Consider the following 72,089-nt stretch of genomic DNA (forward strand, 5'->3'; position numbering starts at 1 on the left):
AGGCATGTTTATTTTATTTAGAAGAACTTTCAGGGAGGATTCTGGATTTTGGGGACACTGAGACTTTATAAGCATCTCTCGTTTTGCCATTTATCTATGCAGCCAGCAGAAAAAGCAATTGCTGGGTTTTTTGTGATGCTATTTTTGGATTCCTTCTTGCTATATTTGACACAGGCACCTCAATGCTCTGCTCGGATGATGATGACAGGGTATTTTGGTGTTTTGTTTTGTTTTTAAATTCTCTTATGGCTTGTGCCATTTCTACACTTTCGGTGTTGGAGATAGCACAAATCCAAGGTAAACATTGTGGCGTCTGTCTTTAAGAAGCCAAAGCTGTTACACGCGGCCCAGGGGCTGTGCCAAAGAGAGTACTTGAGCAAAGCAGTAAGAGATCTGCTGCAGGATGGGAGGAGGGCTTAAATCCACAAAGGTTTAAATCAAGATGACATTTCTTCAAAGATCAGCAGCAGGGCTTATTACACTCACCTTCTTTCTCGTGCACATATAATACTAAATCATCCATTGCCCAAAACAACATCTTCAGATGGATTAATCCCATCAGTCTGGGATTTTTTTTGTTTAACTAACAAATGCATAGAAGCAATTTGCAGGTGTGTGTGTGTCCAATATGGGTAGGGTTGCAACCTGGTGCAGCCAAAGGAGTGTCTAATGTATGTAGTGTTGGGGACAAACTCAGCCGTGATGCTACAGAGCAGACCTGCGACAGAGGAAGCTGTACCTCGAAACAACTCTAAAGAGGCCTTAGTGTGAATCTAGTAACTAGACTGTAGTTCAGCCCTTTTCCAAAGGCAAGATAATTCACTGATAAGCACACCCGGCCCCTAATCAACCCATCAGACACAATGGCTAAATTTGGACATCTCGCCAAACCATGGTTAAGGAAGCTTAGTGGGCTGCATCGGAGTGGAAGAATGAAGGGCAGTCAGGGTGGCCATATTGCTGTTGTTGTTAGTATTTTCATTTCTATGCCACCTAATAGCAGAAGCTCTCTAGGCAGTTCACAAAAATACACACCACAACACCAGACAATAAAAACATAATATAAAATCTCTACCATACAAAATTTAAAACAATTTAAACAGCTAAAAGTTGTTACAGTAAGATACTGGACTCGATAGAAATAACTGACATAAATGCTCCATCATATGCCATCAAATGCCTTGGAGTAGAAGACAGTCTTAAACTGGCACTGAAAAGATGAGCATTGGCACCAGGAGGGCCTCAGTGAGGAGAGCATTCCAGAATCGTGGGACCACCACTGAGAAGGCCCTCTCCATTGTTGCCACCTTCTGAGCCTCCATTGGAGAAGGCACTCGGAGGACGGCCTCTGATGTTGATCGTGGTGTCCAGGTAGGTTCAGGTTGGGAGGGGCGCTCTGTCAGGTATTGCAGTGCTGAGTCATGTAAGACTTTATAGATTAAACCAGCACCTTGAATCAGGCTTGGAAACATATACGCAGCCAATGCAAGCAGTCCAGAATTGGTGTTAAATACTCAGACTTTCTTGTCCCTGTTATTAATCTGGCTGCCATATTCTGCACAAAATGCAGCTTCTGAACAGTCTTCAAGAGGAGCCCCATGTAGAGCACATTGCAGTAATCTAACTTGGAGGCTACCAGAGCATAGACTACTGAAACCAGGTTAACCCTGTCCAGATAGGAGTGTACCTGGCCCACCAGCCAGAGGTAGCAAAAGGCACTCTGTGCCACTGAGGCCACCTGAGCCTCAAGTGACAGAGATGGGCTTTGGGAGAACCCTAAAGCCACGAACCTGCTCCTTCAAGGGGACTGCAGCCCCATCCAGAACAGGTTGAACACACTCCATCCAGTCAGAAGAACCATCCATTAACAGCATCTCTGTCTTGTGTTGATTGAGCTTCAGTTTATTAGCCTTCATCCAGTCCATTGTTGCAGCCAGGCACTGATCTAGTACAGCCACAGCCTCACCTGTTGAAGGTGAAAAGGAGAAGTAGAGTTACATATCATCAGCATACTGATGGCAATGCACTCCTAAACTCTGTATGACCGCACTCAACAGTTTCATGTAGATGTTAAATGAGGGACAAAACCAACCACTGTGATATCCCATGCAGGAGAGTCCATGGGGCTGAGCAGTATTTCTCAAGCAGCACCTTCTGGAACTGGCCATCCAAGTAGGAGCGGAACCACCACAATATAGTACCTCCCTCCCCAAACTCAGACAGTCACCCAAGAAGAACACCGTGGTCAATGGTATCAAAAGCTGCCGAAATATCAAGACTAATCAATAGGGTCATGCTCCCCCTGTCTCCCTCTTGACATATGTCATATACAAGGTGACCAAGGCTATTTCTGTGCCAAAACCCAGCCTGAACCCCACCTGAAAAGGATCCAGATAATCAGTCTCATCCACGAGTGTTTGGAGCTGGTTGGCCACCACCCACTCAAGGACCTTGCCCAGGAAGTTAAGATCTTCTGGGTCCAGGGAGGATTTCTTCAGGAATGGTCTCACTGCCACCTCTTTCAGACAGCACGGGACCACTCCCTCTCACAAGGAGGCATTAATCACCTTACTGGCCCAGCCAGCTGTTCCCTCCTTGTTGGTTTTTGTAAGCCAAGTAGGGCAAGGATCCAGTATGGAAGTGGTTGCTCAAGCACCTTGTCAATGTCCCCAAGCTGTTACCAACTGAAATTCATCCAAGAAAATTGGACAAGGCTGTGCTCTGGACACCTCACTTGATTCACCTGCTATAACACTGGAATCTAAGTCCTGGTTGATGCAAAAGATTTTATCTTGGAAGTGCCTTGCAAGCATATCACAGCAGGCCTTTGATGAGTCCATGGTGTCCTTAGGGCTAGCATGAAAAAAGCCTTGAACAACCCTGAAAAGCTCAGCTGGGCGGCCTATAGAGGACTTAATAGAGGCAAAGAAATATTGGGTAGGGATGGCGGAGAATTCCACCACACACTCCAGTGAGGCCAGATTCTAAAGAATCCAGCCCCCCAGAGTCCGTGGTGGAACGGAGCACTTACCTCTGCCTCCCTCCGGAATCCTCTTTGGTTGGATCCTCCTTGCGGCAATCCTGTGGAGCTGCCAGCCAGCTCCGGAGCACCAGTGATATGGCCGCCATTTGCTGGCTGAGCGGGACTGTCTCCAGACACAAATGGCGTCCAGTACGCCATTTGCGGCCGTAAAGGTCTTAGATTAAGGTAAATGCAGCCGTAAATGGCTGCATTTAGCTTAAACTAAGACCGTTACGGCTGCAAATGGCATAGTGGACGCCATTTGCGTCCCTGCTTTTTCACGCGATAGGCTACACAAATATTTGCGTAGCTTATCACGTGAATAAACGGGGACACAAATGGCGTAGTGGAGCTGTCATCAGTCTAAACCTCAACAGGAGATGATCTGACCATGACAAAGTGACCAGTTCAAAGTCTCTCACCTTCAGATCACCATCCCCATGACTGGCTGAAAAAAGCAGGTTTAGAGTGTGCCCTGCTACATGTGTCTTACTTTACAGAGGACAGCTGTCTATTTGAAGGGCTGTCAGAGGACTGTGCTTTGTTTGAAGGTGTCCTCTGTTTGAAGGGCTGCCCTGTCCAAGTCCAGGATAAAGGTAAAGATAAAGATCAGAAGGGAGAGAAAGCAGGAGCTGTGAAGTTTCCCATCAACAGTGAGTACCCAGACAGCAGACCTACCTAGCAGGTATGCAGGAGGTCACCTGGTCACGGTCTTCCCCACTATGGCGAGATGTATTGCATTTCTATTGAAATTATAGTAATTGTTTCCAAATTTGCATCTAAACACAGAAATCAGCATAGGCCTATTCTGTGCAAATCTTTTGTCCTCTTTCTTGGTGATGCGTCCCTTCTTTTTTGGCAGTGGGTAAGTGGTAACTCAACAGGCAAGGGGAGAAAGAGAGGCTGCTGAGCTTCGAAACCTTTTTTCAGTTCAAAATCACCCTCCCTGAGCTGCTTTTTCACTCATATGGTGTGGGAGGGGGAAATAGTACAGAAAAATAAAGGGATCTGGTATCTTTTCCCCTGTGAGAGGGGCAGGAAGGGAAAGCCACCTGTAATTTGAGAAATGACTGGAGGGGAAAGGGTGAAGCAGTCTCTCCCCTTAAGGCCTTCCTCCAAACCAATTTGCAGTCTGCTGAGTCATAGCAATTTTGTTCTGTTTCGTTTTTTAATAGGGGTGGACCTCGGAGAGGAGAAACTAGGGATGAAAGAACAAGAAATTTTCGTGATTGCCAAGATTTTCCAAGCACCACCTTGATGTTCTGCTTGCCCAGTCTGCCGTGTTCAACTCCACTTTTTTTCATTTCAGTTGAATGGGAAAAGTGTGCATTTTGAACAGGAAAATTTTTAGTGTGCATTTTGTGTGGGGAAAATGTGCATTTTGAACAGGCACATTTTTTAAAAGACCACACCCAAACGCACACTTTTCTCTATCTCAAGTATGAAATGTGCATTTTTGCAAAAATGTACACTTCTTAGGGTACAATCCTATCTTGATAGTCAGAAGCCTCTAAAGTCGGAGGCTGCTGAGTATCCAATGCAGGGTGGCCGGAGCACGGAGGCAATCCTCACCTCTGTGTTCCAAGCACCTTCATTTCCCCTAGACAGGCAATTTCGCCCATCTAGGCATGGCTTCAGGGAGGGGGAGGGAAGGAGGCCAGGGTGCACATAGGAAGCTGCATAAAGCATAATATAAAATCTCCTTGCCTCCTCAGCCCTGGGACCATCCCCTTTTTGCCATCTCTGTTCTCTGTTTCCAAGCATGGAGATGTAGCCGCCGCAGAGAGAACCATGCTAACTATAAGGGGGAGAGGGAGGGGTTGGGGAGCACAGTTTCTTGGTTCCAAGCTTGGAGCCCTAGTTCTGACCTCTGATCCCAGAAACTGAAACAACCTATGTCTCCCACACACTGTCTAAGGGACATAAGACTGAACCCTTAAAGTGTGAATTTCTTTAAAGTGCATATTTTTCACATGCAAATGCAAGTTTGGGAATTTGCAAACATTTTTGGAGGCCATGCACTCCAGCTCACATTTGCATTCGAGGTTGCAAATGGGGGATGTTTGCATGATTTGCGAACATAAAACAACATTCTTCTACCTCCACAAAAGAAACCCAGAATCATGTAGTTTGGGTCTGAGTGAACTGTGCATATAAGATGCATGCATTAGTATTAATATAGGACTCAATGCCTTTCCACCTGTGTGGTTCACTGGTTATCACAGTTCACTAGTATGGTCAAGATTCTCTTTTTCAGGAAAGAGCTCAAGAGCCCCAGAACAAGGGATGGATAACTGAGGGCTTTCAAAGGCAATATCATAGTGACTCTCTGACCCTGAGGTCTGGATGGCCAGGTCAAAACTGGCTGCCACAAAATATGCTGCTTGGCCACAACAGAGGTTGAATGCAAATCTCCTCCAGCTTGCCAGAAAAAAATGAATAGGCAGTAAAGAGAGAAAGCGAGCTGTTGTGCTCCTGGCCTTCGATTCATCTGCAGTGAATCAAGTTCTTTGTCGTTATTCAACCATCAACAGATTCAGGACAACAGCTCAAACTAGGGATGTGTGGATTTTGTGAAATGGATTCCATCTGTGTTTTGTGGATAATCAGGCGTCTTCCATTCTGTCATCTGCTCATTGACGGAATTGGATTTTATTTTAGGGCTGTATGTGAATTTTGTTCCACTTGCATAAGTGCACATTAGCACAAGTGTCCATTTGCGCAAACCCCGCCCCCCCAGTAAAAAGCTGGTCTGCAGTTCATAGAATCCACATGAGTCAGAAAAAGCCAATCTGTTGCAGAAACTGCAGATCGGATTCATAGAAATCCGAACTCATTTGAATCCGCTACGTATTTCTTTGACATCCCTACCTGAGACAAGATCCATCTACACTGGCTATGTATTCCAGAAAATCACAGTATCAATTAGTTATGTTACGAGCAAAAATTGCCCAGCAACCTCTCTATTCAGGATTTTTCTGAATGAACAATATTTAATGCTCTTGGGAACACATCCTCTTTTCCCTCCGCATTTTCTAAGCAACCACCGTGCTAATCACAATGTATACAACTGGAAAATGAAGTGATATATATAAGCTCAGTTAAAGTTAAATGTGCTCTTTACAGATACTGGCAAATGGACCAGAGTCAGGAGAATTTTTCTCAGGTGCTTTGATGAAATTGCTATCTATTCCCTCGCAGCCAAGTATGGAATGGCATCATCTTCTTAAAAAGTGAGAAATCTCCATCTTGCAGTCAGTCTGTAATTTTCATAGTTCTGGGAAGGGAGCTTGCAGGTCTTCTCAGTGCTGGAGTTTCGTAGCTACAGACTCCCTGTCAGGCCATCTAGTTACTCCTTAAGTACCTCCAGCAAAAGAGGGCTTACTACTCCCTGAGGCACTTCCTTCCACAGTTGAACAGCTCATAGCATTAGAACAGGGGTGTTGAACCCCTTTCAGCCTGAAGACTGAATTCCATTTTGGAGAATCTCTCAGGTCCCGCATTCCAGTAGTGGGTGGAGCTGAAGGCAAAAGGGGTGGGCCCAACATATCAAAAATGCCCGCCTAGTTTAGCTTAAACCTCTTACTGCCAGTAACTAAGCCTTGGGAGAAGCATTTCTACCATTTACAATGGGGAGAAACCAGCACAATGTTGGACAACAGGAACAACTCTGCATGCTTCCAGCCACTAGGGGGCAATGGTGAATATCCTGTAGCTTGATCAGTTCCTATTTCTTGCTCCTTCCTTGTTTGCTACCTTCCTCCTCCCTCTGCCTCTGCAACAAGCACCATGCAGTCTCGCCTGGAAGGAAGCAAGTAACCATATCTCGTGCCTTCTCTCACTTACACTTAGGGATGTTGGAGAATTTCGCCACGGATTCCAGGGAGGCCAAATGCCAGTGCATTCGGCCCCCCGGAATCCATGGCGGAACAAAGCCACTCGCCCCACCACCCCGCGAAATGGGCCCAGAATGGAGCCTACCTTTGTTGGCCATTCCAGTGCTCCTTGAATGGCAGCTGCAGATGCAGCCGTCATTCGCCTCCTTTCGAATGGCCATGATAGGCTACATAAGTATTTACATAGCCTCTCACGGCTAACGCAGGGACGCCATTTGCGTCCCTGCGGTGACGGTGATAGGCAACGTAGATATATACGTAGCCTATCACGGCAATAGGCAGGAACGCAAATAGCGGCCGCCGTAGCTGCCGCCATTTGCACCCGTCTTTTGCCATGATAGGCTACATAAATATATAAATATATGTAGCCTATCATGGCAAAAGACAGGGACACAAATGACGGCAGCTACGGCAGCTGCCATTTGCGTTCCTGCCTATTGCCGTGATAGGCTACGTATATATTTACGTAGCCTATCACGGCAAAAGACAGGGACGCAAATGGCGGCGGCTACAGCAGCCACCATTTGCGTCCCTGCACAGCCCAGTGGCTGGATGTCCAGCTGCAGGTGGCCCCAGCCGGCAGCTCCGCAGAGTCGCCGCGGAACCGGCCGGGGAGAATTTCGGGGGGAGGAAGGGAGCACCTCCCCCCCACCGCGAATGACCCCGGACGAAACAGTGAGTCAGTTTCGTACATCCCTACTTACGCTCACACACCCAGCATTAGGGGGTGCTTCTAGTTAACCAGTGTTAGATAGCCTTCTCTGATGATGCGTATGAAAGCACTAATCAAATTGATTTGAACTTCTTTTAAACTGGCTCTAGCCTGCTTTTATTGCCTCCAATACTAAAGACTGCTTTGCCATGCCTTCTCTGCATAAAGCAACTCCGCTATAAGTCACACCAGACTTTCCAACACAAAAATGCAATTACTGGTGGTTAGAGAAAGGGGCTGGGGCCAGAGAACACCAGAGGGCTGGATTGGGATCCCAGGAGGGCCAGATTTGCCCCCAGGCCTAAGATTCTACACCCCTGCGTTAGGACATTTCTCCTCATGTTTAGCCAAAATCTCCTTCCTTGCTATTTTCACCCATCAGTTCTAGTCCTGGCCCCTGGATCGACAGAGAACAGGTCTTCTCCATCTTCTATGTGTCAGCCCTTCAGATCTTTGAAGACCGCTATCATGCCTCCCCTTAACCTTCTCTTCAAAATCACCTATGCAACAAAGCCATTCCTTCTTACTATTTTAAAGACAAAAGTGAAGCAAGATGGGTACAACACACCAAGACATTTTTCCTGTTAAAATAGATGGGAGTAGTCAAAAGCTCTCATTCTTTTCAGTGTGTCTTGTAGAGGAGATGTTCCATTATGCCCAAAGGTGTGTGTGTCCGCCCCTCCCCCCCGCCGAGTCCAACAAACGTACCTCCACATACTGGGCATATTTCTTTTCGAAGTTGCCACCAGAGGGCAGCAGTGGTCCAAATATTTGCAGCAGTTTTCTTAGGGATGTACGAAAGTCACTTACCTTTCCGCGGATTATGTTCATGGGGGGGGGCGTTCCGTCCCTCCCCCCGGAATCCTCGACGGGGGGGGAGGCAATCCGTTCCTCCCCCCCGGAATCCTCGATGGCCTGCTGCCACTGTGCTCCACGGCGGCTCTGCGGAGCAGTCGGCCAGGCCCAGCCCAGGCCAGAGCTGTCCGCAGCTGGATTTCCGGCCGCGGAGGGCTCTGGGTAAAACAAAACAAAAAAAACACATACGCAAATGGCAGCGGCTACAGCCGCTGCCATTTGCGTTCCTTATTTTTGGCTGTCTTAGTCTACGTAAATATTTACGTAGGCTATTACGGCGAAAATAAAGGGGAATGCAAGTAGCATAGTGGGCGCTATTTGCGTCCCTTTTTGATTCACCGTTTTAGCCTACATAAATATTTACGTAGACTAAGACGGCCAAAAATGAGGAATGCAAATGGCGGCGGCCATAGCTGCCGCCATTTGTGTATGCGTTGTTTTTTTAACCCAGCCGTGATAGGCTACATACATACGTAGCCTATCACGTCTCTGTAAAAAAAAAAAAAACCCTCCAGACTGCAAATGGCGGCAGCGGCAGCCAGTCGGAAGACCAGCCGGAGCTGCCACCGCCCGGAACATCCGCCCCAGGTAAATCTCGTCCCAGGGGGGGATCCGCGGGGGGGTGGCAGGCCGTTCCGCCACAGATTTCAGGGGGCCAAATGCACTGGCATTCAGCCTCACCGAGATCCGTGGCGGAATTCTCTGACATCCCTAAGTTTTCTATACATAAGAACCTAAGAAGAGCCCAGCTGGATACCACACCAAAGGCCTGACTAGTCCACATCCTGTTTCCCACACTGGCCAACTAGATGCCCATAGAAAGACAATACCTTGTCTAAATGGAAAAAAAAGTGGGGGGGGGGGAGCCAGGAATTATAGGATTGTCTCAAGCATCTTTTATGGGCTATGGATAAAGGAACACACAGTATACACACACACACATCATCTGCCTAGCCCAAGAGAAAATGCTGATCTCCAGCCATGATTTTGAATCACAGCATGCATCTGAAGTGGCTTTTTATTTGCTTTCCACTTGGAGGAGAAGCAGCAGCGGTAGCGTGCTGACACACCCTCGAGCTCTCATCCAGAATGGTGTTTGTGGGGGTGGGGGCGTGAATATCTGGAGCGACCATTACAGCTCTGTGAGCTGACTCCTGCTGCTGGATCTCAGAGGCTGCCTTGCTGAACTGCTGCCCCCCACAACTACATGGAAAATTAAGTTGTATAAGGGTGAGCAATTAAGGAAAGCACGCAGGGAGCTTTTGATAGAGATTGCGTTCCAGCCAGAACCGACTACTAGATTTTGCTGATTGTGGGGGGAGAGAGTCTGTGAAACAGAAAAGGCTTTTTTAAAAAGATGGATCCCTGCAGTTCAAGAGGTCTTCCTCAGCTGAAAACGTTGCCCCAGGGAAGTGAAAAATGGAAACGACATGCTCATTAAAAGTAAACAGTTCTTCTGAATGCACGCCATGCTGGATCTGTGTGCATCAGTGGTGCAGAACCTCTCCGAAATGTAATTCCCCCAAGGGCTAAAAGAGTTTCAGCACCCCTCGGCCAGATCTACACCTTGTGTCATATCATTACGACTTCATCATGGTAATGCTATATCTTATGCATTTATAACTCGTAGGACACACAATGACATTTGTTGTGGTATATTGGATAATGTGGAATAAAAAGCAGGAAATAACATTGCAAAAGCGGTATGCAGAGTGAATAATGTGCCCCAGCGGTTATCAGTGCACTTCAATACCACTATAACGTAGTGTAGATCTTGCGCTGGTGTCCATAATTGGGGACTTCAATGAGAGGTTGATGTTCATAGATGCTGCAACAGGCTGTAGAGATGCTCACCTGTTTCCCAAGAAAGGCATCAGTCAGGTATAAAGAACTGGAACTGCATATTTGTTTTAGTGTGCCCCAACCTGCCCCAACCTGGTGCCCTGTAGATGTTCTACTCCCGTCAGCCCCAGCCAGCCTGGCCAATGCTCAGTGATGATTGGAGTTGTAGTCCAACACATCTGGAGGGCACTAGGTTGGAGAAGATATCCAGAGGCTGCTGACCCCTTCAACACAGACAGTTCTGCGAAGATTCTACTTCCTAAACACCTGCCCAGAGGCAACCGGCTCTCCTACAATGCGGATCCTCAACGAGCCAGGATCGTTTTAATAACATGTGTCTCCAGTCCATTGGAGACACATGTTATTAAAACAGAGCCTCAGAAGAAAGGTAGAGCTGAGCTGAAATTTCTCAGAAGCCATTTTTGAGGACATTTCTGAGATTGTTTTTCTTTTTTCTGAGACCCCTAGAAAAAGGCCACTTTGCAGAATTTTCTCTGAATATTCTCTATCATTTGTGTGTATGCGACAGCTGCCTTTTTACCTCCACAATGCCCCCGAATGACTCTAGGTTCTGGGGCATTGTAGAAGATGCAAAATGGGGCAATAACAGCAAAGCAAAAATGGTCCCCAGCAATATATACAGTCAGCAAAAACCTAAGTTAAGGGACATTATAATGCCATCGATTAAAATGGTTTAATAATAAATATAAATATTCAAAGCAATGTAGCAAGCACATGTCAATGTACATGTGTACGTACACGTGTTAATGTACATTGTTTTAATGTATAATTAAAACTTGAATATGTAAAATCTAAATGCTATAATGCTAAAATGGCATAACAATGTAAAAAATACAGATATGATAATATAGAACAAATTAAAACCAGAATATATAAAACCTTAAAAACTAAAAATAGGCCAAATGTGTTTCAACATCCACCTACTTCAGTGGTCTACAATAAACTATGAAGTAAAAATATAACAGATCAAAGACTGCACTGCAAGAATATCAGCAAGGATCAGATCTACACCTTGTGTCATATCATTACAATCCCATCATGGTAACTCTATATCCCTCTTGCGCATTTATACCTTGTAGGACACACAGTGACGTTTGTTGCAGTATTTTGGATAACGTGGAATAAAAAGCAGGAAATAACACTACAAAAGCAGTATGTCAAATGTGCAGTGTGCCCCAACAGTTATCAGTGCACTTCAATACCGCTATAAAAAAGCAGTAGTGTAGCTCTAGCCAAGATAGCAATTTTAAAAGGCAACTGATACTAGCCATTCTGGCCTAAACTGTAATTGAACAATCTTCCATCCATGTGTCTTGAACAAATGTTCATTCTAGGTAAGCGGGCACTTAGCAAACATTAATTAATATACCATATATCCATTGCCCCACCTACAAATGATTCCAGAACTCACCAGTTGCTTGACAATAAGATCATCAGAATAAGTTAGCAAAAGCTAAACAATATAGATGGAAAGTGAGAATGTATCTTTCTCCTCCACTATCCTAAAGCAGTTGCAAAATGGTGGCCAGGATGCTGATACAGTAGCTGCTGCTGCCACCGCCACCTCTTTTAGCAGAAGAAATAAGCAAGTGTACAAAAAAAAAAAGGGAAAAAAGCTGTGCTACTGGCCACTGCTAATGGTGAGTCCACCCCCAAGAAACTGTTGAAGAATTTCTTCTCCCCTTGGAGAAATTCGATTACCCCCCCCCCCATGCGTGCACATTTTTCTGCCCAACAAATAGGGTAGGGAATTTTGAGGCTATTTGTGCACAGCTCCAAGAAGAGCTTCTCCTAGATATAAGAGACTGCATCCACTGTGGATTCTTACAATCTGCAAAAACAAGGAGTTTCTAACTCAATGGAGATAGCTTGAGCTTCCTCAAGGGTAATTAAGGGGAAAGACGGGACTCTTTGGGGACAGTCAAACCTAGAAGTAAATAGATTGGCAGAGAATGCTGCCGCTTGTAGTCACTTTGACTGCATATTTTAATATCTCAGAGGAATGGACAAAGGGGAAAAAACCCAGGATTGTTTTTTTAAAAACCTCACCTAACAGCTTCCAAAATTCTCAGTATACTGGGGAACACAACTACACAATAAACTGAGGAACACAATTACCAAGCCTCTTTTAACATCAGTTACCCTTGCCTGTAAATTTGACATAATAATGACCTTCCTTTTATAATGGTTGATGACTTGGACAACAACTGTAATGAGTTGGAAATTGTAGAAAACAGGAATATAACATTCAGAGAACAATTTCAGCGTCGAGGCTCCAGAATTGTTTGCTTTTTGTGCATGTTCTTTTTATAAATCATTTATATGCTCTGAACAGGGTATCTTGGCTAGAGGAATCCAGGGGCCAACTTATTCATATCAATTGTTCAATGTCTTGGTTATGTGGATTGTGGTTTTATGAAAATCTTTATATCTGGGTGGACAACTTTGGGAGCTCTGGGGGCTACTCCCCCCCCCCAGTCACTCCCAAAGGCCACACTTCTGCTGCTGCCAAAATGGAAAACAAGCCAAATTAGACTTTTTAAAAGGCTTTTAGATGCCACCAAATGACCGGCAGTCAGGGGAAAGGGCATGAGGCCAGGGGAAGGGCATGGCCAACTGGGAAACCCAGAGGGCTGCATTGGGATCTCAGGAGGGCATTTTGGGAGGATGTGGGAACTTTGCCTTGTTATCCCTGATCATTTGTAAACCCTGAACGGCTAGGATTGCCTCCTATATGGCATGCATAGGAAGCACTTTTAAATGGGCTTCATTTACATTTAGTGACAGCAAATAGCCAACTCTGATTGGCTACACAATGTTATTGTCACATCTGCTACATGATCCTTGATTGGCTGGGATCACCTGAGGAGCAAAAATGGCCACCGCAGCAGCAGTACAGGAGAAAGGGGTGACCGCAAACATTAGAAAACAGCCACACAAAAGGTAGGATTGAAAGGTTTTGACGGGGGCAGCTTCCACTGTTTCACTACACCCAAGCTGAAAAGCAGAACAAGAAGAACACTTGGCTCATCCCTAAAACCAGTAAAGAAAGGACGATACAGCAGGAAAAACAAAAACTGGATCAGCTCAGGAATGCAGTGACTGTGCCAAGTCTGCCTTTTCCTCCCTCTCTTCCCTGGGTAATATCTTGGCTGCATAAATGCGGTGTCATTTCTCTCTTTTAGAAAGTGCATTTCAGCATTAGCCACCTTTCCCTTCGTTTGCTCCCGCTTGTGCTGCAAAAGATGGAAATGACCCAGCATATATTCACAGGATCCATGTAAACAATGTAAAATATCACCCCTGCTGCTGCTGATTCTTTTGTCATTGTGACTCACGGTCTGGTTTCGATATCTGACTTTCAACAGCACCTCTCTCTTTCTCTCTCCACAGTTGATTGGTTCTAGGCTCTCTTTTTATAGGCCTGATGACTAAAAGCTATGTTATTGCTCCTGGACAAGCTAAGGTCAATTGAGACACAAATGTCTGAATGAGCCATCGACTTCGAATCTTCACAAATGCCGAGTTATAATTGTGCATGGTCAGCAGCGCCTGACGCTCCATGCCCCCATCCCAACCTATTGCCGGCACTTGCCGTCTGGAGAGCCATGTCGGCCAGAGAAAGCACCAGGTTCAGCTCTTCAGAGAACCAGTCAGGCCCAAATGCCTGGTTCTGAGAGGACCTTCCTCAGAGCCAGGCGTTGTGGGAGGAGTGTCCCAGGAGATTGTCCATGGTACAGGCAATCTCCAGGGACACCCCTCCCACAACTCATGGCTCTGAGGAAGGACCCTCTCAGAGCCAAGCATTTGGGCATGGCTAGCTCTCCAAAGAGCCACATCAGCTGCTTCCTCCAGCCGACTAGAGAGCCCACCCACCCTCTGGCTTGTACAGCCTGCCCACCCTCAGCAGCTGGCCACCCTGTTTCACTCTGTTGAGGATCCCCCTCAGAGCAAAACAGAGGACAGGCAGCTGCTCCAGAGAGTCCCATCAGCCGCTCTCTCTCTGTGGCATTTGCAACAGCAGGACAGCGGCTAACAGGGTTCTCCAGACCAACCACTGTAGTGCTGCTGGGCCCACCATTGATTCCCCACTGCCATGTTGGCTGCTAGTGTAAACATAAGTGTAAACGTTAAGAGCTCTACTCTTCCACCCATGCATGAGTTTTCTTTTTCTTTTCCCCCCATTTTTCTAGGAGCAAGGTGGGATTAGGAGGGTCCATTGAGCTTCTTGCCTTTTATCTTGCCTCTTAAAAATCTGGAGCCAGCTCTGGTTGCAAGTTTGTTATATACACAAACTTGAAGTTATCTTTAGTAATTTCATTCTACTAAATTGCATTGCTTTGTGGATCTTAAAACTAGAACTCGCTCATCAGATTTACTTCTCCCTGGTAGCAAGCAACACATTACTGTAGATTATATTAAGATATTGCACTATGATATATATGCACACATATAATATTTACAAATTCAAGTCTCAGGATTTCCAAAACATCAAAACCTGCAGTAAATAGGAATCACAAATAAAATGATGATGTAAGAAACTTTTTTTAAAAAAAAATCCAACTATGGATTAAAATAAATCCAATTATGCTCAACGGGATTTACTCCCAGGGATGTGTGCATAGGATTGCAGCCTTAAAAACACATCAAAATGAGAAGTTTTGGAAATAAATTACAAGTACAAAAACTGAACTCACAACTTGCTATCACACACATACACACACACATTTGAATATTTGATTATTCCCATCACCCATTCATCTTTTTATGTTTAGTCTTTTTACACAGCATCTTTCATGTTCTTTGATCTGCAAGAGTAACGTCCCTGTCATCCCACCTGATAATTGACCATGGCTGATCTGTAGCTACAGATCTTGAACAAAAAAAAGAACAAACCCCTCTGAAGTGATAATGGGAAAATCAGCTTCAGATGTTGCACAGGTAAACACATTCTCATTTGAAGTGAAATTGGCATTACTTGCTGAAATTAGAAGTAGGCAAATTGCTAGACAAATTAGTAGTCAAAACCTAAGGAGGCTGCAGTATGGCCAGGTTTGTCACTGGGACGCTTCTACAATGGGACACATTTCAAAGCAGAGGAAGGGTACAGGGGTTTTCACTGGCACCTTCTTGGTAGGAAAGTGAATGCTGGATTAGATAGGCCTTTGGTCTGTTCCAGCAAGGCTCTCTTAATGTTCTTATGAGTAGTATCAGACACCACACTGAAATCACTTAAATGATCCCTGCATCCCCGAAGTCTGATTTTTGCCATGTGCAAATGGGGCAGCAAAAGGATTGGGCATTCACAAGAGCTCTGATATATTCATTCCTATTTGTTTTTAAAGCAGAGTCCATTTTTTAAAATGTTGAAAAACTGCTTGGGAAGAAGATGAGCTAGTGACATCACCTGTTTCCAGCCAATCAATGCTGTGTCCAGCCAGCCTCTCCTGTAAAAACACAGAACTGATTCCCCTTGCGTGCAATCTAAGAGAGATGATCATATGTCTAAATGAATGAGTTCACTTCTACAGTGTGCTCAATCCTCAAATTGTGTCTGGCTGTATGCACCATAGATATTTATTTACAATAACAAAAGAAATAACCTGGACAATTCATTACTCCATTAATGTTTGCTGATTAAATTAAGCTGAAGCTTTGATAGGAAACAGAACTACATGCCAAACCAGATAAAGAAGCACTTAATTTGCTGCTCATTTTTCCAAACAATATGCAAGAACATGGTGAGTTAATGTGTTTGCATCACCACATCTCAAACAGATGTCGTTAGGAAGACTTTTATATGCTTCTCTATACACGAATAAATAAATGTGTGCCTCCAGCTCTTGATTATCTTGTACAACAGGGAAAGGTGAGAGAATGTAACAATATTGTTTAAAGTGGCAGTGCAAAACTCAGAAGACTATTGGGCTACCTTTATAAATCATGGTGCAAAGTAGATAAAGGATGTAAGAGATGTATTGACAGAGCCACAGTAAAATGTTACAGGGCTGTTACCCTACTGCCAGCAAAGAAATCACTTCGTTCCAAAGTAATTGTCATTTTGAACAAACTGTATATATTTCTCCATACAAAAGTTGAGATGCTTCGAGATTCATTTTAAAGATGGTCCTGCAAGCACCTGCCAAGTCCCTTTCTGCACCACTCACACCCCAATTGGGACACAAGCAGCACGGGAAGGAGATGCTCAAGCCATCTCCTGCATGCACACGTTGTGACCCTTTCTCCCTGCAGACAGAGGCACAGAGCTTGGTGCCTCATTCTGTGTAGAGAAAACTTTAAAAAGTGGGTGGAACTAGATGATGTCATGGGATGGGAGGGCTTCCGGGTGGCTCCCTACCCCTGTGGCATCATCTAGCCCACTAGCTTAGTCCAGCCTCATACTAAAGAGGTTGCCTGCCCCTGTACTAAAGTACGGTGGAAGTAATTTTGGCAAAAACGGCAAAAAATCTTCTGACACCTTAAAGACTAACACATTTATTGTGGCATAAGCTGAACAGGGCAACCCTAACTGAAGTGTTGGAGTGCTCCAACGTTGGATATATCCAAAGCCCTGACAGGCTCTTGTTGACAAGGCAAGGAGTGGTGCTCTCCCCCTTTCCTTCCAGTTTGCAGGGTGGTTGGGTTCCTTCCTTCCAGTCCCAGGAGGGCTGTGTAAATTTCCTCCATGTTGGGGTCATGGTCAGAGACCCACACCACACCCCCAATCTACCCCCTTTATACTTCCCTCAGCACTGGAGCTCTGACATTGTGGAGTTAAGGGGAACGGCTGCTTTCATGGAGCCTGGGAGAGGTAATATGAGGTTGGCTCTCCCCTTTGAGGGTGGACTGTTCTCTCCACTCTTGGAGTGGGAGATCCAATATATCCTATGGCTCCTGGGATGTCCTCCCAGGGGTCATAGGACTGCAGCCTTAGCGGACTAGAATCCATTTTAATTTCATCACAAGCATGTTATCCTAAGTGGACAAGTTATGGTTAAGGGGCAAGGAAGGGCATACTGTATGTATGTATGTATAACATTTCTATGCTGCTCTTCATTACATGAGATTCCAGGAAGGTGTACAATTGTAAGCACTGAGGTCATAGAGAAATGAAATGTAAATAATACAGACTGTGATATTTCGTTAAAGCTTACATGTATGTAAAATAGTCACCAGGGACCATTCAGAAAGCCACATCGAGGATAACACGAACATCCTGGCATTAGTAAGCTAATTAACACCAGTAGGGGGATTTTAAAAAGACATCATCTCAATTCAGGCCACAGGTGATAGAACTGGACTTATGAATACGTTGTAACTGAGTGATTTCACACATTTCGGCACACATTCCATCCGTTGCATTCTGAAGCTCTGCTTTTCAGGGCAGAGAATGAGTGTTGAAACTAGGCCAGAACCAAACTGTCCACCTCTAATCAGGAGAACCACAAAAGGGGTGGGGGGAGAGAAAAAAAACCCACTTGTCAGAATATTTTAACTTAAAACTCTTCCTGCCAGTAACCAAGCCTTAGGAGCAGTATTCCAACCTTTTAGAATTTGGGGGGGATGACACGCAACAGCTGGGAAAGCACCAATCAGTGGTTGGGGGGAAAGCGGGTGGAGCCAGGGATGGGGAGGGGCCTTCTGGGGAACCCCAAAGGGGTGGCTTGGAATCCCCAGAGGGCGAGATTGGGACCCTGTCCCTGAGGTTCTGCTCTCTCAATTTAAAAGGTGTTGGGGGAGGGCATGATTTGGCTAAAATTGGTGCAAGTTACAGGATGGGGCTTGTGGATTTCATTTAGGACCCCCTTATCTGCCCCCCCATAATGCAACCACTGCTCACCACTGCTCCATTGAAACAACTGCTAGCAATGTTTCCAGCTTTGCATTCCTTGTCCATCCTCCCCGCAGAATTTTTTTTATGAGATCTGGTGAAAGATTCTTTCCCATGAAGTCAATTGTATTGTAGGAGAAGCAAAGGTTAATGTGAGCAGACTCCTTGTCTTGTTTTTCTTTATAGATCCCCTTAGGACTGATTGCATGGTTTGACTGCCTTTGTCCTTTGGAGCAATATCCCTTGGCAACCCTTTGAGTAAGGGGAGGCTAATACGACTGATGTTTATAAGGGCACCTCTTGTTAATATTAATTTGTTCCATTGCCACAGTGCCCATGAAGAAACACACACTTTTAACAATGGTAGCCTAACCATTTATTTCCATTTGCACTGGGTGTGTGCCAAGGAAGAGGTGAGAATTTACCATTTTCCCCCTGTTGCCAGGAAAGCAAGGTTCCACGAGCCACCATTTTAAGAGTTTCCTTAGCATCTTGGCTCCAAAAGGTTCTATTTTGCCTGAAAGGGGTGAGCTAATGCAAACCTGGCTGCTCAGGGCAAATTAGGTTGTAGATGTACACCAACTTTCCCACCAAAACACGCAACTCTGCCAGATGAGAAGCCTCATTCGCTAGCCAGCTAAAGTTGAATTTTAGCAACCAAGGACTAAACTACATACTAAATTAAATACATAGGGTGATATCCAATGCTAGTCCTACATAGAGCAGACCCACTGAAATGAATGGGATGTAATTTAGTTGTGACTAATTTAAGTCTCACTCATTTAAATGGGTCTACTCTACATAGGACTGATATTGGATACTACCCATAGCATGCAGCTGATCCAAGGCTGGTATTAAGGGTAGGCATCATCAGGCACCCGTCAAGGGCCCACAACCCAGCGGGGGCCCATTGACAACCCCTGGACATGATCCTCCTCTTCACCATTGCAGCCTGCTTGTTCATCTGCCACTTGCTCTGGCCCAGGCAATGGTGGTGATGGGAAGGAGGAGCAGTAGATGCTCCTGCCTACTTGCTCACTGGCTCTCCGCCTTTCATGCAAGCAAGTGGTAGTAATGATGAGAAAGAGCTGGTGATGATGGCGGTGAGACCGTAGACTCACTGAGGGAGGGCACCCATTGAGAGTGTCTTCCCCAAGGGCCCTCAAAAACCTGGAGCCGGCACTGAGCTGATCCTCACCATTTTGTTTGCCTTAGTGTAAGCATGTGGGGCCCAGTCTGGATGGGGAGGTTTAAACCTTCCCACCCAGCCACTCCCCCCAATCCCTCCTTCCTTGTGGGGGCTAAGGAAAAAAAATCCCTCTATTGACACCAATCGAGCTCCCCACTCCTTTTTTTTTTAGTCCCTGTGGGGTGGAGGCAAATTTGTAATAAGATAGTATTTTTGATGAAGGAGAATCCAATTCATTTGCATTCCCTGAAGCTTTCCTTGTAACCGAATGAAATTCCCAGCCACTTGGTGCATCACGGTCTATTTTGGCTGGCAATAAATCTTCAGAGTCCTGAGCAATGGGGAGTATTTCCCAGTCCTACTAAATGAGAGCCAAGAGATATACAAATGCCTGTGCTCTCTGCCACTGATCCATTAGCATGTCTGATATGTCACTGTTGACCCTACAGTCAATCCATGTGGTAATGAATTTTGGACTTCTGCTGAGCGCTGTCAAGCTCTATAGACTGATGGCCATCCCTCAGCCTGGTGCCCTCCTGATATTCTGGACCACAGCTCCCATCCTTCCTGACCTTTAGCCTGATGGCTGGGGCTGATGGGAATTGTAGTCCAAAACCTCTGAAGGGCACCATGTTGGGGAAGGCTGATCTATCCTGAGGCTTCGAAACACCAGCAGACCACAGAAAGGGAGCTGTAAGTAAAAGAGAGAAATCACAGGGGAGAAAACAATGCAATCAATGCTAACTTAATGGTCTTGAGTAAGTTGCAGAACAGCAGTGAAGCAGGACAAAAGCAGATAATTAAGGACACTGGAGAGTCTGAAAAAGGCTTTGGAATAACTGTTAGCATTTACATAACACTTTTACACTTTAATGACAAACATAAAAAGATGAAGTTCTAAAAAAAAGTATCAGTGCAAAATGAGACAGATGTTAATCCCTAACATTATAAACTGGTGGGAACTGCGCAGGGCAGGCCCCCAAGACATTTTGCTTCCTGAGGCAAAGGACACGATGTCCCTTCCCCGTTCCATGTACAGAAGCCAAGTGGACTGGAAGTTGGACAGCACCTGAAGGCAGCAGACTAGTCTGGGGGGAGCTGGAGGGCAGGCCACATGGCACACACAGCTCTGTCCTCCAACACCTTGCTGCCGTTACACACACACACACACACACACACATCGGCTGCCTGAGGCAATTGCCTCACTTTGCCCCTAGGCCTGTGGCAGCGAATAATGTGAGCTTAAAAGTCCGTGGTTCAAATTTTACCTCAGTCACGGTTAATTTACTAGATGGCCTGAGGAAGTCACTGTTCACTTAGCCTCAAATCCCCACCTGCCCACTCCCCATCTACACTATGGAAATAATAATAGTGGCCTACATTACAGCATTACTGAAATTCTGTTGGTGACTTACTTCAAACAATCCACAACACCATACAGATAAGGGGTGAGCAACATGTGGCCCATGGACCGCGTGCAACCCCTGTCACTCTGGGGGGTGGGGGAATCAAGGAAAAAATGGTGCCTGTAGCATCAAAAAGGTCTGATTTAGCTTGCAAGCAAGCTAAATTTGACCCTTTGGGCACCCCATAGCAGCTATGGATGACAATCCTTCTGAAAAAATACTTTTGATTGCTTTTCAAGTCAACTGTGGCCCATGGGGGGGGGGGTTTCCAAAGGGAAAAATGGCCCCAGACCTCCTGAAGTTTCCCAGCCCTGATATAAATGGAATCATCAATCTTACCATAATCATAACTGCCATTATTACTGTCATTTAGACCAAGTGATCAACAATTGGCAAGGGATTCATTTTCAGTGGTTGGACATGTAATTTTAACAATGCAGACCTTTGCCACATTTGGTGGCCTTGTCCAAAGGTTGAAGGCAAGGCAATTCAAAACTTGCACGTGTCAGGATGACATTGCTTTAACGTCATCCTGACCCTCCAGATGTTGTCAGACTCCAACTCCAATCATCCCTGACCATTGGCCATGCTGGTTGAGGCTGATGGGACCTGGAGTCCAATAACACCTGGAGGGCCATAGACTCCCTATCCCTGCTTTAACAGTTATTCTAATTTGTGTGTGTGTGGGGGGGGATTATCCAAGGAAGTGTAATTTGTTAATTATGATGGCAACAAAGCACCAATAGTCCTTAAGGAGATATACCTCAGCGTGTTGGTGGATTTATACCAAATGCCAAAAGCTTTCCCTATCAGAGCCCAAAACTCCATCAGCTATGGGTGGAAGCTGATATAATTATCATATATAATTATAGTAAGGAATCCTGGAAGTTGTAGTCCAAAATATCTGTAAGGCACCAGGCTGGGGAAAACTGGCAAATTGGAATCAGCATTAGGTAACTACAAGTGTTGGGGGGTTTCTTTCTGTCTGTCTGTCTGTCTTTCTTTCTTTCGGGTAATGATGTAATTCTGAACCTTTTCAACCAGTTTCATCATAAACACAGTCTGACTTTGAAATATCATTTGCATCATTTTATTGAGCAATGGAACTTGGCCTCCGCTCCCCCTAGTTTGAATCCTGCAACTGTCATGTGTAAGACTGTAAGTTGCCTCAAGAACACAGAGAGGTGTGAAAGAAAGAATAAATTGAATGAAACCAAGGGCAGGGAAGGGGAAAAATATCGTGCTCACTGCTTCATGTTAAGAAAAGAAATGGTGGATGGATGGAGGCTGATGCACCTTTCAGGACTGGCAAGAGGGAGTGAATATTCTTCAAAGTTGTGTGGTTTGATCATGGCTAGGCGGTCTGATCATTTGACCCTGGTAGTGTGCCAGCTGCACTGGTTGCCAGCGCATTTCCAAGCCCAATTTAAAGTGCTGTTTTTTTAAGCTTTAAAGCGTTAAATGGTTTGGGCCAAAGTTACTTGAAGGACGACCTTTTCCTGTACCAGCCTGCCCACACTATGAAGTCATCAACAGAGGCCCTTCTCATTTGCCTGCAAGCAACGGTGGTTAAGCTGGTGAGGGCCTTTATGGCGGTGGCCCTACACCTCTAAAATCAGCTTCTATGAGGGGTTTGTCAGGCCCCTTCTTTCCTTGTCTTCAGGAAGGCTCTGGAGACCCACTTGTTTTTGCTGGCCTTCCCCTAAACTGTGGGCTGCAGGTTTTATTGGTGGAATCTGTTTTTATAGTGGTTTATAGTATATTAATGTATATTTATTTATTGCCAATTTGTATGCATTTAGATGTTTTTTATCTTATATTTTTATTTTATCTTTATCTTTTTATCCACCTTGAGAGAGGTCTAAACTTAAAGGCGGGTTAAAAATATTTTCAAATACATAAATTCAAATAAGAAACTGTTCTGCAAAGGGCAGCGGGATGATACTATCTTGGGAGAGAACGTGACCAAAAATGACTCAAAATGTGAAATGAATCTTTAAGAACACTATCCAAATGTGTCCAGGGCTCTACAAGCTAAGTATTAATGTAAACAGACCCCTTAGAATGCACAGGCATGCAAACTATCACTACAGGAATGTATATCGTTTATGTAAATGGAGATACAAAATTCCGCCCTTGCAAGCACAGCAAATGGAAGAGGGTGGGAGCTGCAGTGCAGCAACTTCTAGAAAGCCACACATGCACCATTTCTGGTCTACTCTGTGTCAATGTTAGAAGGGCAGAATGTAGCTTATTCAGTTATGCGTTGCTCCAGTCGAGAGCAGTATGTGACACTGGATAGATTGGGGGCTGATCCATATGTGGCTGTAACTATCTTCCTAACCACTTCTTCATTGCCTCAAAGACTGACGGTTTCCCAAGCCGCTATGTCTGCAGTGATGGCTACAGATGACTTCATATGCAGCCCCACTGTGTAGTAATCTATCAAAAGAATGTCTTTGCCAGTCCCAGGCTTTAGTCATCATAGTGACAAGAGCGCCAAAAAACTTTGGTGACAGATCATCCACAGGTACATGTGTTTTCCCTCCCATTCCCCTTGCAACGGCCCCCTCTGAGCACCACAGAGAACTCCCCAAGGGGGCAGCACCCTAACCACCATCTGAGATGGGCAACAATGGATACATGCACCATGTTTTCAAGAAAGACTAGGCAAGATAAAGAACTACCAGTGAGGACACTGCCAATCCTTTCTTTGGTTTAATGCACTTGGTTTAGGATACTTATTTCTGATTTTGGTTTCAACATGTCCCAAAGGGAAGACAAATAAAAACCTTAAAAACACACACACAGATTTGCCAACATTATTATTTCTTATTCATAGTTTTTGCTTTGCAGTATAAAGCAAATCTTGTTGACTACAGGGGAATGTGAAGCACACATAATTTACCCAAGCCAGTGTTTTCCACATTGAACTCCTCACATCCACACCCCAGTGCTCAGCTGGTTCCTAGCTTGGAACTGAATGGGATTTCAAGGATGGTCCCATTTCTCGCAACCTTTAGCAATTGCAGAAATCCCTAGATTTAGCCCATTCCTGTCAGAAGCAACAACATAAACTGGCAAAAGAGATGTTACTGCCTTCCTGGGCAAGCTGTTCCATCACTGAACTCTTTCAGTGATTGCCAGTGATTGCCAGTTGGGAAAGCTTTGATGAATAACCTATCAAAAAGTGGTCTTGTATATTGAACTTATTCTTCCACTGTATAACCACTGTCATACTTTATGAAAAAGGGGGAAGATATATCTCCTCTGCACTTATGAAGTTACACACCTCCAACTGTCAACAGTCGCCTTTTGTTTCTTTAGGGCGCAATCCTATGGGATTGATACTCAAATGATGGAAGCCTCTAATATCGGAGGCTTCGATCATCCTATGCCCTGCTGGGCTCTTGCTGGCAGTGCAGGAGTAGTATCAGACTCTTTTTAGCCTGTCCGTCTTCCTCTGCAGTAGTTTATGCTAGATGGGCCTCCAAGCAGATCCACAGCCTCTCCTCTCCTCACTCACTGGCACATCCATCCCTCCCTCTTCTTCTCCTTCCTGAGGTCTGAGCTTCAACCTCAGGAAAGGGACAGCCCCCCAGGCAGGGAATCCCCACTCGGATTCCCCTCTCTGAGGTCAAAGTTCTGTGTACAGCTTAGGAGGGGGAAATCCCCAACTTCCAGTGGCCCCTCAGATGCCATCTAGGGCGGATAAAAGAATGATTAAGAGTACAATCCTATTAATAATAATAATAATAATAATAATAATAATAATTATTATAATTCTTTCCAGATTGAACTATATTATTTTAATATGAATTCCCCCAGAAAATACACAGCATTCAATGCAGCAATTCCCCATGGCTTTATATAATTGTATGGCTTTTTTAAAAAGAAGTTCACAGTTGTCCTGCTTCACACTGTGATTGACATCTCATTCAGTCTTGTAACCTCAATGATGTAAAAAAATAGTTTCAGCCCCAAATCAGGAATATATAGCACAACAGAGAATTAGAGAGATTAGATGGCAGAGAACAAACAATAGGTTTTGAACAATAATGAAGATTCATACAACATGTGCAGCGAGCAAAATAAGGACATTTGATCTTGAAATAGATTTGGAAGCTGAAACAATACTTATGGGTATGTTGATCTCATGACAGGTCAGTGCAGAAGACATCGTAGCTCAGTTGTGAAAAGCATAAAACCCTATTCCTGACTTCTCCACAGGGAACGTCCGACACCCTCTGCCAGCAAATCTCACTTGCCAAGAGTGGTTATTAAAGCAATGTGTGTGGGGCCCTCTCATTTTAAACCAGCAATAAAGCAGCTCAACCGAAATCCTTTTTTAGTGGCAAGAAATCCAGTTAAAAATGATACCGACATCCTACCGCTGGTAAGTGGTTTCTAATGCAAGCTCCAAATTAATAACAGGAATTTTAGAAAGAATTATATTGCAGAGGTTCTGCATGGATCAAAAACAAGACAAGGTGGAACAAAAACAGTGTGCAGGAGATATAATTCTCCCTTCAAATAGCTTACTAAAAGAGTAGTCCTGAGGGGCTGCCACTTTATAGAGAGAAGGCTCCGAGATCAGAGCCCTCTTTCTATCCTATGCCCTGCCAGGGAGGGAGGGAGGAACGACAGAGGCAAAAATACCCCCCGTTTCTCCTGTCAGCTCAGCTAGTTTTAGTTGGATGGGCCTCTGAGCCCATCAGATTGCCGGCTTACCTGGCAGCATGGCCAGGAACTGGGAGGCTTGTGAACCCATGTTCTCTCTGTTCCTTCCCCACCCCTCTTCCAAGTTTGCAAGTTTGCAAAAGTTTCTTTTTTTGTGGAAAAGAAGCCACAATGAAACTTACTGTGGTAGCCGCAAGGGGTGAGAGGGGAAGGGATTCCCCCTCCCAAGGTCACAGTAGTATCTATGGCTGCAGGAGGAGAAATCTGCTACATCTTATGGTCAGTGGAGGCTGGTGGCTCCAATGTCATGGGGCAGTGAATCCACTCTGGGTTTCAGTCAGAACCCTAAAGGAGCTATCCAGTGTGCTGAACCCTATCCCCCGTAACCCAGAGCAGATTCACTGCCCCACTGACATCAGAGCCACCAGCCTCCATGTACCACTGCCTATGGCACATGGATGCTCTCCCAGGGACTATAGGATTGCTCTGTCAAATGTTTGATCCAGCTAACACTTGTGCATGCATGTACTCATCTTTCCTCCCATGATTCTCCCGATATGGATTTTGCTCTATTGGTCACAAAGCCCAGGTGTGATATAATAAAGCTCCACACTAGGACTTGGTTAATATCTGTAGTATTTGTATTTCTGGTATTAGCCCCCCCACCCCCTCCCATCGAAACAAAAGTTCATATATATAAAATGCACTGTAGGCTCTTTTGGGGTGTTCACTGTGGACTCTGGTGATTCAGTAGGACTGAACAGAATGTAAACTGCTGCTATTAGAAAAGCTAATAGGCCTGCTGTCCATTTCATAATATTTAAACTAGAAATTATCTAGGAATCCAGCATGGACAACTATCGTTGTTGCTGCTGTACAGCACAGTGCTAGAAATATCTGAAGGTTCCTTACACTGGGTCAGACTGTGGGTCTATCTAGCCCAGTATTGTCAACACTGATTGGCAGTGGCTCTCCAGGGTTTCAGGCAGGAATTTTTCCTAGCCCTACCTGGAGATGCTGGGGATCGAATCTGGGACATTCTGCATGCAAAGCAGGTGCTCTGCCACTGAATTCCTAATGGTTTTCCACCATTTGGGTTTAAAGCCAGAAGGCAAGGAAAGATCTGGGATGGGATACCCTCTGTCTGCATGTTTTCCCAGCCAAAAGGAAGTGGGTATACGCACACACACACACACACAGCGAGGAAGCTTTCATATCACACCACTACGCCCCCTCTCACCTGGTAAAGGGAACGCTTAAGACTGAGGGCAGTCCTACCTGTCATGGATTTCTCCTTCTTAATGTATATATAACAATGCACTCTAGGATCTTTAGGTGAGCTGAGTTATTGCTAAACTTCTCAGTATTTAGCCACCCTTCTAGTTGCCTGCAGTAAGTAAAAACACTGTCAAGAATGGCAGAGACAGACAGCGTGCAGATGAAACCTCAGTTTGCTCCTGCTCCTGTATCGCCCTTAAGCTGGGGAAACAGTGGAAACATATCCAGAGACAACTGTCACTCACCAACCTGGTTCACACATGATGCTAACCCCCATGGTTTGTTACCCTGCCCATGGTCTGTCCGGCAGACAATCAAACAAAATGTGGTTTGCTTTCTCAATCCCTGGGTTGTTTCCTTCCTCCTTTGCCCACTCCCTCCCAGTATCCCAATGCCTTTGCAGCTCTGTTGTACTGGCATGAAGAACAACTGCTGTTTTGTTTTGTTTTTTAACCAATCTTGCTCACTGCCTCTGTAGCCTGGCAAAACAACCCTGAATAATCCAAGGTTCTTGGTTCATATGTAACAACAACACATGGTTTAAACAACCCAGAGTTCACAACCCAACAACCATGGGTTCTTTTTCTGAATTGTTTGTATTTAAGTAACTATGGTTTGTTAGTGCAGCCTCATTCACACATCACAAGCCAGAATTCAACAGCATGGGTTAGCATTATGTAAGAACCCAGTCACCACGTGCAACAGAACGTGGCTAAATACAACAACGCTTAGCATTGCTCAGCTAACAAGCCTATGGTGCATGTTTTTATTTATTTATACACACCCACATACACATATACTAAGAGGAACCTTTTCAGGATTTGATTTCATCCTTGGTAGTTGCCATCTCCTTTCCTTGGTAAACCATAACTTTCCCTTTTTCTTTTTGAATATCTGGATGAGGGACATAGTCAAAACTGAAGCTAGGGAGCCCCGGATCACTCTTCTACTTTGTGTCTGTATTATGTACAAGCCAAGCACCTTCCCATCCTAAACGTACCCACATGGAAAAAAGACCAAGACATCATCATTGGCATCAGGACATTTTTCTCAAAGGCACATTTCTGTGGATTTGCACAAATCCTACAGCTGCCCTAGATTTAAAGTATCTGCCACACTGCTCAGTGCAAAGGATATTTATAGCACCTGGAAATAATTGGCTTCAAGGTTCTGTAGCAGGATAGAGTCTATTTTCTAAGCCATGAGATGGATTAAGGTCTGGGAGAGGGCAATCAAAAGTCAATTGCAATGCAGTCAGGTAACTGCACCGTAAACTGCATGCATCGTACATTAACCTTGCTGCTAAAAGGAAAAGATGGATTCATTGTCAATTTTTAGGCAAGTCACAGAGGTCCTCCCAGGTTCAAGCATGCACTGTACTGAAATTATGCAACTAAAGGAATGAAGTAAAACTTTTATCACAATGAGGGATAACATGATTATGGCCTCTCAAAGACATTTCTCCTGAGATTGGGTTCGTTTCTTCCAAAACATCCATGCAGAAATTGCACAACGATTAATGCAAGGCAATGCCCTGTTGTAGTGCACGGGCTTTCTCCATAAAGTTCCTCTTAAATGGCATCATAAAGTCTTCAAAATCCACCTCATAAGTGAAACGCTGCCGACGCAACTCCCTCTTTCTTAGAAGATCTTTTGTCGTCGCTTCTGGACTCCACGTCTTAGGGGGAGGGGAAAAGAAATCAACAATTGAGATGCAGTATGATCTATCGAATAGGCTATACTTACCTGCATTTCTTAGAGAAGCCAAGCACAGTGTTACAATAATTTATCAAAATGACTGTCCATCCAGAGCAGGACTGGGTAGACCTCAGGCTTGTGGGATCTACCTTGCTTTTCACTAGAGCTGTGAGGTCCACCAACCACACCCAGATGCAAAACAGTGGCATAACACTAAGAATTAAAGAACAGGGTGCCCTCTAAGCACATGCTCAGCCCAGGAATTTATGATCAGTACCAGAACTAAGCTCACAAATCCTTTCACACAAAAATCTGGTCCTGGTTTACTCCCCCCACCCCACCCCCAGCATTCATTTTCAGTAACCTAAGTTTGCTGGGGGGAGGGAGGCTTTAGTTTTCAGTTGTTGCTACTGCTAGAAAATTGGGGGTCTAGACAAAGAAGAATCAACAAGGTCACACTCCCTCTGTCTCTCTCCCAAGAGGGCAACCAAGGCTGTTTCTGTTCCAAAACGCAGCCTGAAATGGATCCAGATAATCAGTCTCATCCAAGAGCATCTGGAGCTGGTTGGCAACTATCGTCTGAAGGAACTTGCCTAGGAAAGGAACATTTGCCACTGGCCTAAAGTTATTAAGATTTTCTGGTCCAGGGAGGGTTTCTTCAGGAGTGGTCTTATTGCCTCCTCTTTCAGGTGGCCAGGGGCCACTGTCTCTCACAATGAGGCATTGATCACCTCCCATTGATCACATTGTTCAGAATTATGGAGCATAAGCCCACAGGCATAGCTGGGGCATCACTTATAAATTCCCCAAATAAATGTTCATGAATACAATATCTTGTAAATATTGTGGTGGAATTTCTTTTCCCAACAAGTGGAACAAGGAGAAAGGCTGCTTCCAGATGAGGCTTTTACTGAGCAGTCGCACTGCTCCCGTAAAATTCATGGAATTTTACGGGAGGTCGGATGTCTTCCATTTAGAGCCCTCCTGTGCTTTTCTTAGCAGAAAAAAATCTATCAAGAAAAAAAAAAAGACAGGATAGCTTCACAATGCCTTTTGAGGGTTGGGAGCCCTCCATCTGGAAGCACTAACAAAAACGATTCTGCCACGTCTTGGCACGGCTGCCATGGGCCAGTTAAAATTTATTTGTGGTCCAGATTTGGCTTGCAGGCAGCTACTGGACCACCCCTTGGTCTGTAACAGAAGTGTTGAACCTCTTTCAGACCAAGGGTCCAATTCCATTTCAGAGAAGCACTTGGGGGGCCACATTCCAGTGATGGGTAGGGCAGAAGGCAAACATAGTGGGGCCAACATACAAAAAATACCAGCATTTCAACCTTTTAGAATGGAGGAAAACAGCACAAAAGCCAGGAAACCACCCAACAGTTGGTGGTCAGGGGAAGGGGTATGGCCATCTGGGGAACCGTGGAAGGCTGTATTAGGACCCCATGAGGACTGGATTTGGCCCCTGGGCCTGAGGTTCTATACCCTGGCCTACAAAGACTGTGGTATCAGTCCTGAAGTTCTTAATTCTGTACCACAATGGCATGGTCTCACTATCTTTACAACTGGTCTTAGATGGGGTTGCAGTCCCCCTGAGTCCTCCTGGACTCTGAGCTAACTGGGGAAGCCCAGGTGGCTGCCGTGTCCAGGAGCGCTTTTTACCAGCTTAGGCTGGTATGCCAACTGTGGCCCTATCTGGAGAGGACGGACCTTGCCTTAGTTTTCCATGCATTAGTCACGTCCAGGCTGGACCACTGTGATGCGCTATACATGGGGCTGCCTTTGAGGATGGTGCAGAAACTCCAGCTTGTGCGAATGCGGCCACCCAAGTATTGGTGGGGGCGAGCCAATTCGATCATATAATGCCTATACTGCGCCAGCTGCACTCATTACCGGTGCATTTCTGAGCCCAATTCAAAGTGCAGTTTTTGACCTTTAAAGTCTTAAATGGTTTGGGACCAAGTTACTTGAAGGTCTGTCTACATCCATATCAGCCTGCCCATACTTTAAGATCAGAAACAGAGGCCCTTCTCATTTGCCCACCTGTGAGAGCAGTCAGGTGGGTAAACACATGTGAGAGGGCCTTCTCTGCAGTGGCCCCACATCTTTGGAACAAGCTGCCATTGGAGGTCCGCCATACTCCCTCATTGCAGTCTTTTAAGAAGACCTTGAAAACACATTATTTTACCTTGGCCTTCTACTGATATGGCTGCTACTGTTGCTGCTGCTAACATCATTGTTGGTTTTATTGTTGGTTTCAATTGTTTATTGTTGGCTTTTATTGTTTTTACATTTTTGTTACTTTTAATATTTTAATTGTTTCTATGTATTTTATTGTTGTAAGTCGCCTTGGGAGGGCTTCTGCTCTGAAAGGCGGCCAAGAAATATTTTAAATAAATAAATATAGAAATGGCCTTGTGATCATGGAATTCTGGACTGTCCTGATCAGCACAAGCTGGAATAAATGGGGATGGCATTTATATAGGGTGAAATGCTGACATGAGGCTACAGAAAGGACACAGGGAATTCCGATTGCTCCACATTTGGAATGGTTATAGAATCATAGAATCATAGAATAGTAGGGTTGGAAGGGGCCTACAAGGCCATCGAGTCCAACCCCCTGCTCAATGCAGGGGGTTATAATGGGGTTTGTCAAGAATGATGGCCTGTTTTCTATCCTGAGATTAGGCCGTGTTGTCCCATCTAACGCAACCACCTTGGACTGCATGTTATATAGAGGCTCCCTGGCCCTTTGCTCAAGGCCAGGCACAGTCCCTGTTAATTGGGGAGTGACAACAGCTGGAGTTGGTGGGGAGTTCCAGCCTCTTGGAGGCAAGCCCGGTCCACCCAGGGGCTGAGCTGGTGACCGGCTAAGGGAAATCTGCCCTGAGTTGCCAGGGCTGGGCTCTAAAAGAGGGCTGAGGTAGAGGCCTGGTGTCTCCCTTCATCCTGGTGGTTCTGGACCAGCAGACAGCTGGTTGCAATCCTGGGAGACCCATACTTAGGTATGTTAAGGATAGGCCAGGAAACTTTATTATTTTGCTTGGGTGTGCACTTATAAAGCTCTCTGTGTATGTCTGAGTCATTTGGCTTTGTACCCTCTTGTGTAACTTACTACTTCCATTCTTCCCTTTCCCTGTACCTCTTTATTTTTACCTTAATAAGCCTTTATCCAACCTTTAGTTGGTATGATTTCTCTGCATAACCTCAGTGCTAATTTCAGTGCCTCTTGGCCTAAGAGGGTAGCTACAGGGTATTTGGGGGGACTGGAGGGCTGGGTTTGGCCAGTCCTATCTTGCGGGAGAGTTGGAATTAGTCCCAGAGCAGTCCTACCTTGCAGGAAGGTTGGAACTAGTCCCAGCAATCTTTCACAGGGTTCATTTCAATAACGGCCGGGCACCCATGTGAACGGTGAAGACGGTTCCACAAAAGCAGGAGCTTGCCGAAAATACCACGTTAGTCATATTTCGAAGCTGTACTTACTCTCTGTGGTGTGAAAGTGATGTTAAGCTTCCTTGTCGCTCCCCTGGTTATCAGCGAATTCAAATGGACGACGTTATCCCGGAGGGATTCCTTTTTGTCTTCGAAGAGGGAGTTCTCAGTGACTGGTTCAAGCAGCTGTGGAATCTTAAACATATGTGGCACCATCAGTTGCACAATCATGTTTGCATTTTAAACGTCTCATGACATCATCATGAGTAGGTCTTTTTGCAATGTAGGTGTCTAATGATATGTCAACATCAGCGGGCCCCCAAACAGTAAGTAAGTGGCCGTCACTAAAGATCTGGGGACAGAGGGGTGGCGAGGGGGCTGGACTTCCTGTAATTTGAACACTGATTCCCCTCCTAATGACTGGGGGAGCGTGGCAGAGCCCCCGCTTGGCATGCAGAAGGTCCCAGGTTCAATCCCCAGCGTCTCCAGGTAGGGCCGGGAAGACGCCTGCCTGAAACCCCGGAGAGCTGCTAACAATCAGGGTAGACCGCCCTGAGGAAAATGGACCAGGTGTCTGACTTGGCATAAGGCACTTTTTGGTGTTCCTGTCTCCTAAAGCAAGGGTGGGGAATCAGCCTGAGGATCAAATTCAATTCTGGAGAAGCTCTCAGAGTCTGCCTCCCAGGGGTAGGCAGGGCCAAAGCCAAGAGGAGGCAGGGCCAAAGGCCAAAAACACTGAAGGTACATGCACATTTTAGTCTGAAGCTCTCACTGCCGGTAACTAGGCCTTAGGAGAGGCATTTCAACCTTTCAGAGTGGGGAAAAACTGTGAAAGCCGGGAACCCCCTGAACGATCGGTAGTCAGAGGGAGTGCAGTGGCTGGGAAAAGGGACGTGGCCCTCTGGGGACCCCAGAGAGCCAGAGGGAGAGCCCAGGAGGGCCAGATTTGACATGCAGGCCTGAGGTTCTCCACCCCTGCCCTAACGCTCCCCCCCCCCCGTTGATAAGTAGCCTCCTGCTGTCGTGATACTGAAAACCCCGCAAAAAAACCCAACGCATATTTGGATCTACTGTATTACGTTGCATGCCTGCTTTGATGCTGCCTTGGGGAAGGAGTTGGGCTCTGTGCATAGAACACAGGCAGCCATCTTATTCTGAGCTCTGCTATCCGACGTGCTTTTAACGGGAGATTCTGGGGAGTCGGTCAGGGACATGGTGCAGGCCAAGCTCGTGCTCTGCCACTAAGCCATGGTCCCTCCGCAAAGGAGATGGGCCCAAGCTTGCCCTTGGTGGTCACGGGGTGGGTGGGGGAGAGGGAACTGGGAATCCACACGCCCTCCGCTGTACTCCCTTCAACCCCGTGCTCCAGGATGGGGCCGCTGATCTCTCTTGGCGGGTGGGCTATTCAAGCTGAGGAGGAGGTTGAACAGCCTCATTCCCATACCTCGTCTTTCACGGACTCTTTCGATTCAGGCTGTGCAGGCTTGGCCTTAGGGGGAGCCGGAGCGGGTGCCGTTGCTTTAGCCTTCCCCCCCTTTTTCCCCTTTTGCTTATCCCCTTTGCTTTCTGGTGGCTTGGGCAAGCGGTCCAGCGTGTCCTGAATGAAGTGGATCAGCCGGCTGTCAGCATAGGCCTTTGCAATTTCCAGTGCATTTTGTCCTGTTTAAAGAGAGAACATGGCTAAGTGCTGGGAAGCTATAGCTTCTCCCTGTGCAACACTGCAAGAACATGGCGCCCTTGCCGAAACCCAGGCTTGCACTCCAGTCATCACCTGCCTTGATAGCTGCAACCATCTCCTCTCTGGCCTTCCACTGTTATCCCTCGGCCTCTTCACCTCTATCCAGAATGGTCTCACTCAAATAATTCACTTCTGCATGGCTCTGACCACAGGATGGCCCTCCTCAAATCCCTACACTGACTTCTGGTCCGCTCCGAGATTCACCTGCTCCAGTCTGAAGCGGTACAGCCCAGAAGCAGGTTGATTGCCTCAGGGAGAACTAGGCCATCGTTGGTAAACATTCATGGCATTAAGGGCACAATCCTATGCATGTTTAGACAGAAAAGTCCTACAGTTCCCAGCATTCCCCAGCCAGCCATGCTATCTGGGGAGTCCTGGAGTTGTCAGACTTTTTTTCTGTCTAAGCATGCACAGGCTCGTGCCTTAAATCATCCACATTAAAACGGCCTTTGCATATTGAAAGTAGGGATGTGTGAATCGGCAACACGCGAGAAGCAGGGTGGGTGGGGTGAGAAGCAAGGAAAGAGATACTTTGGGGATGAAGCTTGCTCTAAAGACATCACATGACATTAAATGCTTATGCATACCAAGATGATTAAGTATAAGTAGGGATGGGGAAGAATTTAATTTGGTCCCCATTTTAAAGGAAGCTCTAATTTGTTCTAATATGGGGATTGGAACGCAGCCTTGGGTTTGTGCACGTCTCGGAAACCTGCAATGTAGTTCCTGGTCCAAAATGATGTACAAAATGTACATATTAGAGAAAGTTGCAATCAAGCATGCATATATTAGGGAAAATTACAAACAAAATACATACGTTAGGGGGAAAGATACATGAAAATCAATGCAACTTTCATGTGTGTCTTTTAATTTGCAGACTGATATAGAAATTGGATGGAACAGATTTATGATGGAATACGCATGACACTGAAACAGACTAGTCCATCCCTTAAAATAAGTAAAATAAGTAAAAAGCAAAGTTATATCTGAAAAACATAAAATCAAAAAGAAGTAAATGTAAAAGAGGCAACAAATCCTCTTTTGTATACTATTTTACGCAGTGTTGTTTTAAGCTGTGTTTTATTGTTGGATTTTTTAAAAAAATGTTTTTTGTTCAAAGTTGCTTTTAGTTATATGTTGTTGCATATATTGTCCATAGGTTTTAATGTAAATGGTTTTTAAACATTTAATATTGTATTTTAATGTTTTAACTTTTGTAAACCTCCCAGAGAGCTTCAGCTATGGGGCGGTATAGAAATGTTAATAATAATATCCATTTCTACTCTAGTTTGAAAATAAGACCATTCCAAAAAGGTTCATAATTTTCTTTAATAAGACCTAGAGATAATTGCTAGCAAAACCCTTGTTCTCTATAGCTAATATATAGGTCGTATTATTTACCATCCATTAGTAGTGATGCAATTAGTAGCAATGGAAAGGTTTACCTCTTCTGTTTTCCATCTGAACTTTAGCACCACCATTGATTAAATACTGCACAGTGTCGAGCCGACTGCTCTCCACAGCTCTCATTAATGGGGTTCCATCGTTGATTGAAACAGCATCCATTGTGGCCCCTGAATTAACGAGCAGTTCAGCAATATCCTGCTGCCCTGCATGGCATGCATGGTGGAGAGGAGTCCACATGAAGTTGTCTTTTGCATTCACATTAGCCCTGCAGACAAAGAATTAGTCCTGTACATATAAGAAACATTCTGTTTCGCCACCTAGTCTTCTTTCATTCTTCCACAGGCCCTAAACGTAGAGATCTCTTTATGCATTAGAAGCAATGTGCAAAGAGGTCTTTGGAATGGATTTTCTGCCTGCGCTGAAACACTATGAAAGGCAGAAGCCTCTCATCAACGGAACCAAATGGACTGGGAAGGGGAAAGTGTGAAGCTTTTTTCTCTCCTTCTCTCATGATATTAGAACTCGGGGTCATTCCGTGAAACTGATTGGCAGTAGATTCAGGACAGAGAAAAAGAGAGGGAAGGAATTCTTCACCCAGCACAGGAAGGTCACTGCCATGGCATGTGCTGATGGCCACGAGCCTTCAAAGGCGATTACACCAACTGATGGATCATACTTATCAAGGGCTGTTCAGTGGAGGCTGGTGGCTCTGATTTCGGTGGGGCTGTAAATCCACTCTGGGTTTCAGTCGGAACCAGCCAGAAGGAGCTATCCAAGGTGCTGAACCTAACCCCCAAATAGGTTCAGCACCTTGGGTAGCTCCTTTGGAGTTCTGGCTGGTTCTGGCTGAAACCCAGAATGGATGCACAGCCTCACTGGAATTGGAGCCAGCCTCCACTGGAGCTATTAGTCATGACAAACAAGACTTGCAACAAAAAGCTGCAGCCTGAAGTGCTCCTGTTCAGTGTTTCAGCCAGCCAGCTACGTCCTTCTCTGCATTCCATTTTCCCCCAACCCTGTTTTCCATTCCCCCAACAACAGTTAGCATTCTGTGCATGCGTCATCCTCAGTGAGCTGTCCCCCGCCCTCTGGTTTTTTTCATATAGTTGTTCTGTAAACCTTGAGGTTTCCCTGAGCCTGTTGATACCTCCCTCTTGAGCATGGATGCTGCTATTTTGGCTGCATTAACTATGTCCATTCCTGGAGAGGGATAACTTAACCACAGTGATTCATCCACTGGTAACCTCATGATTAGACTATTGTAATGCACCCTATGTGCAGCTGCCCTTGTGCTTTGTTTAGAAGCTGCAGCTAGTGCAGAATGCAGCATCTAGGATATTCAGGATATTCAGTGGCATATCTAGATATACACATTAGGGATGGGCAAACTCACCATTTCTTGTCCTGTCCGCTGGACCCCTGCCGGCCACCCATCCCTGGCCACTGCATGCTACAGGCCCCCTGGTGGTCCGCAGGCTCATAGCAAGCAGCCGCTCGCTCCCTTGCCAAGCCTCCATTCTGAGTAAAAATAGCAGCTTGTCCTTTTTCATAAGTAACCATTTATGCAAATGGTGGACGTAACACAGCCAATATGCAACATTACGGGCGTAAATGGCCATGCGCTGAGTCAGGCAAGCAAAGGCATCCGCAGACTGGCAGAGAAATCACCGAGCTTCGAACCCCAACCAGACACCTATGCCATCCCTAATACACATATTACAGTGTTAAAAGACTGCTTTGGCTGCGTATTAGCTACTGAGCCATGCTCAAGGATTTGTTGTTCACATTCAGTCCTAAACTACTCGGGGTCAGGATACCTAGCTGACTGACTGCCCCCATATGCACCAAATCAACTCCAGAGATCTCCCAGGTAGGCCTTATTGGTCATTCAATGCCCAACAGTATGTCATCAAAAAATGGCATGTAATCAGGCCTTCTCGGTAGTGGGGCCCACCCTCTGGAACATTATCCCATGTGTGGTTTGAGAGGCAGAACTGTGGTGAGTTTCAAACGCCTCTTGAAGATGCATTTGTTCTTGTATGTTTTCCCTGACTTGTAATCGATCATGATGCTGCTCTGTATTTATTATTTATTGCTTTACTACATTTATATCCCACTTTTCTTCCTCTTGCAAATATCCCAAGGTTGTGTACATGATCCTCCTCCTCTATTTTATCCTCACAACAGCCTTGTGAGTAGGGATGTCGGAGAAATCCGCAATGGGTTCAAATGAGTTCAGATTTCTGTGAATTCGACCTGCGGATTCCACAGCAAACTGGCTTTTTCTGAGTCACACAGACTTGTGGACCGTTTTTTGTTTTTTTTACTTTTGGAGGGAATTTGTGCGCTAACCCTAACACAAATGCGCTAATGTGCCTTAACTAATTAGTTAACGCAAATTAGCATAAGTAGAGAGAAATTCTGGTAAAAAAATCGATTCCGTCAATGAGCAGATGACAGAACAAAAGATGTCTGACACTCCACAAAACACAGATGGAACGGATTTAACACAATCCATTGTACATCCCTACCTGTGAGGTAGATTAGGCTGAGAGTCAGTGACTGGTCCAAAGTATAGAAGAACCTTAAACAAATAAACAAACAAACAAACAAGCAACACCACTCACTTCTGAACATCAGAAATAGAGGGAATGATCATTCTGAGATTAGCAGCTGCTAGGGAATAACAGGAGGAGGCTGTTGCCTTCCTGACCTGCTTGTGGGCTTTCCAGAGAAGTGCTGGGCCTAGGCAGACCTTTAGTATGAGGTACATCTCACCAAAGTAGAGAAGATTGTGACCAGGTGATCTGGCATACAGTCCGTCCTGTAGTATTATTGGATAGGATGCTGATAAAACCAAGAGCCAGTAGTGTAGAAGTATAGTGTGGTGTAGTGGCAAGAGTGTTGGACTGGGAGTTGGGAGATCTGGGCTCTAGTCCCCTCGGCCATGGAAGCACACTGGGTGACTTTGGGCCAGTCACGGACTCTCAGCCCAACCTACCTCACAGGGTTGTTGTTGTGAGGATAAAATGGAGAGCATGAGGATTATGTACGCCGCCTTGGGTTTCTTAGAGGAAAAATGGCGGGATATAAATGTGATTGATTGATTGATTGATTGATAGATAGGCAGGCAGGCAGGCAGGCAGGCAATGAGGCTTCAGTTTCCTGATCCTGGGCACAACAACACCCTAGCTTGCATTTAAAGGTCAGCAGTGTCCTTTAAGAGGACTAAGAAGATGTAGGCTTTTACAAGCCTGCAAAATAACTAACAAAATATCCTTAGATGTATTCATCTAGCTCCTAAATTTTCTGTGTGCAGGCCTGCTAACCCTCTGTATTTTAGGTGAAATATCTACAGTTTTAAGTCTGATCTCCTTTCCTCCTGTTCTGAAAGCAGTTCTCCCAGTTTTGGCGTATCGCTGTGGTTTCCTGTGCAATGTTTTTGTCAGCGATGGTAGAGCAGGCTGGGAACAAGCAGCCTTTACTTTGTCGGACTCGGAACAAAGAGGAAGAAAAGCTCTGTTGCAGACTGGTTTGTGTAACCTTCCAAAGCCCAGGCTACCAGACAGCTCTGTCCTTTGCAAGACCTCAGCACTGCCCAGTTCGTTGACTAATTCTGTCAAGTTCTTTGACCAATTCTTTACCAGCTAGCAAGCGAAGCAGGAGGTGCCTAGGTTTGGAATTACAAGCACCGGAGAATAATATTTCAATCTCCTGTTCAGCCTTAAAGGTTGAGAATATGAAAAACTTGAGATATGCTTGGTGTTTTGTTTTACCACACATTTAGGAATGCATTTCCCGTGAGTGCGACTATCAAAATATTTACATTACTTTTCTTGCCTTGCCTTTACTTTATTTAATTTATTTATACCTACAATGTTAGCTGGCATTTCCTCCAAGGAACTATGGGTGGTGTGCATAGTTCTCTGCCCCTCCCCCGCTTTTGCTCTCACAACAGCCCTGTGAGGCTGAGAGACAGTGACTGGCCCAAGGTCACCCAGTTTGCTCCATGGCTGAATGAGGATCTGAATGTGGCTCTCCCCAGTCTTCATCCGATACTCTCACCCTGGAGTCCTCAACCTGGTGAACGTGGGCACCAATGTGCCTGATGACACCTTTCGTGGCACCTGTCTGGCTCCTTGGCCCTCCCGATTTTTATTTTATTCTTAAGATTTTTTAAACTGCTTTCTTTTTTTTAAAACTGGGAGGCTTTATTTGGGTTTAAACGAGTGGTTTTGTGTTTTGGAGCTCAGACTCCACTTCTGCCTTTGTACGTAGGTTCTTGATGGGGATGCCCATTGCTTGGAAATCCATTTTGGTTTTGGCTCGATGGAGTTCTGTGGCATGTATGATTCACTTTGCGCCTGCAAGCCAAGCTGTGGGCCATTCCCCGAACTCCGGGAACTTTTGGCGCATTTGGGGGGTGGGGGTGGTGGAAGGTTCTGCAATTTGTGCAAATTTCTGAACAATCTGCAGAAATTACAGATGGATTTGCACAAATTACGTAAATTCAGTCAGAATTTATGCAAATTTGGGTGTAATTTGCACGAATCGCTCACTAATGTAAGCAAATTGCAGATCCCCCCCATGCACAAAATTCCTGGAAAATCTGCACACTGGCTCAACTCGCTGCAGATCAAGTCGGGCACCATAGCAGGAACTGAAACAAAGCCTGGGGGCCAAGGAAAACTCATTGAACTCAACCCCCCAAACAGATTTCTCTGACACCCCTAGTTCTTTGGCATAGTTACTTTTCTTTTAGTCTCACCAGTTTGCCTTCTGGGAAATGAGTGTTTGGTGACCAACCATGGCAGACATTTTATGAATGGGCCAGCTACTGCCTATGGCAACCATTTTGTGAAAGTGCCCACACCACTCTCTCAAAATTCTAAATGAGTCCACTGACCAAAAAAGGGTCACTACATTGACTCTTAGTATACTGACTCATGTGCATAACCAAAAAGCTCACACCTTGGGTAGAAAAATAGTTGCCCCGATCCAATTTTCAGTCTCCCATGGTGGCTTTTTCATTAAAAAAAAAAATCAGAAGTCTGCTACGTATGTGTGCCATATCTTATCTTGTCTGACCCTCTGTGTACAGTGTCTTACAATTATCACCTTGCAACCACCTTGTGAGGTAGGTTAAGCAGAGACTTGGTGACTGGACCAAAGCTACCCCCTCGGTTTCACATCCCTATCCTCACTCTATCTACATCTATCTATGTGGGTAGAGAAATCCGTAATGCCTCCTCGCACAGCACACGAACACCATAACCCTCATAATTCCCAAAGAGATGTGCTATTGGACCACACGGTAGTGTCTCTTGTGCAAACACGCCCGGTGAGCTGATCAAGAAAGCAAGCCTACCCTTTTTCTAGAAGGAACTTCACCGCTTCCATGTTGCCACTTGTGCAGGCAGCCATCAAGGGAGTTTTGTAGAAATGGTCTCTCACATCCACAGGCACCCCAGATTCAAAGGCTTTCTTCAGGGATGACAGGTCTCCCTCTTTGGCAAGATAGTTGATGTTGGAGAAGGTCTTCATGGGGTCATCGATGTACCACCACGAATCGTCCTGAATAGGATGCTCGGGGGGGTGATCGCGATTGAAGCGGCTGGAGTCAGTGACATTGCGATAGGTTTCAATCATGTACTCCGGTGGCCCACCATCTACCCGGCGTGGGTATGAGCTCTCAGGGATGACACAGATTGGTATTGGGATGGCAAATTTGCCTTTCTTGCCTTTCCCCTTCTTGCCTTTCTTCTTCTTGGGGCCATAGGACGAAAGGAGGAAAGGCTTCTGCAAGTACCGATTACCCTTCAGAAACTCTTCCGTGTTAATCCCCCCTGTGCGTGTTTTCTCATGCGCCTGAGCAATCGTTTGTATTTGCTCGGCGTCCAAAAACGGACACTTCTCCTCAATGATGGAGATGAAATCTTCCTTGCTCACAGTTCCGTCACCTCGATCCGCCATCTCAAAGGCGTCACGGAGGCTTGCCTGATTTTCTATGGACCAGTCATGCAACCTCACAGCCCAGGGTGGGTTGGGGTTTTTCACGCCAGGCTTGGGCTTGGAAAATTTGGCAAAGCGCCGTTCAACTTTACGGATCTCCTTTACTGCTGCTTTGAATCCGCCATCTTTCGCCACCTGCCTTGGCGTCTTTTTCTCTAGGTTCTTCCATGTAGGATCACAGCCTAAAAGGCAGAAGGGTACATTTCACTGAAGACAAGTGACAGCTTACAACAGGTGCAAAAGATCTGCAAGCCTGGGGAATCAGGAATAAAATGGGTGAATTATTGATTTGATGGCTCCCAGGGTTCTTTTAGAAATATATAGTTTTGAACTATATAAACCACTGCTTGTCAAGGGCAACCATACGGTGGCAGGAATGAACCCAACAATGGTTCCAGCAGTAAACCAATGGTAAATAGCCATTGTGAATGCACCCTTAGCCATGTTAGTGGCTAGTGACACAATGGGTTGGCAGCACCATGTTGCCAAAATCCATGGGAGTGAGTGAGCAGCAGGTCTCTTCTGCCCAAAATGCAGGGCGAGGAGAAGGCTGGAAGAAAGATCTCCAGGTATGGCTGCCTATAATGGTTTGGGTGACCAATGGCTAAAAGAGCCCATGGATCCTTCTTTCTCTGGGATGCCTCATCACGAGGCTAATGAGAATGGGGTGCAGTGAGAGAGCATGCTGGGAAGTGGGTGGTAGCAACCTGGTGCCCTACAGGTGTGTTGGACTACAGCTCCCAACATGCCCTGGCCAGTCCAACACATCTAGAAGGCACCAGGTTGGGGAAGGCTGATGTAGGGGGTTCAAAGCCCCCTCCTCACATGCTGCAAGGGCGGAAAGCACTTGTGGGGTTATGGAGTCATCGTGCTGACCAGCCTCGTTTCCCAATAACATGCAAGCCAGCCACGTCCTCCTTCCAGCTGTATATCCAGCCATCATGTGAGGGGGTCGTCTGTGCATACCAGCATGTGCCCATTGGGCTCCTTCACAAGAGGGAGAATCTTGGGCCAATCAGGATTCCCATTCTCATGGAGGAGCCCTATGCATGCACTTAAGTCGATGCATGGTGACCTTTCACATGGCTGCTGGATGGGTGGATGGCAGTCGGACGGGGGGCTGGCCAGCACAACTGCATGACCCCCTCATGCATGCTTTTAATGCATGGGGGGGGGATCATATGACACACACACCCCAATTTATCTATGCACAGGCCCGGCCCAACCTATCTGTCTGCCTCAAGTGAGGCTGGCACCACCACTGCCCAGCTGTCCACGCCTATCGCCCACTCATTTGCTCACTCCTGCGCCCGCCCATTCCCTTGCCCTCCTGCTTACCTCGCCCTCACTTGCACCCTCCCACCCACACATACATGCCTTCTGTCCCTTTTCAGCTGTGGCGCTCCCATGAGAACTTGGCCGAAACTCTCGCGAGAGCTCGGCCGAGCTCTCACGATACCCCCACAGCCACAGTAAGGGAAAGCGGCAGCACGTAACAGCGGGTTGCTCCAGAGAACTCCATCAGCTGCTCTCCTGCAGCGGCAAATACCACAGAGGGAGAGGGGCTGGCAGAGCTCTCCAGAGCACCCACTGGAAGTGGCAGGGAGGCAATGCAACACCCACCATTCCCAACCAGCTGGAATTATGGGGGTTGTAGTCCGACACATCTGGAGGGCACCAGGTTGGGGAAGGCTGTGCTAGAATCTTATATGTATGCCATAAGATAGTTCCATTTTGTTCGAAGGCAATGGTTTCCTGTTCACCAAATCTGCTGACTGAAACCTTACTTTTATCCATGGGCAGGAAAGCAAGCACTTGATTTCCAAAAAGCCTCCCTTTACCTCTTTGGCCAATAAACCTGCAACAGTCCGTAAACCCCCCAGCAGCAGCATAGTGAAGTGGCGTATTTCCATTCATGGCTATCAGGCCCACGTCTCCATTGTAGGCAGAAATAATCTTCAGGATCTAGGGAAGTAAGGTTGACACAATTAACTTTAAAAGAGAGTCACGCCCACACACACCATCAGCCACCTGTATTTTACTTTTCCTCTGCAGCAAACACGTAGCTAGTGGATGTCATTTTTAAAAGTTTCAAAGTGACTACTGTTATAATAAGTCAAGTACAATGGACACCAGAGGAAAGAACATCTTGACTGCGTAATGGCAAGAGGGCAACATTTCTGCGCTGAAACCCCACCGAGGGGCTGCATCCCAGTGGTGAGTGGGGCTGAATTCAAAACAGGGCGGAGCCAAAATCCCAGCACATTCTAGCTTAAGGCTCTTATTGACGTAACTAAGCCTTAGGAGAAGTACTTCAAACTTTTAGAAGGTGGGAGATGCACAAAAACCAAGAAACTACCAAACAATTGGCACTTGGGGGAAGGAAGCATGACCTTCTGGGTAATCCCGGAGGACCAGATTTGGCCCCTGGACCTGAGGTTACACACCCCTGATCTAATAAAGAAGTCACAGACTAAGTGAAAGGTGCTGCCGGACTATCATGGCCCATTCATTTGTATTCTAAAGTGGAATCAAGACCTCTCTTCCATTTTCCCCACCCCCATTTTGCATGCATTCTTTGAATATAGGATAACATTCCAGCCCCTGCCTGTGAACTTCTGTTATGGCTGGATTTTGCTTTACTTGCCTGAAATCTTTTCCTGGTTTTTGTTTCACTTCACCAATCCCCTGGCCAACCCCCCACCCAAACACACTTACACTGAGGTTTTGTGGTATCCACATTCATTTAAATCTGAGCGTTTCCCCAACCCTGGTTAATTTCAGCATGGTTCCACATCACACCTCCCCAGCCTGGTGGCCTCCAGATGTTTTGGACTTCAACTCCTATCAGCCCCAGCCAGCATGGCCAGTGGGTAGGGGTGCTGGGAGTTATAGTGCAAAACATCTGGAAGGCACCCAGCATGAGCTTGTTTGGTGCATGAGCTGGAGGTGGGAGGAGCTGGCACAGCACTGGATCTGCCATCAGGAAAATGACCCCGAAGGCTGGGCCAGAGGAGAATGGAAATCCTGGTGTTATCAGAGAAGTTAGCTACATGGCAACTCCATTCTCCCTTTCATTTAGGGCCAAACTACATGTTATGTTAAACAAGTATGCTTAAGCCAGACACGTTTATTTTAAAGGAAGAGCAGTCATGAGAGGGGTCCCACGCTTGTTTCCTGCCAAAATTCCCCCTGGCCACTTTTTGGCCACTTTTTGTCCCCAGGGAATGCAGCAAACAGAACCTCTCTGGGCAAACAGCAGTGTGTGTATGTGTGCATATGGATTTCCAGAGGGAAACTGGTGCAGGGTCCCAATCCGAATTAGGGCCCTACACAGCTGCTTTCATTCAAAAGAAAAGCCATCCACCTAAGCATACTTAAAAAAAACATGTTTAATATGTCATTTGTCATTGTCCAACCCCCTCCCCCCCCCCACACACAAAAAGAACTCTGAAAAAAGATTCCTAGTACAGCACCTCAACTCATTCCATGCACCATGGGTGATGAAGATAGAAATCAGGTTGGAAGGTTTTCAAATTAAACAGGATCATAGTGAGATGCAGGTCATTCAACTCAGCTACATTGGGTTGTGTTCAATGTTAGTCCTACTTTGAGCAGACCCATTAAGATGCGACTTAAGTTAGACTAACGTTGGCTACAACTCATTGAAACAGATGGATCTTGCACATATTGAGGGCATAAACTAGGTAGGACAACAGACACGGGAGTGCCGCCAAAAAAGGCAACCCTGCATCAAGTTCCCCTTCCTCTCCCCATAAATTGAAGTTCTGGAATACTACAGCGTAACATGACATGACCTTGACACATTGTGTATTGTGCTGTCAACCCCACTCCTGCAAGCAGAAGCAGCACCTGACCAATGTGGTGAAGGGGGCAAAGCCATGATGCAGTGATGTCATATATTCCCAAAATTTCATGTTACAGGGAAAGGAGGGGAAACTTAACTCAAGGTTGCCATTTTGGTGGCGGCCCCACCACATTCGCCATCTTGTCTAGTTCTACCCTTACTCCAGCTCCCTACATCTAATTGTTTTTTATGAATGACACAAATATATCCATACAACTCAACACACCAGAAGGACATACTGTGCTCTGTGGCACACCCTCCCTTCTTCTTGGAGTGGCCAGAGAGAGTGAGAGAGAGAGACATATACATTTTTAAAGGAAGATTCCTCCCCAAAACATAGAGAAACGAAGTTTTCTGGAGGAATCTGTTGCACTAGTGAAGGCTGATTATTAGTAATTAACCAAGAGAGTTCCTTGGCTGGGTACCTTTGCTTCTGACACCATCAACAAAGAATACCTCAAAAAACCCTCCTTTGGCAGCAAAATGGGCAGCATGGTGTCTTTCATTGTCAAAAACATTAACATCTCCACCTCTCTCAAGGATACCACGGACGACATCCAAGACACCTTCTCTAGCTGCTTCCATCAAGGCAGTGCGGCCTGTCGCCTGAAAAGCAGAGAAGAGACAATTATAGATATATTTATTTCCTGCCTTGTAAAAAGAGAAAAGCAGGTGATTGATTTTCTTTTTCTATTGCAGAACTAAAGCCATTTGCAGAGCTTAGGACTGTTAAGGAAAACTCAGCTGCTGCAGAATACTCATGGGTGGTCTGCTCATGTGACCCCAAAACTGCACTAGTTGCACTGGTTGCCAGGGCATTTCTGAACGCAATTTAAAGTGCTGGTTTTAACCTTTAAAGCCTTAAATGGTTTGGACCCATGTAATCTGAAGGACTGCTTTCTCCCGTACCAGCCTGCCCACACTCTGAGGTCATCAGTAAAGGCCCTTCTTATCTGTCCAACAACAAGGGGTATTAGTCTGGGGAGTATAAAGCAGAGGGCCTTTTCAGTGGTGGCCCCGCACCTCTGGAATCAGCTTCCATCAGGGATTTGTCAAGCCCTTTGTTTGCAGGTCTTCAGGAAGCCTATGAAGACCCACTTGTTTTCACTGTTTTTTCCATAATCTGTGGTTGGCAGATTTTATTAGGTTATCTGTTTTTATAGTATTTTTCATAAGTATTGTATTAAAGATTTATTATTACTCTATTTGTTTTTGCATATTTTTGTATTGTTTGTATCTTGTGCACTGTCTTGAGAGGGTTCAGCCCTTAAATGCAGCCTAAAAACCAGCCAGATGGGCAGCTAACAAATCTAATAAATAATTTTTTAAAAATAAATAAATAAATGAATGAATTAAAGAAAAGTGCCCACCTGTTTTCCCCCTCTACCTGTAAATAATGGATATAGATTCATTTGGGGCCATTGTTCTCCAACTACAAGGGAGAAGACTAAGTTCATAGCAAAAAGTATATGACGGTATGACCCATCTATGAATGTTCTCCATCTTGGATTTCTATATCTGCTTGTGTGTCCTGGTAAGGCCAGGAAACAAAGTTCCAACTCACACTCCTTGCCCACTTCCAAATCAGAATGGTATCTGTGTTTTTTGTATCATAAGCTTCTGCTTGATGTTCTTAGTTTACTAAATGCTGGGAAGGTGTTGTTTTGTTGTTATATGGTTTTGTTTTTTTTTAATGTGCAGGAGCATTCATAAATATGATCGCCATTTGCAGTGTACAGCAGTCCAGTTCATAATTCCGCCATTTAATTCTGTACAACGGGGTGGGCAATGTCTGACCCTCCAGATGTTTTGGCCTACAACTCCCATGATCCCTCACCACTGGTTATACTGACTAGGGTTGATGGGAGTTGTAGGACAAAGCATCTGGAGGGTCTCAGGTTGCCCACCCCTGCTGTATAATTAGGGATGTCAGAGAAATCCACAGCATAATCAAATGAGTTCAGATTTCTAGGAACCTGACCTGAAGATTCCACAGTGGACTGGCTTTTCCAGAGTTGCATGGATTCCGCGGACTTGTGGACCAGTTTTGGTTTTTTTTACTTTCTGGAATTTTACACAAATTTAGTGGTAGAAAAATATGTAAAATTATATGAGAAAAACAGGTAGAAAAAGTAGGTAGAAAAATATGTAAAATTTAAAAAAAAACACCAGCCAAAAATGCACATTTTCCCTATGGGGAAAATGCACATTTTGGGGGAATTTGCAAATTCGGGGGGGGGGGGGATTTGCACATTATCACAAGTGCAAATTTGCACAAATTCAGGAAACTGGGAAAAATCCAGTTATGCCGATGAGCAGATGATGGAACGAAAGGCACCTGACAATCCGTGAAACGCAAACAGAATGGATTTTACAAAATCCATACTTCCTTCTGTACAATGTGAAGGATGGCTGTCAGTGTCTTGGATGACATATTATTATTATTATTATGGCTGTCACACCAATCCATCCATCCATCAATCAAATTGATCAATTATATTTGTATATAAGTAAAAAGATGGTCCATGTTTCACAGGCCTGTGAAACATGGACCATCTATAAACACCACTCCCAACTTGTCGAAAAATTCCACCAGCGCTGCCTACGAAAAATTCTGCAGATTACTTGGGAAGACAGATGGACTAATGTGAGTGTACTGGAAGAAGCAAAGACCACCAGCATTGAAACAATCATTCTCCAACATCAACTTTGCTGGATCGGCCATGTTGTTCGAATGCCTGATTATCGTCTTCCAAAGCAGTTACTCTATTCCCAATTTATGAATGGAAAACAGAATACTGATGGACAGCAAAAGAGATTTAATGATGTTCTTAAAGCTAATCTAAAAAATATGTAACATAAGGATTGAGAACTGGGAAGCTCTAACTCATGAGCGTTCCAACTGGAGGTCAGCCTATATTAAACGCACTATGGACTTTGAAGAAGGACGAGTACAGAGCGAAAGGGAGAAACGAGCTCAGCGGAAGGCACGTCAAGCAAACCCTCACCATGACCGCCTTCCACCTGGAAACCTATGTCCTCACTGTGGGAGGCTGTGTAGATCCAGAATCAGCCTTTACAGCCACCTGCAGACCCACTGCTAGGGATGAATGTGTTGATTGACCTATCTTCTATGAATCTGTCTAATCCTTTTAAAGAGTTATCTATATAGACTCTATCTTTGGAAGACAATCTTACTCGGTCACGAGTGATTGCCATGATGATGATAAGTAAAAAACAGAGTTCTGAAGGAAAAAAGCATCCTTGCTTTGTTTTTAGATGATGCACACAACATCCTTTTACACGAAGTGCTCCCTGCTGTGGATAAGAGAAAGGGGAATGGCTGTTCTAAGGTGGAACTTACGATTTGCAATTTTTAAAGGTACTGCTGTTAAAACTATTTTAAAAAACCTGCCCCCTGATTAATTAGAATCATAGAATAGTAGTGTTGGAAGGGGCCTACAAGGCCATTGAGTCCAACCCCCTGCTCAATGCAAGAATCCAAGTCAGAGCATCCCTTACAGATGGCTGTCCAGCCTCATCTTGAATGCCTCCAGTGTGGGAGAGCCCACCACCTGCCTAGGTAACCAGTTCCATTGTCGTATTGCTCTAACAGTCAGGAAGTTTTTCGTGATGTTCAGCTGGAATCTGGCTTCCTGTAACTTGAGCCCATTATTCCGTGTTCTGCACTCTGGGATAACTAGGACACTGGGATAACTAGGATAATTAGGACACCTTTTTTAGTCAATCCAAAGTTTTTTAATCAATGAATCGAACAGATGAATAGTTGCAGCCCTAATGATCACACTTATACCTACAGCACCCTCCTCCCCCTCTTCAAATGGGAAGAACCTTCTTACTGGGTTCTTTGCATTTGGGTCTGCTCCTCTTTCCAAAAATGTCATGCATATCTCTTTGATCTCGTGGGCTTGCTCACAGGCTTGTAGGAAAACTGGCTTCCCTTCAACAGTACAATTGTTAACGTCCGCTCCAAATTCAAGGGCAATCTGAACACAGCGGTAGTGCCGTTTGGTGGGCAAAATGCAATAGAACAGCACACCTGCAGAAGAAGAGTAGCATAAAAGGTTAACAAGTGAACACCCACCATCAGTGGAGGCTGGTGGCTCCAAAGTCAATGTGGTGGTGAATGCGCTCCGGGTTTCAGTCAGAACTCTAAAGGAGCTATCTAAGGTGCTCTGAACCTTGGATAGCTCCTTTAGAATTCTGAATGGTTCTGACTGAAACCTGGAGCGCATTCACCATCCCACTGATATTGGAGCCACCAGCCTCCACTGCCCACAGCACAGAACTACCAAATGTTAAAGATCAGATCATAAAATCTAACCTTCCTGAGCTAGAATTATCCCCACCCCCATCTTTCCTGCCAAACAGGCAGAACACAGGGTTCTTTTTTACCTTTGCCTTCTGCATCAACTATCGTCATATCTGCCTCAGCCTGGACTAAGACATCCAAGGCAAGGTCATGGCCAAGCTCCGCAGCTTTCATCACAGGGGTGCGTCCCATTCGATCCTGGACATCTGGGTGAGCCCCAATCTCCAAGAGAAAGTTGCACATGTCAATGTCGTTAGCGACACAGGCCAGGTGAAGGGCACTGTCTCCATTGACGGGCTCAGTGAAATTAATGAGTTCAGGGTATCCAAGTTTGGTGAGCTTTTCAATCTGCTTCTTGTCCTTCAGACGCACACACTGGAGAACTTTATAGATCTGTAGGTTTTCAAGCCTCTTGTCAGCCAAAGACATTCTCAGTCAACTGAAGAAAGGATCTTCCCATAGAGATGGACTCTGAACAAAATGTGAAAACAGAAGAGAAGTCAATCTCCTTCGCAATGGAATCCATCCAAAGAGCTGCTGCATTTACCACTGCATTCCTTTTGTTATTTGTTCATCTGAGCCTTTTGGTTTGTACCCGTTCCCCTGTCACAATATTCATGGAAATAGTAAGCAAAAACAGGACTTGCTGTATGCCAACTTCTATTTGGTGAACTCAGAATAGAATACACCATGGGAGGAGTAGGGAACTGGCCTCACATCAAGGCCCAATGTTGACCTAGCATCTCCCTCCCTCACTGGACATATTGGGTTATATCCAATGTTAGCCTTATTTAGAATAGGCCCAATGAAATGAATGGGACTTAAATGAACATTGGACACAACCTATTAGAATATTAATGGGCACTTAGAAAACAACAGGAGCTTCAAGGCACTCAGGCCCCACGGATTGCCTTGAAATCACATGACAGGCTGAGAACACATCCCACAGCCCATGGTGCCAGCAAAGATGTATGGGTACCAAGGCAATGTAGGAACAGCATGCCAGGGTCTAATTGCTCTGAGTTGGACCTGAATCAGATACACCAGGGGTGGCCAACTTCTGGCCCTCCAGATGTGTTGGCCTACAACCCCCCATGATCCCCAGCCAGCCATGATCACACTAGCTGGGGATTCTGGGTGTTGTAGGCCAACACATCTGAGGGAGGCTAGATCTCCCGGTTAAGTGACTATGGTGAAAATAAAAAAATAAAGAAATAAAATAAAAGCTATTGATAAGACTGCTCTTCCTCCACAAACATGTCAAATCACCCTTTAAAGCCATCTTAAAACTGTGACCACTGCCACATCTTGTGGTAATGAATTCCACAAGTTAGTTAAATGTGATAGGATGAAATATTTTCATTTGACCCAAATCTACTCATCCATTTCGTTTGGTGACTCCTAAGTTCTAGACTGGGGAGAGAAGGAGATAATGTTTTCTCTATCCACTTTCTCCACACTACACATACTCATCAACCTGGTCTGCATGAAATGACAACCCAGAGTATGGCTTGTTGCCTTACCCAGAGTTTGCCCATAATTTGTCTTCCAGTTGATTTCACAAAGCTCAGGTTTTTTTCAATTCCTGAGTTGTTTCATTCCTTCCTCCTTTGCCCCTTCCCTCCCTGCGTCCCTAATGCCTTTGCAGCACTGTAGTACTGGCATGCAGAGTTCACAACTCAACAACAAACCATGGGTTCTCTTCCTGGGTTGTTTGTGGTTCACAACCCATAGTTCTGGGTTTGCATGTAATGACAACCCAGGATTCAACACCCTATGCCCAACCCATACTCTGGGTTGTCATTACATACAAGCCAGGTCCCTTCCCACCTTCCTGCCATCTTTTTTTCTCAAGTGCAAAGCTCCAAATGCTTTAGTCTTCCCTCGTAGGGAAGCTGAGCCAACCTCTAGATCAGTTCTGTTGCTCTTTTCTGCACCTTCTCCAGCTATGTAATTTTTTTTGAAATGGGCAACCAGAATTGTGCACAAATGTATTTTCCAAATGCAGCAATACTATAGATTTTTTTAAATAAAAATAAAAATAAAGGCATTACAATACTGGTTGTTCAAACTTACCACACAGAAAGCATGACTAACAGAGCAATCCTATACATTTGTACTCAGAAGTAAGTCCCATTGGGTTGAATGGAGCTTATGCCCAGGTAAGTGCGTACAGGACTGGAGCCTAAGGGGATTCTCTTGGGTGACCACAAAAAACATGATGGGAGAACTTTACACAAGTTCCATGCATGGACACTTCAAGTGGTACCCCACAGATTACTATAAACTAATGTACCTCCATTCATGCTGTGGAAGTTATGTGCCTCTGACCAAGTATGTTACTATGTGCTAAAGCTCATGCCGTAGTAAACTAGATAGCTACCACTGTGCTGCAACACTTTTGTTTGCAATAAATCGTACTTTGCTACTACTGTTGGCAATTCAAAATTCTAATTCCTATCAGCTCCTCAACTTACTCCCTATGAGTAACTCTCAGCCTCTTGCCAAATTTGAGCACTTGCTTTGTTCAAGCTGTAAAGTTTGCACATGCCATCAGAAAGCTCTAAATTAGACAATAGGACAAATAGTGCCAAGCCCCAATCCTGCCAATTTCTTACCTTATCTTAACGTCAGAGAAGTAACCCCATTTTGTTTAATACCACATGCATTTTTTTAATATTTGTACTTCATGTTTTTAATGTATTGTACACTGCCTAGAGAACTTTTGTTATTTGGGTGGTTTAAAAGTACAGTCAATAACAACAACAACAACAACAACAACAACAGCTTACAGCAGGGATGGGCAAGAGGTAGATCTCCAGACTTCAGCTCCCAGAAGCCTCTGCTAGCATGGCCAATGTTCAGGAATGCTGGGGCTTGAAGTCGAAAACATCTGGAGATCTATCTTCTGCTCACCACTGTCTTGCAGGATCTAGGCCTGGTGATAACATTTCTGGGGTTTTTTTTTAATTCATTCTCCTTCATTCCAAAAAGCTTTACCTTAAAAAAAAAATCAGCTTAATTTTTAACACACAGAGTGATTCAAATGGGGAAAGGCTGATCTATAAAAGAAGCTTGAAGGAGTGCACGTTGCTCAAATGACCAGAAGTGATCAACAGAATTGATAATTTAGTTCTAGTCACTGTATTTAGTCAGTTCTAAGAAAACACCCAGTCTACCCTCTACTTCCCCTCTCCCATAGCAAAAAATAACTCAAGAAATAAATCAAGCAGCAAAAAATAAATGAATTGATGTCCCTGGTAAAACCCAGCATAGCATGCAGGAGCAATCACATTCTTCAACACACTCTGTCGTCAATCTCCATCATATGGCTTCCAACAGAATCTTCTTCCAAGTAAGTGGGGTCCAGACAGACTGCGGCCTAAGAGGTTCTGCAGCGTCCATGAAACTCCAAGGTGTGGGATGCAGGTAAAGAAAGCACGGCACCGCAAGCAAAGCAAGTCCACACATGAATGTACATCCTGGGGCGCCACGCAAGTGCTAACACTTGCATGTCTGAAACACCTGTCGAAAAAATTCAGACACCACAGACAGAGCTGGCAAACACATTAATGTTCTGTCCTCCCGGGGAAGTTCCCATATTCATCTCCATGTTGTCAGGTCATGAGCGGCTGCACATGAATGTGTGAATCAGACCTCATCCAAAGCAGATGCCCCAGAGTTCCTGCATTCCGGAGTCTGTGTTGGGTGGGGTGTGAGGAGTGAAACTGCTGCAGCTTCCCATCATTCACTACAAAAGCAACCAGGAGCCTTGCAGCACCTTCAATACCACGCAGTGCAAGCCTACACATGACTACTCAGAAGTAAGTCCTACTGAGTAACGTGGGACTTACTCCCATGTAAGCATGCATGGGGCTGAAGCCGCCTAACTGATCTGATTGTGGCATAGGCTTTTGTGAATGAGGGACCACCTGTCCCGGTCAGCTGTGCATTCTCCATGCGCCTGAAGTCCACACAAGGCATTCGCCAGGACCAAACTAAGTGTTTTGGGGTGCAATCCTATGCTTGTTTAAACAGAAAAACGTGCCACAATTCCCAGCCAACCATGCTGGCTGGGGAATGGTGGGAGTTGTAGGCTTTTTTTCTGTCTAAACATGCATAGGATTGTGCTCTCAAGGTGCCTAGGGAGGTGGTGGGCTCTCCCACACTGGAGGCCTTCAAGACGAGGCTGGACAGCCCTCTGTCGGGGATGCTCTGACTTGGATTCCTGCACTGAGCAGGGGGCTGGACTCGATGGCCTTGTAGGCCCCCTCCAGCCCTGCTATTCTAGGATTCTGTGATTCTATGCCACGCAAGCCTTTTGCTTGTTTGATTGCAACAGACTAACGCGGAGCGGCTGCCCATCTGTGGAATCTTTCTTCACAGAGACTCCCTAACAGATTACATCATCCAAGGCGCGGCCAGATCCACCAATAATAATAATCAATAACAACAACAACAACAATAAATCGCTTTGTTTTCCCTGCTTGCAATCCAGGTTACCTGAGCACGTTGCTGACTTTTCAGGAGAGCGGGAGGAACAGAGACGAGCGCCGCTGCCCGGACGACTCGCAGAGGAGCAGATCTCTCCCCGCGGCGCGGGATGTTGGCTGGAGAGGGCGGGCGGGAGACAGCTGCTCCTGGGCGGCGGCGGCGGCGGCAACCACCCTCGAGAGCCGCGCAGCCCCGGAGGCTTCACAGGAGGAGGAGGAGCGGATTGTTAGCCGGGAGCTGCCTATAGCAACGGAACCAAGGGAGAGAGCAGGCGCGCGCTGGCACGCGCGTAACAATGGCAGTCGCCGTCCCTCTCTCGCCGCCCTCCGAGGCGCAAGCGGGGCGCAGAGCGCGGGCGCGCCGCCTCCCCAAATCACGTGGAGCCCGGCGGTGGGGGGCCTTAACATGGGCCGGCGGTTCTCCTGCCCGCGGGCCGGGTTTGCTGCTCGTTCCTGAAGCCTGTGGGGCGACGTGGTTCTCAAAAAAGGAGCGGCGGCAACAACGGCTGGCAGGAGACGATGTGCAAATGCGGGGAGTCTTTTGCCGATGTTAGTGATTTGGCAGTAATCAGTGCAGGCTGGTGGCTCCAGTGTCATGGGGCTGTATGTCCACTCTGGGTTTCAGTCGGCACCAGCCGGAACTCTAAAGGAGCCATCCGAGGTGCTGAACCCCACCCCGAAAATAGGTTCAGCACCTCGGATGGCTCCTTTAGAGTTCCGGCTGCTTCTGACTGAAACCCAGACTGGAGCCACAGCCCCGCCAAAATCGAAGCCACCAGCCTCCACTGGCAGAGATGGCTTGCACCAGCCTTCCCCGAGCGCTCCAGATGCGTTGGACTGCAACTCCCATCATCCGCAGCCAGCGAGCTGGTGTCCTCCAGATGTCTGGGGCTGCAGTTCCCATCATTCCCAGCTATACTTGAAGTACTGCTCCAGACCTCTCTTAATATTACGAATATTATGTTCCGCTCTGAGTTGACAGAAAGGATTAGCTCCTATACTTCTTGTAACCATCCCTGCTTTGAAGGAGGCGGAGCTGTTTGTACCTTCTAATCTCTAGCGAAGACTGTTACTGCAGCTACTGCTACTGCCAATTCATGAGATCTTTCGGACACGGTATATTGTGTAAGATTAAGCAGACATATCACTGGATCTAATTGTAATTGTATAACATCTCTGATATAATTTCAATTACCATTCTCCAGAAATTACTAGCTTTTCTACAGAGCCTAAGCATGGATGTGTCATGAAAGGTTTTCATCACAAACATTTCTTTAAACATATCTGAAAGTTAATTGCAGGAATTTTTAAGTGCTTAAAAGATGTCCCACTGTAGTTTTTTTAAAAGGAAGAAACATGGGCCAGGGTGTAGATGTCCGCAGCCCATAGGTGGCTTTAGGCCAGATCTAGACCTTGTGTCATATCATTACGATCCCATCATGGTAACACTATATCCCTCTTGCTCATTTCTACCTCGTAGGACACACAATGACGTTTGTTGCAGTATATCGGATAACGTGGAATAAAAAGCAGGACATAACACTACAAAAGCGGTATGTCAGATGTGCAATGATATACCCCAACAGTTATCAGTGTTCTTCAATACCACTTTAAAGCAGTACTGTAGATCTAAGTCTCACTCAGCAGTATCAGTCTAATAATAATGCTGGCCTACTTTACAGGATTGATGTTTCTTCCTGCAGCCATTACTTTGAATTAGCTTGGACAATGGGAATGCCCTTCTATACAGGACTTTCTTCATTGGCTTTTCATATACCCAACCTCTTGCAGTCTCAATGACTTGTAAGATAGTGATTGGTTCAAGTTACAAGGGCTGGGTAGTCCCCCATTTCCCAATTTTTCGGTTTTGTCCTACTAAAGGGTAGGTTTCTTGAGTGTTTCTTTGGAGAATCCCTATGGAAAATGCCCAAATCCATATTAGGGCAATCTCTTGATTAGGCCAACCCAAAGGTCACAAAAGAGTCTGCAAGCTGAACATGAAAGTTTGCACACTGTTCTGTGACCTGTCAGTTGGCCTAATCAAGTATTGCCCTAATATGGATTTTGGCTTTTTGTTTCTTTTCTTATGGCTAACACAGCTACCTTTGCTTTTGGGTTATCTATGACAGGGATGGGAAATGTGTAGCTCTCCAGACAGTACAGTCTTTGCAAGGGTGAGAAATCTTTCTCTAATTAATTCCTTGACTCACTCGGAGCTAAGGAAGGCATTTACGGAATGATACTTCCAGACTATGGGAGGTATATAAATGTTCCCATCTTTCAGTGCCTTTGTATATGTGAGGCTCCACAAACAGAGGATATTATATATATATTTGTGAACTTCAGTCTGAGGAAATTATTTCTTGTACCATCTCTGGAAGGAATGGCTGATAGAACTTTGGCTGAGCAGAACTACTGTATTTGTTTGTTACATTTCTGTACTGCCCAATAGCTGAAACTCTCCAGGTGGTTCACAACAATCAAAACCATAAAATACAACATAAGATACAATATAAAAGTTTCAAAGTTTAAAACTACAGTATAAAATAAAAGTAAAAACCAGAACAAAACCTAGCAGCAATGCAAACATTTAAAATACAGTAACAGTTTTAAAACAACAGAAACTGAAAGACTAAAATGCCTGGGAAAATAAAAAGATCTTCACCCTTTTATACACTTCCTTAAATAACTAATCAAGTAGCCTTATTCACAGTGGCTGCTAAAAGGATTAGAGCAAAGGTCCTGAAAAATTATTGCTTGGAGGTTGTGCACATCAACTGATCTGAGTGGCTTCTTCAACCTTTTTCTTTCTGTGACTCTTTTGTTGTTGTCATGGCAAAATTGTAAGAACCTATGGTTATATGCAATAAAATAAACAGACTGACAAAAAAAATAACCCTCTCCAGATGTTCCGTTATTTATTTATTGTCCACTTTTCATTATAAAATAATCCCAAAGTGGTTGATGTTGTTGAACTGCAACTCCCATCATGCTTTATTACTGGCTATACTGGCTAGGGCTGAAGAGAGTTGCAGTCCAAGATCATCTGGAGGACCATACATTCCCCACTTCTGTCCTAGGGAGTAAATCCTCCCTGTTCCTTTGCTCTCTGACAACACATGTTTGGGATCAATGGAGGCTTGAAAGAGCTTTGGAAATGGACTCACACAAGAATGGACCCTACTCATAGGGTAAATAAAAAATGAATTCTATCAAAGGAGGGGGGAGGGATATTTCTTTTCTTTTTTTAGAAATAGTTTTTCCTTCTGCTTTGAATGCCAAGTGATTTGATTTTTGAGGAATAAGGCTGCAGTCTTATATGCACATACCTGGGAGTAAGTCCCACTGAACTCAGTAGGGCATATTTATGAGTAGACATGTATAGGATCGCACTGTAAACCAAAATTTTAAAATGATTGCACTAATTGTCTCAAGTGATGAACTTCTGCACCAGCTGATATACCTAAATGCTTAGTTGTGCTAAACAGAAATTTCAGTTTATTAGAGAATACTAAACAACCGCATAGGCAAAACTGAGGCACCTCCAGATGCTAAATAAATAAATAAATATTGTGGCTGCAATGCTGTACATACTTACCTTGAAGTAAGGTCTATTGACCACTGTGGGACTTAGTTCATAAATATGCATATGATTGTGTTGCAAGTGTTAAAACATGCAATTTGAATAGTGGGATCCAGCTCTTATAATTAGGGATGGTGTGGGTGCCCAGCTCAGTCTGGGAGTCCAACAGACTCCCCTCTGCTTGTGCCTCTGGGACGCACCTGCCAAGCTGATGCCCCCGCTCACACACACCCATGTGCTCACCAAGCTGCTCTCACCTACCTTGAGCCATCCATCAGCATCAGCCTCCATTTTGTGAGGAAAAATGGCAACTGGAGAACTTCTGTAAATTTAATATTGTACACACAGCGGCTGTAAAGGCCCCATCTCCGCAATATTGCAGGCGTAAATGGGCCATTTTCACAAAATGGTGACCACGGGAATGACGGGCGCTCGTGGACAACTCAGGGTAGGTGCGGGTGGCTTGGTGAGTGTGGGGGGTAGCGTGAGTGGGTTTGGGGGCATGCGACCAGGGGTAGCGGCTTGATGGGCATCTCACAGGGGAGTGTCCATCCATCCCTAGCTATAATGTTATCAAGTATAACATGGAACCATCTGAGAATGTCACTGGTAGAAAAAAAAACCACTTAGCCCCAGAGTTCCCACACAGAGAATAAAATGTAGTAAGGTAATGCATATGGATCACTGCCTTGTTGTGGCGAAGGGGCTTGCTAGCGTAACTCAGTGAAGCCATAAGCTATGCCGTGCAGGGCCACCCAAGACGGACAGGTCATGGCAGAGAGTTCTGACAAAATGTGGTCCACTCGAGAAGGAAATGGCAACCCACTCCAGTATTCTTGCCAAGAAAACCCCATGGAACATATCACAAGGCTAAAAGAGATGATGCTGGAAGATGAGCCCCTCAGGTCGGAAGGTGTCCAATATACTACTGGGGAAGAGCAGAGGGTATTTCCAAGTAGTGCCAGAAAGAGTGAAGCGGCTGGGCCAAAGCTGAAAGGACACTCAGCTGTGGATGTGTCTGGTGGTGAAAAGAAAATCCGATGCTGTAAAGAACAATATTGTTTAGGAACCTGGAATGTCAGATCAATGAATCAAGGTAAGCTGGAGGTGGTCAAACATGAGATGGCAAGATTGAACATCGACATCTTGGGAATCAGCAAACTAAAATGGACAGGCATGGGCAAATTTAATTCAGGTGACCATCGTATCTACTATTGTGGGCAAGAATCCCTTAGAAGAAATGGAGTAGCACTCATAGTCAACAAAGGGGTGGGAAAAGCAGTACTGGGGTACAATCTTAAAAATGATAGAATGCTCTCAGTACGAATCCAAGGCAAACCATTCAGCATCACAGTAATTCAAGTCTATGCCCCAACCACTGATGCCGAAGAAGCTGAGGTTGATCGGTTCTATGAAGACCTACAACACCTTCTAGAACTCACACCAAAAAAAGATGTCCTCTTCATCATAGGGGACTGGAATGCTAAAGTAGGAAGTCAAGAAATCACCGGGATAACAGGCAGGCATGGCCTTGGTGTACAAAATGAAGCAGGACAAAAGCTAATAGAGTTTTGCCAAGAGAACGCGCTGATCATAGCAAACACTCTTTTCCAACAGCACAAGAGACAACTCTACACCTGGACATCACCAGATGGTCAATATCGAAATCAGATTGATTATGACCTTTGCAGCCAAAGATGGAGAAGCTCTATACAGTCAGTCAAAACAAGACCTGGAGCTGACTGTGGCTCAGATCATGAGCTTCTTGTTGCAAAATTTTGGCTTAAATTGAAGAACGTAGGGAAAACCACTAAACCATTCAGGTATGACTTAAATCATATCCCTTATGAATATACAGTGGAGGTGAGGAATAGATTTCAGGGATTAGACCTGATAGACAGAGTGCCTGAGGAACTATGGACGGAGGTCTGTAACATTGTTCAGGAGGCAGCCAGCACCACCCTAATGGCAGAAAGTGAAGAGGATCTAAAGAGCCTCTTGTTGAGGGTGAAAGAGGAGAGTGCAAAAGCTGGTTTGAAACTCAACATTAAAAAAACTAAGATCATGGCATCTGGCCCTATCACTTCCTGGCATATAGAAGGGGAAGAAATGGAAGCAGTGACAGATTTTACTTTCTTGGGCTCCAAGATCACCGCAGACGGTGACTGTAGCCATGAAATTAAAAGACGCTTGCTCCTTGGGAGGAAAGCTATGGCAAACCTAGACAGCATAGTAAGAAGCAGAGACATCACCTTGCCAACAAAGGTCCGTCTAATCAAAGCTATGGTTTTCCCAGTAGTAATGTATGGCTGTGAGAGCTGGACTATAAGGAAGGCTGAGCGCCGAAGCATTGATGCTTTCGAACTGTGGTGCTGGAGAAGACTCTTACGAGTCCCCTGGACTGCAAGGAGGTGAAATCAGTCCATCCTAAAGGAAATCAACCCTGAGTGCTCATTGGAAGGACAGATACTGAAGCTGAAGCTCAAATATTTTGGCCACCTAATGCGAAGAGAAAACTCTCTGGAAAAGACCCTGATGCTGGGAAAGACTGAAGGCAAAAGGAGAAGGGGACGGCAGAGGATGAGATGGCTAGATAGCATCACCGATGCAATGAATATGGCCTTGAGCACGCTCCGGGAGAGAGCGCAGGAGAGGAAGGCTGCCTGGCGTGCTATGGTCCATGGGGTCACGAAGAGTCGGACACGACTGAACGACTGAACAACAACAAATGCATTCAGGGACTAGCAATAATTAAAAAAAAAAAAAACCTTTAGGGGTATTTATTGCACATCCCATACACAAATATTGCACAATGTACAGAACCTGCATAATTTAATCTCAAATGGTACCACAGGGCCAAGTAAGTAGACGAGGGTTGGTTGATCTTGGATTGTGTTAAACTGATTTGTGTTAGTTCAATATAATGTAGGCATAGCTTGATGACAGGAGACTAGTAAGCATATACAGTAGAAGAAGTGGCAATACTAGTAAGAAGATAAGAAGAGCCATACTGGATCAGACCAAGGGTCCATCTAGTCTAACATTTTCTGCACACAGTGGCCAACCAGCTGCCCACACGAAACCAGCAAGTAGGACATGAGTGCAATAGCACCCTCCTGCTCATGCTCCCGAGCATCCAGTATACATAGGCATACTCCCTCTGATACTGGAGGTTGCATATGGCCATCAGGACTAGTAGCCACTGATAGCCTTCTCCTCCATGAATTTGTCTTTAAAGCCATCCAAATTGGTGGCCATCACCACTACATTTTCTTGTAGCAAATTCCACAGTTTAACTATGCACTGTGTGAACTATGTGCTGTGCACTTTGCCCCACTGTGTGGGCCAGTGCTTGATTAAAGTATATGCCAGACCTATGTTAAACCACATAGGTCTGGCATATGAGGTCTCCTCTTTCTCTAAGAAACCAGAGATTTTTAAATGCACGTGCAGGCATTGAATGGTTGTCTTATGTATATTCTAGAACCATTCAACTGCATTTTTAAAAAAGCCGTCAAAAACAGATGTGGCACACAAATATCTGTGCGAATAGCGGGCAGGATTGTGTAGTTATGGCAAGATCATGCAGACACTTATTTCGTCTCTACCGGTTGTGCAAATGACAAGATCAAACTCAGGAAAGGTTGCATTTGGCTTGAACCTGGTACAACCACCTCAACCCCCTGAAAAAACCTACTACATTAACCAGCAGGGTAAGGGGGGCATGGTTCAGTGGCTGAGCACATGCTTTGCATGCAGAAGGTGCCAGGTTCAGTCTCTGTCATCTCCATGCAGGGCTGGAAAAAGGCTGAAACCCTCGAGAGCCACTGCTGCCAGTCAGTGTTCACAATACTGGCTAGATAGACCAAGGGCATGACTCAACAAAAGGTGGCTTCCCATGTTCCTAAGATTTCCTTTCAGCCTGTTTTTGTTGTATTTTTTCCTCATTTAAATATGTATATTATTATTATATACATAATATTGTAATACATACTAGTACCAGATACTACTCACAATGATCAAGTTCTAACATCAAGAATCATCACAAAGTAGGAGGCAATTTTAACCATTTAAACACACGAGGTTTTTTAAATTCCAAGCCAACGGACATTAAATCATTCCTAAAGGTTTTGATCTTTCCTGAACATTTTCATTCCAGCAAGAATTTTGGTTGTTGTTATTGCGAGATTCACTGGTTGAGAACAAAAGAGCAGGGAATGGATGGAGGGATCTTGCGACATCACAAGACTACTGTGAGTTGTCGTCTTACAGCACAATCCTATGCATGTTTGTTCTATCAAATCTCTCCTAGGGCTGGGCAGAAATGTCCCAGAAAGGAATTTTCTGATAAATTTTTGAAAATATTATTTTTTGATCCCCTCCTGAACTGTTGGAGGATTTGAGTCGACCCCTGAAGTATATTTAGCAAAATGGCCTCCCCAGTTTTGCCATCTGTGAATAGGGTGGAGAATTTCAGGTGCAACCGTACTTAATATTGTTTAATATAATGTTAATATTGTTAAAGGAAACAGTGGGCTTGGAGCCCTGTTCCTTCCAGTCCCCCTCCCTTAACCCACTGCTTCCTTTCATCCACCCATATGAACCAACAATATCATTCACTATTAACTGAGGCAACATTTCTTAGAAGTTTCTTTATTGCTTCCCCCAACTGTTGGAGAATTTTGCCTTGCCCCAGAGAACATGGACAAAGTCCCCACCCCCCCTGCAATTTCACTGCCCACAAATGGTGTGGGGAATTTTGAAAGACCATTTTCACTCAGCCCAGATCTCTTCCACCTCCCCAAAGACTCATGGGCTGGGAATATTCTGGTTCAGTATTCTAAAACTGAACTGGTCTGGATCTGCCATTAGGCCAAGTGAGATAGCTACCTCAGGTAGCTGGTTTGGGGTGTCATGAAAGGGCAGCAAATTGTTAAATTATTTAAGGAGCAATCCTATGCATGTTCAGACAGAAAAAAGGCCTACAACTCCCAGCATGCCCCAGCCATGTTCTGTCCAAACATGCATAGGATTGCGGCCCTAATGTACTGTTATTGTATTTTTATTCCAGGCATGGAGAAGGGTGCTTATCGGATTTTCTGCCTCAGGTGCCAAAATAACTTGGCCAGCCTTGGCTACTATGTCCCTTGATTTTGCAGGGAGGAAGGGGCACTATTTGCTGTTCCACCTCAGGCAGGAAAATGACCTGGGCTGGCCCTGAGACTGAAGAATGCAGAATGATATTAGTAAGTGTGGGCAGTCGCTGATACTTCAGTATTGGTTGGCTAGTTCAACAGCAGTGGGACTGCATCAGGCTCCACTTCACCCTGCATACCCTCCTGTTCAGTCCTCTTCATTCCCCACTGAGGCACATTGATCTTTCTCATGTGCCAATATGCATTGCAAGCCTTTGCTTAAGCTTTTCAGACCATTAGAAACAATAGCCTCAAATGTGAGTAGTTCATCTCATCTTTCTTGTGTACAAAGCTAGTGAATTATTTATCAGCACACCACTGTGGATGAGCAGCAAGAAGAGTGATTTTTTTCCCCTCCCTCCAGCCAAATATAATGTGGGCAAGAAAGGAAGACGATTGGGAAAGAAGCTCAAGTCAAGTTACTGCCGTCTTCCCGCTGGTCTGAACTCTTGCTGCGCACCTTGTTAAAACAGCAAGGAAAAGATCAGGTCATGCAAGGAAACATCATTATTGAACGTAACAGCAGAAACAACGTGTGCTGTAAATCCTGTTGGGACATCCTCGTAGGGTGGGCAGGTGTCCTACTTTACAGAGTATTTCTATTTCAGCTACAGGAATGATTTCCAAATTTGCCTCTGTACGTATAAACTAGCATATGCAGATTTCAGGCAAAGCCATGTCCTCTTCTTTGGTGATACATTTCCTCTTTGGGGGCAATTCATAAGTGGCGACTCGATTCCACTTGCCATACTGTGCAGACACAGTATGTCTCGCCACAGTGCGGAAGACTCTGCCCAGGTGACTCGAGTGCCTTGCTCGGCCTGCTGTCCAGCGGCTGAGTGCGGATGGGCAACAGTTCTGGTGGCTCTTTAGCGTTAACCCAGACTTGGCCTGCTCAGCCCTTCAAGCCCAGGATGCCTTCAAAACAGAGGACTGCCCTCTGCAAAAGAGGACATGTGGCCACCCTAGCTCGGAGGGCTGCTCAGAGCATTGTTGCCAGCTGCTGCCTGGCACAACCACCAGGCCCCAATGACAGAAGCGGGGGCTCCCCAGCAGGCGCTTTGCCCAAGGGGTTGGACTCGATGGCCTTGTAGGCCCCTTCCAACCCTACTATTCTATGATTCTATGATTCAAGGCTCCTTGCGCCAGCCCTGCGCCAGCGCAAACCCTTCCAGCTTGTCCAGGCTTCTGTTGGCATTTGATGTGATTCACTACCTGCTCTGTTTGTCCTCTTTGTATATTGGCTCTTGGTGCTTATTGGATTTGTGTACACATTTTTAATTGATTGTTTTTAATTATGTCGTTAGCCACCTTGGAGACCTGTCTCAAATAGAAAGGATATATATCGTTTGGTGCTTTGCTGGCTTTCGTGTGTGTGTGTGTGTGAGTTTTCCCCTTGTAAAAGGTTGAAATGCCTCTCCTGATGTTTCATTACTGGCAGTCAGAGTTTTAAGCTAAGAAAGGCTGGTAATTCAGGCATTTTGGCTCCAGCTCCAGCTCCTTCGCCTTTGCCCCCGCCCCACCTCCACTGGAATCTGGCCTCCAAGAGTTTCTCCAAAATGGAATTCAGCTCTTGGGCTGGAAGAGGTTCCACACCCCTGCACTAAACTTACGTTTTTGTAGCGCTGTGTACAGCCCCCCCCCCCCAATCGGCTTCAGAGCATGATTCGTAGCTTCTGAATCAGCCCCAGTCCACCTCAGCCCAGTTCAGACCTGATCCGACCTTCTTCGGATTCCGGATCTGAAGTGAGATTCAGACATCTGAATCGCATTCCAATGAGTGTACAAGCCCCTTGCTCCTTACCCAGACCCATTGTGAGTGCCCACGTTCGTCGGCCTCTTCAAATGGGTCTCCATTTTCTTTTAAAACGGTGACTCATCTATATCTGTATAACAAATGTTGTGCAAATGGCAGCTGTAAGGCAGTCATTTATGCAACATTACAGGCATAAAAGGGCCAGGCGTAAAGGCTTATTGGGCACATCTGGGGGGGGGAAGGATGAGCAGAGGCAGCTGCTCAGTGGGTGCCTGGGAAAGCCGGGTACAAGGCTGGTCCATCCCTAGTCTGTCTGGGCCTCAGAATCATCCAGATTGGTCCAAAGTGATTTGGATCAATCCAACCTGCTTTGGACCACTTCAGATCCAGATGAATGTGGTCCAAATCATCCCGCTTTTTCTCAGAATTCTGATCCTGATCCGAAGCAGTGCACAGCCCTACACTGTGGTAATCCAGAGACGGAGCTACCATGCTGCAGTATCAGGGCTAAAGGGACTGCAGCAATGCAGCACTTTGATCCACTAGAACAGAGTTACAATAAATACAGAAACAGTCGCTGATGCTGGAACAAGGCAAAATGGTGTTGCATTCATAGCAATGTCTCATTATTAAGTGGATGCAGAAACTTATAAAGAGAGCCAATACATTTTCTTTCTTGCACTGCCCTTGAATTTTGAACCATGGCCCACTTCTTAAATTAATTAGGGCTACTGAACACAAACTTGATTCAAAACATAGCATTTCCCAATAGGGCAGCCTTCTCTAATTTGGTGACCTCCAGAAGATTTGGACTACAATCCCCAGCCAGTATGATCATTGGCCATACTGGCTGGGGCTGATGGGAAATGTCTGGAGTCTAAAACATCTGGAGGGTACCACACTGAGGAAGGCAGCACCAGGGAGTACCCATAACAATAGTAATCAATTTCACTGGATTTCAGTGCTTTCTTAGGAGTTGTTCATGGGTTGGCCAGGATGACTGCACAGGTCCCCTTCCAACTCCTGCAGTTCTGCAGTCCTCAAAATGGTGCTTCCAGAGGAGGCTTCATCGCCCGGCCTTATTTATGGAATTTTAGTGGGGGAAGGGAATCTAGTTTAGGGATGGGAGAACCAGCCATTTTCAAGCTTGCCTAAATTCTCCAAAAATCACTTTGACTCTCATTTCAACTTGCTCCTGTTTGCGTTTTCAACCTGTTTTCTGACTTGTTCAAAGGGAAAAAGTGGACATTTCAAATAGGAAAAGTGTGCATTTCTGTGCATATTTTTCAAAAGTGTGCACTTTTCCCCATTGGCTAAAGCCTAAGATGTGTATTTTTGAAAAATGTGCATTTCAAAGTGTACATTTAATATATATATATATATACACATTTTTTGAATTACAAATGTAGTAATTTGTAAACATTTCTCAAAAAAAGAAAAAGAAAAAAAGTGCTCCTCCTCACCTTCATGCTCGGGATTGTGAGCAGGACTTGTTCTCATGATTTGCAAACAGAAACAAAATTCTCTTACATCCCTAGCCATGATGACATTGCCTTTAACTCATAACCCTCCTGCATCCCCATTTCCCCCAAGGAATCCCCCATTTCTTCTGTTTTGTCTCTTACCATAGATAATCTATTAAGAAAGAAAAGGCAGAATAGCTGCAGAATAGCTTTCTTGTTGGTAGAAGGTGCTTCCAGATGAGGCCTTTACTACTGTCCAATCAACCTGCCTATTTACGGAATTTGAAAGGAGGTCCAGATGATATCTTCCATATGTAGTCCCATGAGTGTTAGTGCTAGGAGCCCCTTGTCTGGAAGCACTCTATGATTTCAGTAACTAGAGTTATCAGTGTGGTGCCCTGAGGCAACACCTCTCAAAGACCTGACCATAGACAGTGGGTGGGTGGTAACATTCTGATGATGTGTTTCAGTGGGAGCTGGGATGGGCCAAGGAGACACAGGTGATGGGCGGAGATAACTCACCTTTTCTTCCCCTTACCGTACAAGGGAGGAGGTAAGTGATGTCTGTGCTGGAAGCAGATCTGAAAAGGAGGCAGAGAGCTGACTTTCCTCTCACCAGAAAATCCTACGGCACTGTGGGTTCCCCTAAAAATGTGATGGGGAGCAGGAATCTTTTGTAGTGTTAATGCTGTGAACCCCCATCTTATGCTCAACCTGTATATGTCTGTAAATAAACCTTATATATATCACAGAAATGCCACCAGTCTCCAGCAACTCCTTCTAAGGAAATTGAATCCTGGGTAAGCCTTGGATCGCCTTAATCTTCTCATCTCTTGGAAGTGGGGGGCACGTGTGTTATATTGCAGGTCTCCCCAAAAAAAGTTTTTGTAAATCATTCATGAAGAATATGATTGAGTGGGGGGTAGGGCTGAGGCATTCCCAAGTATTGTTATTTCTGCATTCCCAAGTATTGTAAGTTCTGCATTCCCAAGTATTGTAAGTTCTGCATTCCCAAGTATTGTTATTTCTATAAGCCCTGCTATGCACCTGTGAGCAATGAATTAAGTTTTCATGATCAAGACAATGCACTAAAACCGATCCTTTAGTGCTTACCTGCTGCAGGTCTTTGGAGCAAGGCCATTCAGTAGCTGGCCAGTAATTAAGAATCACAGCACACACAGCAGTGTTTTCTTAGGGCTGATTTGGTGTGCATATTCAGGGACTGGTTACTGGGCTCCACAATTCTCTTCAGAACTGACTAGCTTTGCCCTGCCTATCAACAATATCCCCGTAGCAGGGGGCTCACAGAACATCAGACAGACTCAAAAGCACGCATTATGGTTTTACTCTAGAGTAATCACAGGGTCCTTGCCTGGTGCAGTCCCAATCTGCAGCTCCACACCTGCCTTTTATTTTTATGTATTACATTTCTCTAGCCAAAGGTTCACATAAGTTAACACCATAAAATAAAATAACATGATAAAATGGGTGCAGAACCTCAAGCCTGGAGGCCAAATTTGCCGCCACGGGGTTCCCCAGATGGCGTTCTCCACTTCCTCTAGCCCAAACCCCTTTCCTCCAACCTCCAATGGTTTGGTGGTTCTGTGGCTTTTGTGAATTTTTCCTCATTCTATAAGTCTGGAATGCCTCTCCTAAGGCTTAGTTACTGGCAGCAACAGCTTTAAGCTAAAATATGCTGGTATTTTTAAAAAATACATTTTGTCCCTGCCCCTTTTGAAATTGGCTCCACCCCTTTTGTCTTTGGCCCCAACCACCACTGGAATGTGAACCTGAAGAGCCTCTCTAAAATGGAATGCAGTTCTCAGGCTAAAAGAGATTCGACACCCTTGGGATAAAACATAGCATAAAACTTTTGGAAGTTTAAAACTACAATATGAAACCAAACTAAAAGCCAGCAGCTGTATAAAGGTTTAAAAATACAGCCACACATTTAAAAACAACAAAAATGGAGGACTACCATGCCTGGGAGAATAAAAAGGTCTTTACCCAGTGCTAAAAATACCACAGCATTGGTACCAGACATGCACTGTCAGCTGCACAGGCCTTCGCCTTAGTAGCCCCCCCCCCCCACCTCACTGCATTCAGTGGGGGCACCTGGAGCAGGGTTGCTAAAGATGAGCTGAGGTCCTTGCAGGTATATATGGGGGACAACAGTAGTTCAAGTAACCTGGTCCTAAGCCAAGTTTAGGGCTTGGAAAGTTTATACCAGCACTTTATATTGGGCCTGGAAACAGACTGGAAGCCAATGCAGATCACAAAGCACAGGCATAATATAGTCATATTGACCAGTCCCTATTAACAGTCTTGCTGCCCTACTTTGGACCAGCTGAAGTTTCCGGACCATTTTCAAAGGTAGCCCCACGTATAACGCATTGCAGTAATCCAGACGAGAGGTTACCAGAGCATGGATAACTGTAGCTAGGCTATCTCTGTCCAGATATGGGCAGAGTTGGTATATCAGCCTAAACTGATAAAATGTGCTCCAGTGCAACCCCCTCAAATGTATCAATATTGGGCAATTTATATAGGCATGCCCCCACCCCCCAATCCAGATCAGGACTGCAGGGTGAAAGCCCCCTCCCTCCTATACCAGGGTTCCAATCCAGATTGGGCTTCCTATGCTTATTCTAGACTAAAAACCACTAGCTTTTCATTGGTTTTTCATTGGTATGAGATAGTTCCGTGGTTTAATATCTTTTAGCTGTTTAAATTATTCATTGTTTCATACTGTTTAAATTGATTTTATCTGTATGCTGTCTTGAGATCTTAATGATATAGGGCGGGATACAAATGTTTTAAATGAATAGATGATAGATTAGATAGATAGATAGATAGATAGATAGATAGATAGATAGATAGATAGACAGACCTATGTCGTTAAAGTAATGTGTGATTTGGGCCTCAAGAGAATTTGGGGCAATCTAGACTTAGCATGTAATCGCAATGAAGCTGGTCGAATACCACTGTTAATCTAATCATATTAAAACGTGATAATTCACACTCAGTCTGTTTCCCCATTTCAGTACTTCCTTGAAACCGTAATCTTGATTCATACTGTTCAATAGGAGAGTCCTCAGTGTGGTAGAAGTGGGCGGATCGCGGAAGGGGAGCAGTCTATTTTTACTGGTTCTCCCATTGCCCAGCCCTCTCCCCCTCCTTCCTTGTTCTACGGACCTCCACATTAACTGTTTCGGCACCTAGCACCATTGATTTTTTTTTCTTGCCAGCTTAACTCTGTGAAACTTTAATGCTTCGGAGAAACTGCTCTTTCCGTGTGCCGTATTTCTGACAAGATATGAAGATCAGAATCTGCACATGGCTGTATTTTAAGCTGTCATCTTCCCTTTTTTGCGTGTGTGTGTTTCTCTGTGTGTGCATGTGTTTGTGCAAGCAGGACCCTGTGCTGCCTGCCTGGAATGAAGTTAGATTGTCCCTAGACATGCTCCGATTCTTTGAAGACCCGAAGAGAATAAAGTACTATATAAAAAAAAGATTAGCTTGGAGAGGAGAGAGAACTATGGGTGAACACACAGGGAAGTGAGCTGCGGATGCTAGAAGCTGCCCGAAGAGCAGATGGAGGCGTTGAGAGCTGTGATTGGCCAGTAGGGAAATACGAGATCAACCGTATAAGGACAGGTTTAGGAGCACACCATGTCTATATATGGTACCTGAAGCGAAACATTGGACCACATGAATGGAAATCTATTTATATATTATCGAATTTCAGGGAAATGAATACAATAACAGGTCAAAGAAAATTTGCGGCTCAAAAACAATACAGCGTGAATGTCATGTGCACTGAGGGGGGCGGAAACTCTTTGGAAGCGTGACAAACCGTGAGTGTAGAATGGGCCTATGTTTCATCAGAGATTTGTCTTGTCCTTCCCTGATCTGTAAGACTATTAAGTCCAGAATCTAAAATCTCCTAATTGTGTCAGTGCTGTTCAACAAAATATGGGATATGACTTATAAAAGAACCTGGTAACTGAGGCCTTCTATCTTTGAGATGAACTTCAAAATACATGGAGAGTTTTTGTGTAGCCCATTTTTCAAAAAGCATATTGGATTGGGGTGGCATTTCCAGAATAACAGGTTTTCATTATTCAAAACCCAACCCATCATCATAGGTCTATTGGCTCTGTGCTTTTACATGCCTATTCCCGGAAAGTCCCATGTTTCTTGAGTTCCAGCTGTTGTCCATATTCTTATAACCTATGGAAAATACAGTATGTTAAATCAGTGCAGATGAAAATACTGAAGTGGAATCCTGGTCACAGCTCCCAACAGTTTCTAGCACAGAATTCCAGACCCCCTTGTTATAACTGATTGCTTGATTGTGAAAGAAAGAAGGAAAGTGGTAAATATGCACATGGATGGGACCTGTTTAAAAGCCATCTGTGAGAGTTATGGGCAGTGGCCAGATGTTCCCCTGACCTGGATGTTCCAGGATCAATGTAACTTTAGTTCGAAATCAGATTGATTATGTACTTTGCAGCCAAAGATGGAGAAGCTCCATACAGTCAGTAAAAACAAGACCTGGAGCTGACTGTGGCTCAGATCATGAGCTGCTTCTTGCAAAATTTCGGCTTAAATGAAGAACGTAGGGAAAACCACTAAACCATTCAGGTATGACTTAAATCATATCCCTTATGAATATACAGTGGAGGTGAGGAATAGATTTAAGGGATTAGACCTGATAGACAGAGTGCCTGAGGAACTATGGACGGAGGTCCGTAACATTGTTCAGGAGGCAGCCAGCAACGAAATCCATCCCAGAGAAAAAGAAATGCAAGAAAGCCAAGTGGCTGTCTGAGGAGGCTTTACAAGTAGCTGAGGAAAGAAGGGAAGTGAAAAGCAAGGGAGAAAGGGGAAGATATATCCAACCGAAGGCAGAGTTCCAGAGAATAGCAAGGAGAGACAAGAAGGCCTTCTTAAATGAACAATGCAAAGAAATCGAGGAAAACAACAGAATGGGAAAGACTAGAGATCTCTTCAAGAAAATTGGAGATCTCAAGGGAACGTTTTGTGCAAAGACGGGCATGATAAAGGACAAAGAAGGCAGGGACCTAACAGAAGCAGATGAGATTAAGAAGAGGTGGCAAGAATACACAGAAGAACTATACAGGAAAGATTTGAATGTCCCTGATAACCATGATAGTGCGGTCACTGAACTTGAGCCGGACATCCTCGAGAGTGAAGTCAAGTGGGCCTTAGGAAGCATTAGTAACAACAAAGCTAGCGGAGATGACAGTCTTTCAGCTGAGCTATTTAAAATCCTAAAAGATGATGCTGTTAAAGTGCTGCACTCAATATGCCAACAAATTTGGAACACTCAACAATGGCCGCAAGAGTGGAAAAGGTCAGTTTACATTCCAGTTCCAAAGAAGGGCAATGCCAAAGAGTGTTCAAACTACTGCACAACTGCAGTCATTTCACATGCCAGCAAGGTGATGCTCAAAATCCTACAAGCTAGGCTTCAGCAGTTTGCGAACCGAGAACTACCGGAAGTACAAGCTGGGTTTCGAAGAGGCAGAGGAACTAGAGATCACATCGCCAACATTCGCTGCATCACGGAGAAAGCAAGAGAATTCCAGAAAAATGTTTATTTCTGCTTCATTGACTATGCTAAAGCCTTTGATTGTGTGGATCACAACAAACTATGGCAAATTCTTAAAGTGATGGGAGTACCAGACCACCTTACCTGTCTCCTGAGAAACCTGTATGAGGGTCAAGAAGCAACAGTAAGAACCAGACATGGAACAACTGAGTGGTTCAAAATTGGGAAAGGAGTACGACAAGGCTGCATATTGTCACCCTGCTTATTTAACTTATAAGCAGAGTACATCATGAGAAATGCCAGGTTAGATGAATCAGAGGTCGGAATTAAGATTGCTGGGAGAATTATCAACAACCTCCGATATGCAGACAATACCACCCTAATGGCAGAAAGCGAAGAGGATCTAAAGAGCCTCTTGTTGAAGGTGAAAGAGGAGAGTGCAAAAGCTGGTTTGAAACTCAACATTAAGAAAACTAAGATCATGGCATCGGGCCCTATCACTTCCTGGCATATAGAAGGGGAAGAAATGGAAGCAGTGACAGATTTTACTTTCTTGGGCTCCAAGATCACCGCAGACGGTGACTGTAGCCATGAAATTAAAAGACGCTTGCTCCTTGGGAGGAAAGCTATGGCAAACCTAGACAGCATAGTAAGAAGCAGAGACATCACCTTGCCGACAAAGGTCCGTCTAATCAAAGCTATGGTTTTCCCAGTAGTAATGTATGGCTGTGAGAGCTGGACTATAAGGAAGGCTGAGTGCCGAAGAACTGATGCTTTCGAACTGTGGTGCTGGAGAAGACT

The 72,089-nt window shown here is 45.2% G+C and overlaps 1 protein-coding gene across 1 annotated transcript; it reads right to left on the minus strand.

The window, feature by feature from the left end:
* Nucleotides 1-27,468: 27,468 nt before the first annotated feature.
* On the minus strand, nt 27,469-53,843 carry ANKEF1 (ankyrin repeat and EF-hand domain containing 1). The gene is made up of 10 exons (XM_084830461.1): nt 53,724-53,843; nt 49,304-49,691; nt 48,748-48,947; nt 45,344-45,493; nt 42,861-42,984; nt 40,376-41,201; nt 35,046-35,272; nt 33,307-33,521; nt 31,914-32,057; nt 27,469-28,410 (listed from the first exon to the last, which is right to left on the minus strand). Exons 2-10 carry the CDS (start codon nt 49,647-49,649, stop codon nt 28,249-28,251), a joined length of 2,394 nt encoding a protein of 797 aa, XP_084686587.1. The 5' UTR covers nt 49,650-49,691; nt 53,724-53,843; the 3' UTR covers nt 27,469-28,248.
* Nucleotides 53,844-72,089: the final 18,246 nt, after the last annotated feature.

The sequence above is a fragment of the Heloderma suspectum genome, chromosome 1 (genome assembly GCF_057233095.1).
Source record: "Heloderma suspectum isolate Gila_16-S chromosome 1, 16-S_ref, whole genome shotgun sequence".
NCBI lineage: Eukaryota > Metazoa > Chordata > Lepidosauria > Squamata > Helodermatidae > Heloderma > Heloderma suspectum.

Excerpts from the sequence above, each read along its gene's own strand:
- ANKEF1 (XM_084830461.1), bottom strand. The coding sequence starts at position 49,649 with ATGTCTTTGGCTGACAAGAGGCTTGAAAACCTACAGATCTATAAAGTT. Across the intron at positions 48,948-49,303 it reads AGTTGATGCAGAAGGCAAAG|GTGTGCTGTTCTATTGCATT; the intron begins GTAAAAAAGAAC and ends CTTCTTCTGCAG. Across the intron at positions 35,273-40,375 it reads AAGTTCCTTCTAGAAAAAGG|GGCTAATGTGAATGCAAAAG; the intron begins GTAGGCTTGCTT and ends CTTTGTCTGCAG.